Below are 67,645 nucleotides of genomic sequence, written 5' to 3'. Positions count from 1 at the left end.
CAACGCCACGAATCGCGCACGCGATACATTCTTGGCTGGCGGTTTCCAAAAAAAATCATGCGGCGGCCGCCATTTGCGATTCGATTCTGTCCGGCGGAAGAGACCCGACACCACCTCGCCATCCTTTTACACAGATCTCCGTGAAAACTCCGGCGGCCGGACACATATCTCGACGGAGTGGTCTCGTTCGACCAACCCTGCCGTGGTTCCCGCCTCCTCCGTCCGTCCGAAGGTAATGCCGTGCTTTCATGCTATTGGCATCCACGCCAACCTCATGTAGGTTAGCCTAGCTAGCACTATAGTTTAGCTCCCCCACCCCGGTAGCCACCTATACATTATGGCTTTTCAATAACATCGCAAGTTCATGTGGTTGTGCACTGCTGAGGTATGGAGGACGACAACGGATACGCGGGCGGGGATTCTAGATCGGATAATGAATCCAAGTCGTCTAGTCCTAGGAACGGGCCATTTGGTGGCAAAGGAACCGACGATGGAAACGTGAGGCTTGAGCACGAATTAGGTGTTGATCATGAGCAGGCCGATCCTGCTGATTCGGACTACATGAGCGATGTAAGTTGTATACCTCGTTTCCTATTCATACCTGAAGCGATGATAAATACAAGGAACGTGACGCCAAGTTATGACGCGTATGGTTTCATTTCTTTTTACAGTCCATGATGGGCTCCTGCGATGAATATGAATACATTGGGGATTCGCACATTGACATGGGGCATGAAGAAGACCCTGAAGAATCGGAGGTTATTACGGGGTCCTACTCGGGAAGCACGAGTGAGGTACGTTGATCAGCGTGGATTTGTTACATGATTTAATGATATCGAGACTTATATATGTATTTCACATTGTGTAGTTGCAAGACCATCTTCAGGACGAAGAAGCGGGAGACTGCAGTTTTAATATGAACATTGAGCTTGACGAAGATCGGCGTGGTAGATACCGTCAGATAATGGAGATGTTTTTCTATTCGGAAGATGTTGCTTACAGTTTCTCCAACAAGTATGCTAAAGAAAATGGATTCAGCATAAGAAGAGACAAGGTGAAACGAACCAAGAATACTCCCGGACAAGTACGCTTAAGGCGTTTTGTCTGTTCGAGGGAAGGAAAACGTCATAAGAGGTACTTTGCCAACTTGGGAGGCCGCTCACAAAGGCTAAGGGCTGAATCTCGACGCAACTGCAAAGCGCATCTCGTTGTGAAGCTCGACCGTCAGCGTGGGGTTTGGGTTGTTGCAAGGTTCGACGACCTCCACAACCATATATTGGCCAAAGCGGATGAAGTCCCATTTCTTCGGTCGCATAGGAAAATCAAAGATTTTCAGAAAGCAGAAATTTTAGCATTGGGAGCTGCTGGGGTCAGAAAGCACATGATCATGAGTAGCTTCATAAGCAAACACGGGGGATACAGCAAAGTGGGATTCGTGAGACGGGACGTGTATAACATGTGTGTCAGAGAGAAGAGAAAGCTGATTGCGAATGGTGACGCGTCCACCTCACTCGGCATTATGCTCAGCAGGAGGGACAATGATCCTGATATTTTTTTCGAGTACCAGGTAGATGAGATGGGACGTCTACGAAGCATGTTCTTGTGTGATTCGCAGTCACGTCAGGACTATCAGGATTTCTGCGACGTCGTCGTGTTTGACAGTACCTACAAGATGAACCGGTATGGCATGCCATTCATTCCCTTTGTTGGTCTGAACAATCACCGTAAGACCACAGTTTTTCGGTGCGCCATCGTTTCAGACGAGACTGAAGAAACGTACGTATGGCTGCTCCAAACATTCTTGAGAGCCATGTGTCAGAAGAAACCAAAGGCTGTGATCACTGATGGTGACACTTCTATGATCAGGGCTATTGGGGCCGTCCTCATAGACGTATGGCACCGTCTATGTTCTTGGCATATAGAGAAAAACATGAAGAAGCACCTTAGTTTCAAATCAACAAAAGAGTTCCGGTCTCTCTTATACTACACCACTTCAGAAGACACATTCGAAGACAGGTGGAACGCGTTTGTTCAGAAATGGCAGACATATAGAACAGAACCATGGCTGAGGAGGATGTACAGAAAGAAAAGACTGTGGGCCTTGTCCTATCTCTCGGGAGGATTTTTTCTAGGTATGAAAAGCAATCAGAGAAGTGAAAGTCTGAACTCATGCCTCCACCTTCACCTTGACTTCAGAATGACTCTCGTCGATTTGATAGTGCACTATGAGAACGCAATTGTTCGTATCCGCGAGGCAGAGGCAAGTGATGACTGCAGCTGTTCTCAGACACTAGGTGTGGCAGTTACAAACTATAAGGCGATCGAGGTGGCCGCTTCACGTGTGTTCACTCCGGCAAACTTTTATATGGTGCAGAAAGATCTCAAGAATATTGGCGGCCTACAAGTGTTTGATGTACACGACGGAGATCCTCGCCGTTTCATCGTTGGATGGAAAAACAACAACAGGTACAGGTTTGCCGTGGACTACACACCTGGAAGTTCTGAAGAAACTATCAAGTGCAGCTGTCGTAGGATGGCTCGTAAGGGTCTCCCTTGCAAGCATATCCTCTACATACTAAAGGTATTGAAATTGGAAAATATTCCTCAGTGTTGTGTTCTTCCACGCTTCTCGAAAAGGGCCAGGCATGGAGTGCGCACAAGGCGAAACAGCGATCTGTTTGCATGGGGATGGTCCGGAGCAGGGGAGCGTAAACGATACAGCGAGCATAGCGTATTAGGCTCGGAGGCTTTCCACGTCGCGTGCAATGATCGGGTCCTATTCGGTGAGATGAATGGATTCTTGAAGAACATGATATCGAAGAAACAAGCTGGGGGCAACAGATTCTTCGACGAAGAAGATGGTAAGAAAACAGAAATCACACACCCATTGATTCGCGATCCCGTCAAAGTTTGTACCAAAGGAGCGCCCAAGCAGAAGACTAAATTTCGGCCCGGTCAGAACTCGCCAGTATATAAGAAGACAAAAAATAGTTCGACCAATCTATCAATCTACGCGTGCCCTATTCAACTCTATTCAACTCCTTAGATAATTCTTGAATGTTGTTTCGCACGTGCTCCATCTGGTTTTCTTCGCACAATAATATCTCCGCAACAATACGTCTCCTCGAAGCGTTAATGGTTGTCTGCAATAAATATGTTACCTGTTAGTACAAATATTTTTGAAATGTGACGGTGGAAGTACAAACATTCGTGCCTACCTAGCTATATTGTGATGTAAACCTTTCTCCATCCCAGTGCTCCATGGAACGCATAACGAATATACCACATGAGATACTGATACAACACAGATTGATATATATCAAGACATTGCACAAAAGATTTGAATTCTGATCCACCTTATACTCACCCATCGTTTTGCTGTGGTGCTTCATACGACTTAATGGGCCAATCGACCACATCCGGAAACTCTGCACCTGATGCGTTGTTCGTCTCTTCTATGTCTCTTGCGAGGCTGAGTCTCTAAAAAAACAACTACGGTTAGATTCACGGTTGCATAGTTCGTAACAGAGTCAAGAAATATGTATTATTGTACCAGGTTCTTCGTGACTTTCATTGACTCCTTATCATAGCTCTTCATGGAGTTGAGAATTTGGAATTCTTTTTTCACCGTGTGCATAACAATTGTAACCCAGTGAAAACCGGCAACGTGCGTCGCGAAATAGGCCTTCATAAAAAAAAGTACATTTAGCGTATGCACATAATTTAATTACAATGTGTAAAGTTGCATTTACCTTAGGACACGCGAAATATTCGGATTCGGCTCTTTCATAGGCAGCCGATTTGTTTGTTGAGTTATCACGGCTGTTCCGTGACCTTCGTGGAATAGAAGCCCCACCAATAATTTTGTTTAACAATGTGTTTGGTCGGTACACAGGACAAAGGTGTCGATCAGTACGACCAATGCGAGAATACACCACGTGCAAGTATGCATTTATCACCTATTCCAACAGCAGCAGGATATAAGCAACATGTGAAACGCAACGCAACATCAATTATAAGCCATGTACTCACCTCGCCTCCTAGCATTTCGTCCGCAACAACAGACCGAAGTTGTTCAGGTGAAACAATAGTCCCATCTCTATCTCTGAAAATAGCACTTTTCCTTTGGGAAACGCCAGCGGCGTGTGCTGTTTCAACATAAAGCAGGGGGGCATCAATGTGTTCCGGTGTCACGACGTCTGCTACCCCTTCATCAATCGGCCCTTTGCCCGAACTAGACGCATCAAATAATCCTGAAATATATGTCCATTGTTAATCAATATATACAGTTGAAAACAACACTGCTCGTCATCGTACGAAAACATCATATAATAATACCTTTTTTAGCACCACCCTTCGTACGTCTCTTTCGTGGCTGAACAGTGAAAGGGGATTGGAGCACAGTCGAAACCTTACGCTTGTGCTTTCCAAGAACTTCAGTCTTTGCCACCGACTTGCACTTGGCATTTAGACTTCCGGAGTCCTCAAACGGAACGGTTTTTTCTTGGAAACCAGGCTTCAGGCCAGCCGACCTCAAGCATCTATCCACGGAAACCAATGGTGATGACTCGGGTGACATACCAGTGCTTGCCTCAATGTCGACAGGCTGTGATGGTGTCCCCACACCGAGCACTCCAACTCCAGCCTTGCACTTGGTTTCACCTGCGCCAGCTGGTATTGTCTGTTGAGGCGTACTGAATTTTTGTTCAACCCCATCTCGAGATGACACAATTTGTACGTCAGAATTTGCCATGTGTGAGTAAGCACCTGTGAAATATTTGTCCTCATAACGGCCTTTCACATCTGTCCAGTTGTCTTCATGTTGCTCCTCATCTGACGAAGCCTTTCCAGGTTTGTACGTCCGCCTTGTTCAGCCTTTCCATGATTATCTGAAAAAACGAATAATGCAAAAATCTTGACGTGTGCGTAAGGAGAGGTAGAAATAACAACGACGTGACTGATCTTTGCGCATTGATCTGCAGCACGGTCGATTTTGCTGTCGATTTGGGCCATGAACGGCTGCATTACGCGTTTAATGACTTCCTCCAACCTGCCGTCACTGATACTTCTCTTACGTGCGGGTTCGGGCTTCAATGGTTGTCGCCCAAACCTCGGCGGTGCTTTCTGAGACAGGTCTGGAGTACTAACTTTTCTCCAAGGTGCAAGTTGACATGGAACACATGTAGATGAAGGACAAATAGGTAGTTGGCACTTCTAATGGATGAACAAAACCGGTTAACACATACAACCCTCACCCTGCAGTTTTTTCCACGGCCATGGACTTGATTGTACTCATCTCTTTTGGTAGCTTCCGGCTCGCCCCAGTTCATCGCGAGTGGCCTCATAGACATCTCGACGTCACACTGATTTTCTTTAAAAGGTCTAAGCTTCTCCCAATATAGGTACTGTATGCATAATTAGCGTTACATATGCAGTTGTAATATGCAAATGTAAATAAATTCTAAATGAAAAATAGTCGGCTTGTACTGTATTGGTGCAAGATTTCCTTGAGGCCATTGAATAACTGAGTCACCCTTTTTCACCTTGCCCAACCCATCAAACAAGATGGACAACGTGAACGCATTCCAGTTAAAAAGGCACATTCTTTTGATATCTTCCACAAGTGCAAAATATTCTTTGGGGACAATGAGTCCATTATCAGGCGCGAGCAGTACGCCAATAAGGACTAGGACAGAACGTCGGAGGAAGTCGTCATCCCCCGTCCCATCCCTTATAGTATCCTCAATGAGTTGGTCGATCACAAGGTTGTGTGTTTGTCTACTAACAAACCTCGAAGGAATTCGATCTCGTACGTGTAAACCTTCTTCAATTAAAACGTCGGCTACACTAAGGCCAATGTTAACTAAGCCTAAAATGCTTGTGACATCCCGGTGATCCAGTGAAATTGAGCCGTACTCGGACTTTTCTATCACAAATTTTTTAGAGCTGGTATCAAATCTCTCAATCATGTACCTTAAGACACCCCTGTGCATCTTCACGGACGGCGCTTGGAGCATGCACCCTAGATTCGTATCAGTTATGAATTTTTGCCGTTGCGCGGGTGTCCATCTGTTGACGAAGAGCAACCACTTCTCAACGGAGCATCTGATCTCGCCACACTCCTCCATACTGTATGGAAGAAAAAAGAAAAATCACCGGTGATCAAACCCTAGATGGAACCGAGCATATCAGCGTATCAGAACATGATGACGCCATAGATGCGACAGAACATACCTATCAAGGTGCTGGCGTAGGAGACAAGGAAGGAGGATTCGATCGTCGACGTCGCAGCAAGCAGATCCTTTCTAGCCGTGAGAGTTGATGGGCGCCGAAGTACGTAGATCTCAAAGGTGGCCGGCAAAACGGGTAAGAAGCGGATCGTCGTGCCTACGGATTTCCCGAGCTGATAATAAGCACTCCCTGATTTACGACGTGGTGGTTACCTTAATGCTCGCACGTACGGCGTGATGAGGGATGCCGGTTTGGACCAAACTAGCTGGCCCGTACTGGGCGGACCGGCCCAGCTACGATAATAAAAAAGAGCCCATTGCGTGTCAGATACTGGGCGAACCGGCCCAGCTATGATAACCATCAAATTTAAATAAATTTGAAATTGTGCATTAAGAAATTTAAATATGTGATTAATAAATCACTATATATATTGACACTCTGGCAAAGAATTCACAATTTTGTAACATAATTTTAATTTGACACATCAAATTTAAATGAATTTAAAATTCAAAAATTTGAAAACATCTTGAAATTGAAAATGCTTTTGCATTAACCCAATACACACCGAATATGGTAAGTGCACCAAATTTCAGATTGATGTAGTGATTTGGATAAAGTTAAGAAGTCAAAATCTCAAAATGCCTTCATATCTCAAACATCTCCAAGATGTGTTTCAGAAAAAACTCGGAGGCTTGTTGTGTTTTCTACATGAAGTGCATTGTCAAATTGCGCATTAAGAAATTTAAATATGTGATTAATAAATCACTACATATTGACACTCTGGCAAAGAATTCACAATTTTATAACATTATTTTAATTCCACACATCAAATTTAAATGAACTTAAAATTCAAAAAAATATGAAAACATCTTGAAATTGAAAATGCTTTTGCATTAATGCAATACACACCGAATATGGTAACTGCACCAAATTTCAGAAGATTTGGGTAAAGTCATGAAGTCAAAATCTCAAAATGTTTTCATATCTCCAACATCTCTAAGAGGTGTTTCAGAAACAACTCGGAGGCTTGTTGTGTTTTCTACATGAAGTGCATTGTGAAATTGTGCATTAAGAAATATAAATATGTGATTAATAAATAACTATCTATTGAGACTCTTGCAAAGAATTCACAATTTTGCAACATTATTTAATTTGACACATCAAATTTAAATGAATTTGAAATTCAAATTTTTTGAAAACATCTTCAAATTAAAAATGGTTTTGCATTCACTACGCACCGAATATGGTAAGTGCACCAAATTTCACAAGATTTGGATAAAGTCATGAAGTGAAAATCTCAAAATGCCTTCATGTCTCAAACATCTCTAAGAGGTGTTTCAGAAACAACTCGGAGGCTTGTTGTGTTTTCTACATGAAGTGCATTGTGAAATTGTGCGTTAGGAAATATAAATATGTGATTAATAAATCACTATATATTGACACTCTGGCAAAGAGTTCACAATTTTGTAACATTATTTAATTTGACACATCAAATTTAAAGAAATTTGAAATTCAAAAAATATACAGCCAAATTTGAAATTGAAATAATTCAAATGTTGTACGAAATAAAGCAAATTGGGTTATATACAGTATTCCTAAGACCGTACAAAAAATCTTACCTATAGAATATGAGGAAATTTGGTTCAAATTGACCATATTAATTTACAGCCAAATTTACAAAACATATATTACTCATCTTTTTTGGTCCTTCTTTATTAAATGAGCCTGTCACGTATGCTAACCGCCGAGTCGCGTGGTCTTCACGACGGTTTCCAATGTCAGCGGAATCAAGCATCTTGACAGGCCGCGGTTTCCGCGCCGTCTGCAGTCGCGTCTCCCGACGCTTGGTTGTTACCCGTGCATTAAGGCCCCAACCAACCCCGGAACGCCTCTCTCCCCATTAAAAGCCGGCCGCGAGTGTAAATCAATGTCTCTACCGGAAACAAACCGCCTCGCATCCCCTCTTCCTCTCCCTCCTTCCTTCCCCGGCGAGAGCCCATGGATACCACGCCGCCAACTCCGCCTCCGCCTCCGCCTCCGCCGCCGGCATCGCCTTAGCCACCGCCGCCGCCGCCAAATTCACCCGCGGTACCACGGCGCATTTGGTCCAGCCGACGAATGCTAGAAGAAATGAATCGCCGGCCGGATCCAGTCCCCCGCGGGGGGACGCCGGACTCGTCCAATTGCAAGGCGCGGAGTCTTCTCGCCCGAGCGTAACCAAGGCAACCGCGGACTTCAGGGGCGCGTGGAGAGCATCGGAGAATACTCTGCGGGAAGCGACGGCGAGACCGACGCGGAGAGCACGCCGGCGCGGGAGGCGGCGGATAGTGCCCGGAAGACGGAGCCGCCGTGGACAGCGACGGCGCCTACGCGTCCAATTAGTTTAGTATTATTATTTTACAAAGTTTAAAGTAATTCCTGTGTAATTTGCTCTCCTCAGCGCATGTGGCCGTAACTGCCGGGATATTAATCTCGCTTTTAAATAATTGCAAGTCTTTGTGTATTAGTTTTAGTTACTTCGATTTAAATAATTGCAATTATTTGTGTATTAGGTCGATTCAAATACTTGCAAATGTTTACTTGAAAATACGCGCATTAAAGTGCACCTCAAACTGTTGGGGTTACGTCGTATTGCCTTAACCACGATTCACGCAATCAGACGAGGTAAAATGCCAGCGAGCCGACGGCTAACCCCAAAAAAGGAAGAGGCGCTGATATTGATTTTTTGTGTTCGGCCGAACCCTTTTATGCCGGTGACGGCGCCTCTAAACGGGCGAGGTGGGACTAAAACACCCCCTCTCTGGGCTGAGACGAGATAAAATGCGAGCGTCACGGCCCAAAAGCGTCCGCGCACTATCGCTTGCACCAGGGGAAACTAGGCCGAGACAAGGTAAAAAAATGCGAGCGTCACGGCCCAAAAGCGTCCGCGCACTATTGCTTGCGCCGGGGGAAAGGGTGTTTTAGTCTCACCTCACCCGTTTAGAGGCGCCATCACCGGCATAAAAGGGTTTGGCCACCGTCACAAATCAATAGTACCGGCTCTTCCTTTGTTGCATCTCCTTCAGCTAGTACCTTCTGATACCTTCAACGCTGATGCTTAAGCACCTCAGTGGGTACTAGGTGAGGGTGGTGCGCCTATGGGGGAGGCCACTCTTTTTTTGGTTAGCATTAGGCTCCATGCATGACAGGGTAAAACGTTAGTTTTACGCATTCAACTGTGGTAAAACGTTAGTTTTACGTATTCAACTGCATTTATTTCGGCAACGGGGTTTCCAATAACATAGCAATTACACAACAAATAGACCAACACTTATGATATGATTCCGATAACGTCGGTTCAATGAACACCACATTCATAGAAACGTGTTCATGCAACCAACTTAACGATACTTATGTTCTTTAATCAAACTACTAAACTGTTTCAAACCACCATAATTCAGTAATAGCAAATAGAATACGACGAAAACTTTATGGTTCGATTCTCACTTCCTCCCCTTCCTCGCCTTCTTCTTTGGAAGGCTCGGCGTCCGCATCCACCTCCCGGGCTTCGAGCTTCCTTAAGAACACGCCGAACGCCTTGTGTTTTGCCACAATGTGAGGCGCCTTCTTAGACACACGCCCAGTGTCTTCAGCATGCTGCACCATGCTTTTGAAGTCGTCTGCGAACATCCTCTTGTAACGGTATTCGTACGCACCATACTCCAGTGCATTGAGGACGTGACGTCTTTTCGCATGAATCCATTCCTCCTCACTGCCGACATCCAAATCCTTTTCTTGCATAACATCAACAAGCATATGTTACTATCGAAGATCGGCGTTACACAAAAATTCATTCATGACGGATACTTGAAAATAATTGCCAAAAAAAAAGTTTGGCCTCCCTATAGGCGCACCACCCTCACCTATTACCCACTGAGGTGTGATGCAACGGACTAAGAGCTGCTGCTATTGATTTGTTAGGGTGGCCGAACCCTTTTATGCCGGTGACGGCACCTCTAAACGGGCGAGGTGGGACTAAACCACCCCCTCCCCTAATTTGTACTTTAGATTTGTGCGCGGAGATTCGTGGGCTTGTTTTTCTTTTCCTCTGGCCGGGCTAGTATGCGGCACGTGTTCTGTTTGGGCTTCGGAGCCACGTTTGTTCTGGACTTTTCGTCGGGCCTCGGGGGAGGGCGGGCGGGCGGGGGTGTTGATTGACGGGGAGGACGTGTTGTTTCCTTTTTTTATCTCCCTTTCCAGTTTGAGGACGGGGTGCGGGAAGAGGGAGAACCGTCGCCGGAGTTCCTTGCGCCTGTCTTGCCAGATTGCTCCGCCAGCTCCCGGATCTTGTAAAGTTTCTTCCGCCCCAGCACCGCTCTGTCTATGCAGGAACGTGTGTCTAGGGTTTGGTCCTCTTTTTTGCATCTGTGATTTGATAGTGGGGTTGTTAGATCGCGGGTTGCTTTGTTTGATTACTGTATACTGTTGCAGATACCAACCTACATAAGATATACACACCGTTTTTAGATCGCCGGATCACGGGTTGCTTTGTGTTTTTCCAGAAAGTATCATTGAAGTATACGCGACGTTTTTATTGTTTTTTTTCCTTGAGTGTTCTGCACTTAACCTATGTGTTTTTCTAGTGGAGTTCATGGCGCGCCCTTGCAAATGAGTGCAAAAAGTTCAATGTACTGTGCAAACGCCCTGAGGCTTGCCATTCAGCCTTCACAATCACCATGGTTGAAGGGTGTGGCAATTTTGCGGTAATGGGAATAGCTAAGTGTTCACATTTTTATTTTCGTTGCTTTTTAATTTTTTTTTTACCAATGCTTTCTGTTTAAGCAGGTTGTTCCCCAGTTCTTCAAGGATCGCCTGAACGATTTTGTGGAGAACTTCCTTGTTGTTGTGGACTGCCATGGGTTCGAGTACGACTTCCACATTCAAATTGGGACTGACGCCACCTTGCTATGTGGTGCTTATTGGAAACTGTTTGCAAAGACCCACAAGTTGAAACCTGGTGCTAGTGTGCACTTCTCTGCCGCGGAGGATGGGGATGCTTCCAATGCTGTGTTAGTGGGGCAGCCCAATGATGTTGTGCTGCATGCTACCTTTTTTGGTTAGTAGCTTGTTTTCTTTCTTTATTTATTTTTTGTTTTATTTTGCTTACTTTTTTCTATAACTTCTTGCTTCTTTTTTCACAGGGCTACGTGAGGTCAGTGCCGATGTGCGCAACCTCTTCCACTCCACTGTATTCAAGAACATGGCCGACCTAACCGATCGTGAAGTACGAAGGGTTCTGAAAATATTAGATGGATTGGATGAACCCGAGTTTATTGAACGCGAGATCATCGTTTAGAAGATGACTCGTCTTGATTTGGCTTCCCGAGTACTTGTAAGTTTATTGTCATTTCCCTTTTTTCCATTACGACTAGCTAGGACTTTTTCCAAGTTTTCGTAAGTGTATCTCACAGGTTATCCCATGCAAGAGCAAGAATGTGCTGAGGATTCCCACTTCTGGGTATGGCAATTTCAGTTCTGAAAGGCTAAGCAACAAATTTATGGCACTAGCGTACTCAACGACCAACGCATGCGACACTGTCATCCACCAGGGGTGGGAGGATTTCTGCATTTGCCACAGGATCAGGAGCGGCAGCGTCCTTATGTTCGAGGTGGGCAATGCAGCAAGATTGTTTGTTCAAGTTTACATTGTCAAGCTCTGAAGACTGCCGGTGTTCTCTTTTGTCAGATTCCTATTATATACACCTTCTACCATGAGTTTGTGTTCCCAAGACAAAAACAAGTGTGGATTTTTTGTGTTTTTGACCTTTTTTCATGCACTGGGGTAATATGTGTTGAGGTGCAGAGGATATGTGGGAATGTTTTTTGTTACAAATGAGTCTTGTGTGTTGGCACGAACAACCCTATTTTTTAACGAGTTGCTCCAGTAGTATATATCAGTGGTTAGTCTGACTAGTGCTAAAACTTTGTTTCATATTTACTACCAAACGGCTAAACCATGAGTATTGCTAAACATTTGTTTGATATTTATTTCAGCAACAGGGTTTCCAACAACATAGCAATTACACAGCAAATAGAACAACACTTATGATATAATTCGGATAACGTCGGTTCAATGAACACCACATTCATCGAAACGTGTACATCATAAATAGTTCATGCAACCAACCTAACAATACTTATGTTCTTCAATCAAACTACTAAACTGTTTCAAACCACCATAATTCAGTAATAGCAAATAAAATACGACGAAAACTTTATGGTTCGATTCTAACTTCCTCCCCCTCCTCGTCTTCTTCTTGGAAGGCTCGGCATCCGCATCCACCTCCTGGGCTTCGAGCTTCCTTAAGAACACGCCGAACGCCTTGTGTTTTGCCACAATGTGAGGCGCCTACTTAGACACACGCCCAGTGTCTTCGGCATGCTTCACCATGCTTTTGAAGTCTTCTGCGAGGCTCCTCTTGTGACAGAACGGGCACACCCATTTGTCACCGTAACGGTATTCGTACGCACCATACTCCAGTGCATTGAGGACGTGACGGCTTTTCGCATCAATCGATTCTTCCTCACTGCCGACATCCGAATCCTTTTCCTGCATAACATCAACAAGCATATGTTACTACCGAAGATCGGCGTTACACAAGAATATGTAATTCATGACGGATCATCAAGAATATCCAAATCACCGTTTGTACGACAAAGATAATGTTTCCGACATAAATTCAGCCATAAATTACATCACCTACAAATTGGCGCCGATCATGCATACTAAACTTAACTTAACATGAAACTTAACATCAATAGTGTATCCGACTAACCCTAACTCGCATAGACTTAGCATACCGGTGACAAACTAGATTGCATCGACAAACCCTAGAATAACATTGCATCGAACTCATGGACTTACTAGTTTGATCTTACCTCTGGTTCCAAGTCACGGAGGACTTCATCAAACTCCGTGTAGTCAGCCGAGTCGTCGGAGAAGTCCCAGTCGTGCGGCAGATTAATGGGGTCGACGACACCGACGACGTCCTCCTCCTGTTGGCGGATATTGGACCCCGCGACGATCTCGGACGGCGAAGACGTCACCGAACCTGCCGGCGCTTTACCCAACGCGGTCACGCCTTCCTTCTCCTCCGCTGCATCTGCCACGATCACGGCCTCCTCCTCCTCCTCCACTGGATCTGTCACGACGGCAGCTTCCTTGACCAACGAGGTCACGCCTTCCTTCTCCTCCGCTGCATCTGCCACGATCACGGCCTCCTCCTCCTCCTCCACTGGATCTATCACGACGGCAGCTTCCTTGACAACAGCCACGGCGTCGTCTGCTCCGCGCGTTCGCTTCATCGCCGGAGGTGGTTGTGCGTCCGGGCCGTTTTTTTCTTCTCCGCTAGATTAGAGGGAGTCGTGCGGCAAGTCGATGCGGACGACGCGGGTTTTATTCCATAACGGGTGCGTCCGGGACGTTATTTCTTTCCCTGGATTAGAGGGAATAGTGGGGCAAGTCTGTGCCGACGACGCGGATATTATTCCATAACAGGCATACGCCGTCGCCGAGTACGTATACACATCGATGCCAACGAATACAGCCGCGTACAACCCCTTGCGGCCCGTATGGGCTTTCTAGGGCCATACGCTGGGTTCTACGCGGCGATATTTACAAAATTGCCACGGCGGGCGAACGGGTACGCGCCAATCCCAGCCGTCCTTATGTTTTTAGCCGACCGACGGGGGTCCTATAGAATGAGAAATGAATAGGGAATTTCAGAAAAGAAGAACAGTACGTCCCAAACGGAAGCATTTCTGCCTCCTCAAAAAGAACCCAGAATCAATTTGTGTAATACATTAACCATATCTCATTGTTTAAAGAAGAGGCGAGTGAGCAGAGTAGTAGACTAGCAATAGTACTGCTTACTTTTTCTGGCACGGCGAAAGAGAGTAGAATAGAATAGGATAGGCTCAAGGGGGAGAAGGAAGCTGAAGAAAAAGGCTCTCTGATTTGAGCCACCTGGGCGGGAAAGAAGAGATTGGAGAGGCGGCCAAGAAGAAGAAGGAGAAGATTATAAGAACTGAACAAACACCAAATCCCCAATGCAGGTGAGTTCAATTTGGTGAGGAGGAATAGAAAAAGGAACAAGATTTCTTGAGCTCCCCCGGCGTCAAAAGCCCGCCGCTTTTCTTTTCCCTTCTCTTCTTTTCTTTTCTTTTCCTCCACATGGCGACGCTGCCCCGGTACAGCACACCATAGCCTTCTTCTTCTTCTTCTTCTTCTTCTTCTTCTTCTTCTTCTTCCTCATCCCTTCTTCCCCTTTCGCGGCTCCGACCCGTGCTGCTTTAATCTCGCACCCTGTCCAAGAAAGCAAAACGCAAGGGAAGAGAGGGGGAGGGGGAGATTGGGCGGAAGGGGAATAATGGGCGCGTCCACACGGTTCATGTGACGGCCCTGGGGTTGCTAAATGCCATTCTCGGATTCTCCTCCATTGTCGACAGGGCTTAATTGCGGTGGCGGGCAGGTATTAATGCTGCTGCTGCCCCATTTCGCTTTCGTTTTCCTCCCCCCTCTCTCTCTTCCAATGCTGCTGTGCCGCCGCTCTTTCTTTGAATCCTTCTCTCTTTCTCTCTCGTGTTATTTTTCTTCTGCTGTGGATTTGGTGGGGGGGAGGTTGATGATGTTCTCTTGCTCGTCTTTCTTGGCCCTTTTTGGCAGGGTTCTGCAGATTTTGCTCTGCGTTTTGGCCCCCGTGTGGGATTTCGACCAGATTCTGTATGGGATTTAGGTGTTTAAGGGGGGAGGGTTTTGGCCGTGCTACAATCTGAGTTCTTCCTTTGCGAGGTGATTGGATTTGGTTCCTTGGTTGGATTTCGGGGGCCGTTGCTGGATAAAATGCCCTTCGCCGTCTCCTGCGTTTTTCTTGAGGATTTGTTTTAGCTCATCTGAGGTACTAGGATTTAGGGTTTTTAGGCGCGGATTGGATACAAGTTTTGATTGAAAAAAGTTTGGATTTTTCTTTTCTTTTCTAGGGCATCTTGTTGAGCTCACAGGTTTGGATTTCTGTCTGACAAAATCTAGGAATGTAGTTTTTCCTACAGTGGAACATATTTGCTTGTTGCTTCTCATAGTTTTTGGATCCTATTGGATTTGCTGATCTCGTATCATTTTTGTTCACGAATTCTAGCTAATTTCAGAGGTTCGTCTTTACAGTGGAAAGTTGGATCCTTTGTCGAGTTGTAGAGTTTGGTAATCGCATCCTTTGAGAATTTTGTTCTTGTTCTGAAGTTATTGATTAATTTACTGCTTGGCTTTAATGTTGGGTCCGCAGTATGCAATTTGTTTGTGAACTGAGGAGATTTCTATCTGTTTCAGCTGTGATATATGAACCCTGCCTTTGGTGGTCTCCAATGAACTAAGGGAACAATTGATGATGCTTTGGATGGTGTGGTGGTTTTGAGATGGATCGCCGGAGTTAGCTCTGGAGGCGCTAGTTGTCAAAGGGGAGCCCTGGGGAGAGTGAGAGCTTTGGTTTGCGTCACACTCCGAGTGTTGCTCATAAGACCAGGTTTTGCTCCATATGTTAATTTAATTTCTTTAGGTATTGCATGTCTTAATTTCTGTGTGCTAGAGATGTCCTGATTTCAATACAGCGACCCATCTGCAGTGGAAACATCACGGTGATAGTTCAGGTGTTCTTTCAGATTACGGAAAGCAACTTCAGAACATATAATGAAAATAAACGTGAGTTACTATTGGCACCTCTAGGCAAGATGTCATTTTCCCTGTCTTGCATAGATTTAGCATTCAGCTTCACAATTTGACTTGTTGCTGGTGGGACATAATAGGGTGTTATGTCACAGTACTGTTTGATGAAGGCATTCTTACCGACTAGACTTCCAAGTAGCATGCTAAATTGCTAACAATGTTTCATTACCTGTTGCATAGCAAGACAATGCACCGCACTACTGCAGTAGTTGGATCTATGTTTGATAGGTAATTTACAATGCATCGAGCAGAGATGAAAATTCAAAGATTTTTTTTAGTGGCCTCTTTTCCCTTATCAGACCAAAAACTAGCTTGTGGGTTGACCATAGTTCTTAAATAACCTGTGTGATGTGTTAATAACAGATTGATCACAATTTGGGATTTTCTTGAGACTTCATCAAACAGTACTAAATTTGGCCATGTTTGGCTATTTTATTATAGTTGATGCACTGTCTCTGCATGTCTTTAGCTGTTTCACCAAGGCCATGTTTGGCCAAAGGTCAACCACCAGCTTTGGTGTAATTTATCACAAAGCGAGGGAGGAACTAACCAGGCATTACTAAAATTACTGGCTTGAAACAAAATCTGGATCTTTTGAGGTGTTTGGATGGATGTTAACCTAAATTTCTCCTTTCATCCTTGGAGAAAAGCAGTTGGCATTTTGACTCTAAGTTCAGGGAGAAGGTCTAATCTTGTTGGCAATGTTATAACTTGTTAATGGATGTCAGGATGCAGCATTAACTGTCATGCAATATTTGATTTTGATTATGCTCAAAACTGTACGGTTGAGTTGAAACCTTTGCATGGCTATGTCAATCACTTAGAACTTTCCGGAATGAATTCCATAATGATATGGTCATATACTGCGCAGCTTGTATAATTTGCTTCAGACTCATGTATTATCTCAGTTTTAAGATAACTGGTATTATGTATCAGGTCACAAGCTGGATTTATCCTACGGTGGTTTGACCGTTTGAGATATTACAATAGCTTTTAGCTCAAATTTTCACAGAAAGGAGAGAAGGGAGGAATGACTCATCCGGTACAATGATTAAATCTCATCTCTTGCTTTCTTTGCAGACCTATTCATTAATTTTAAATCTTTTGCAAAATGCTTTGCACAAAACATTTTCATTTAGTCCATTTTTGGCTAATACCAGGATACTGAACCTCTCTCCAACGGTTCTTCCCCAAACCATAGCCAATTACATGAAGTTCACTCAAGAATTGGAGATGGTGACACTCAAGAAACTCAACAAGCAAAATCTTTGAATGAGAAGCTAGCATGGGCTCCACCGCCAAATGATTCTTCCCCACAGCACGAGCACGGTCAATTACAAGCGCCAGAGGTCTTTACAGACACAAGCGATGGAAATATACAGGATTCTGGAAAGAGTTTGAGCGAGAGGCTTTCTGCTGCTATTTCGACTATCAGTGCTAAAGAGGACTTGGTGAAGCAGCATGCAAAAGTTGCAGAAGATGCTGTTGCAGGTAAAATTATCTGTCTGTATGAGTTAATATACTTCTTCGCGTTTGAATGATCGCATGCATTTATATAGGCCCGTAGCTTCTTTTCGTTCTGCAGGTTCAGGGTCAGTTTTGCATGCAAGTAAATAAATCAATATAATTAAGAAAGAGGCAAAGTTACAACAATATGAACACAAGTTCTGTTTAGTCTGATATACTCCCTCCGTTCCAAAATACAACGTGTATAGATTTTTCTAGAAAATTCCACAATACACCTCATTTTTCTCTTGGTACCCGCATCCGGCCAATAACTAGTCACATACATTTACTATTAATCTACTATGAGTGGTTAGGCACTAGAAACGAGAGCTGCCTTGGTCCAAGTGCACAAATCTATATGAGGTGTATTTTGGAATAGAGGAAGTGGTACTTAATTCATAGTGCATTGCCCCTTGTGACTTCTGTGTAGGTTGGGAACAGGCTGAAGTTGAAGTTGGTAACCTGAAGCAGCTACTCGATGCTTCATCTCTGAAGAATGCCTCTCTGGAGGACCAAGTTAGCCATCTAGATAGTGCCCTCAAGGAATGTGTCAAGCAGCTTCGCCAGGCACGAGAGGAACAAGAGGAGAAAATCCGTGATGCGGTTGCTAAGAAGTCCCAGGAATTGGAGTCTGAAATGTCAGAGCTCCAGAAGATCATTGCTGACCTAAAACAGCAGCTAGAAGCTTCCGATCTGCGGGGAAAACTCCAGGTAGCAGAGAAAGAAAATAAGGACCTCAAGAGCAGGATGCTCATGCTGTTCAAGGAATTGAATGTACTTGCGCTGGAAAGAGACCTGAGCAACCAAGCAGCAGAAGCAGCCAGCAAGCAGCACTTAGAAAGCGTGAAGAAAATCACTAGAGTTGAGGCAGAATGCCGTAGGCTGCACCATCTTACAAGGAAAACTTCATTAGCAAATGATTCTTCTAGGCTTGTTCCAAACAACGCTTGCATGGAATCTCTGACCGACAGCCAGTCTGATAGTGGGGAGCATATGCTAGCTTTAGACAGTGAAATAAAACATTCTGATTTGTGGGCCTCAGCTCTGATAGCAGAACTTGATCAGTTCAAAAACAGCAATGATGGCACAAGAAATCTTGGAAACAATCCTGTTGAGATTGACCTAATGGATGATTTCCTTGAGATGGAGAAGCTGGCCGCATTGCCTGAAGCAGACCACACAAGCTCTAGTTTTGGAGTGGAAACTGATTCTGACCAGGCTGTGAACTCGAGAGTCGAAGCTGAAGCACTGCAGCGCCAGGTGATAGATTTACAAGCAAAGGTTGAAAAGATTGAACGTGAGAAAAGGGAACTTGAGATGGCCCTTGCAGAGGCTAGAAATCAGCTTGACACGTCATGTGACTCCCTCATGGCTGCCAACAACAAGCTGGCTGACTTGCAGGTGCAGTTGAACTTGGCAAATGAGTCCAGAGATGCTTCTTTGGGACAAGCCGAACGGTTAGAAGATGAGAGGAAATCTTTGTCATTGCGACTGGACTCAAAGTCTGCAGAAGTTAAGAAGCTTCAGGCCGTGGTGGCTTCATTGGAAGAAGGTGGGGACAGGAAAGAGTTGGAGTTGCAGTTAGAGTCAACTTCTGTAGAGGTAGTCAATCTTCGAAAGACAGTGGCGTCCTTGGGAAGACAGATTGATGCTGAGAAAACTCAGATGGCGAAGTATAAAGCAGATGCAGAAATGGCAGAGGCTGCTAAAGACACGTTAGAGGCACAGCTGCGGTCTGCACACACAGAAATTGAGCAACTAAGAGGAATTATGGAAACACTGGAGAGCAAGATGCAAAAGGAGAATACCTCCCGGAAAGAGCTCGTGGCACAAATAGAGGCTATGAAGATTGAATCGGCGAGAGCACTTAAGGCAGAGTCTGCCAATGAATCGTTAGAAGCTCAGCTCCTGGCAGCAAACTCAGAAATTACAAAACTGCATGTAACGGTCAATGCTCTGGAGCGTGATGCAGCCAAGGAAAGGGGATATTCTTCAGAGATCAAGACGCAACTTGAGGCAGTTGAGGGCATCAGAAAGGTTTTCGGGTCTGAGCTCGACTCTTCGCACCACGAGGCAATGAAGCTCCGGGAGACGGTGTCGTCTTTGGAAGTGAGGCTGAAGGACCAAATTGCGTTGCTGGTAGAATTCACTGCCAATGCTGAGCAGGCAGCCTCAGGGAGGAAAGCAATGGAAGGTCAACTTGAGGCAGCAAATCTGGAACTTGCAAAACTGACAAACAAGGTGAGCTTGCTACAAGGGAAGATTGAGCAGGAGAAGCTACTGTCGGAAGAGTATGAAGCAAAATGCCGCAAGCTAGAGGCTCAGCTGTCAAGAGATAGTCGGGAGGCAAAGCTTTGGCGACTCGCCAACACAAACGGAGACCTTAAGTTCAAGCAGGTAAAACCCTTTATGCTTGGTCTAACAAGTTTATTCTGTTGGACATAATTAACTCAAACACACCCAGCTGTTCTACGAGTCACTACTTACTATTTAAAGCACATCTCAAAGCATATGTTATAATCACACCTGGAACACAAAAGGCTCCTGTCTAATAACAATCATCATCTTCGTTGCAGGAGAAAGAGATAGCCAGCGCTGCTGGGAAGCTTGCAGAGTGCCAGAAGACCATCGCGAACCTCGGCCTTCAGCTCAAATCGCTAACAGACCTCGACAGCGTCGCATCCGAGCCTGAAAAGCTGGAGCCCAATGGCACGCTGCTGGACTTCAGAGAAGGCAGTGCTAAGTCGCCACTTGCCAATGAACCATACGACCTGGATCTCCCGACGAGCAATGGCAGCCATGGCTCGCCCGTCGCCTCTCTGGCCCGATCACCGTCTCCTCCACCCTCCGTGTTCTCGGGGGGCTTTTCGTCGATCAGTAGCTGCATGAGCAAAGCGAGGAAGTGAGCGATGTCATGGGAGAGGTTGTGCATAAGTTATCTAGCTGTATGCTGTTCCTGGATTTTGTTGTCAGCTGTGGGTCCTGATGGTAGATAATCAGTGTACATTTACAGGAAGTTGGTGGTTTACTTAGATTTATGCTGTCATTTTCGCCCCTGTTGGCTCTTGATTTCTCTTTTTTGTTCTCTCGCTAATTTGGAGTTCACTGTGCTACAGACGGAGGTGCTATTTGCTGGCTTGCAGCAAATCTCACGACTGGTAACATGAAACCAAGTGTTTCCTGGTGATTAGGATCTGTTTGGAAGAGGAGTATTTCCTGCTAAAGTTTCAGTATTTAATTCAAATGTTGACTTAAACACCAAAAGTTAGCCAAAAATTTACAACTCTAGCAGATTGTTGGAAGTTTTATGTTATCGCTTTTTGCTCCCTTGCACGTACCGGCAGAAGATGCCACAAGCCCTCTAAGGCCTCAACCACCTTGCCACCAAAACTGGTATCGCCACCTCCGTTTCAAATTACATGGTCTTCGACACGACACTTTGGCTTTTTACGAAAACGTGTTTCAGATAAGCACACATTATAGAAATATTGATTCTAGTGATACTGTACCAATTTAGTGTTATCTGACGGTGCTTTTTTTTCTCTCAACCTGTAAATTTATGGTCGACTAAAAAAATGTTTACCTGCCCACCGGGTTCTAAAAGGAGGTGCATTTTGACAGAGTTCATATACTATGTACATAACATTGTAGTCCTATGGATCTAATCATAAATCGTCTATGATCCACCTCTGTCAACACAGTCACACTCCATTTTCTTCCATCACCAAGCTCTCAAAGCCTCCTTGTCAGCTGTTATTGCAGAAACCGCAGTAGAGCTCTGCTCATCCTTCACATCATCCATTGGTGTCCTCTTCTGAGCTCCCAAATGTGTACTCTTCTCGTCTCCCATTGGTGCACAAGCTGGTGGCAGAGGTCGAACTCGGCCCAGGCACCGGCAGCGACGAGCTCTGCATCACCCCAACATCAAAGATCCATCCCTGTTCCTGTACTGATGATTTGGAAAGGGGCTATTTTAGAATCTAAAGAATGCATTAAATACTTTTCACTAAAACTGCACAACTTCAAGAGTGCAGCTCTAGATTGAATATTGTGTAATTTTAGGTGAAGCCCCTGGCCTCAAAAAATATTCTACAGTTTTTCTCTGTCTCTTGCAACTTTTTTTCCCCCAAGCTTCAAATTTGAGAGATTTTATCTTCCAAACTTTAAAATCAAAGGCAATAATTTTCACGTAGAGGGGCTTTGAAAGTGCCAAATACAGGGGAGTTTCAAATGAAAACAATTCATTTGATCTAACCTTTTTCTTCGACCTGGCCTCGCTCGGTTTGCGTGCTTTTCGCGTCCTAGGTTGCAAAAACAACCGCCAAATCCACCTCATCAACCATATTGCCGGTCTCTCCATCAAACATGTCCGGTGTGATATCCTTAGCCATGAGGCTCTCCTCTACAACGGCCATCCGCACGGTGAGTTGATCCATGCGCATCATGCCTTGTGGCGCCTTCTGCTGTGCCTCCAGTGTTATGATGACGTTGCACTCGGAGTGAGGCGGCACCATACCTTTGTTCGGTTCTATCTTATACTCATAGAAGGGGTTCGTAGCCTGGATGTCGAAGCCAATTTGGTCATCCCTCTCGTTGGTGAGCTAAAGTGTGCACGATGTCTGCTTGTTTGGCTCAAAGGAGAAAGACAGCTCGAGTGGGTTGAAGCTGAGCAACTCCCAGGGGTAAGGTTTTATCTGCAAGAAAAGAGCTTCATGTGGATAACCACGCATGGAGAAATTTAAAGAATGAGTGACATAAAGTGGTTTGTCTCAGATATTGGAATGGAACTTATTTTCGGGTTTGGAATTTGAAAGACAAGGTTACATATAGCACACGGAAAATATGACAGGTTCATTACCCCAAAATTTTCAGAATCATTATTTCGTAACTAAAAACACCTAATTACCTGGTCACCCATAGATTCCTTAGCACTACTGATATCCTCGTCCTTGGTTTCACTTTCATTCAGCACACTGACTATATCCCAAATGAAAGGTCTTGTTTCCGAGTCTTCTGCCATGCATCTTACAGCAAGCTCAATACATTTAGTCACTTGTTGGTATCCCAATGGTGGACACGTCGCTAATTTGTTCCACCTGTACCTCCATCTTCTAAGTATCTGCCATTCCAGACAGGTTGTTTACAATGTTATGAACAATCTTGAAAAACAATAACAATATGTAAAGCTAGTAAAATAGATTTTGTATAGTCCATCTAGAATTACGAGTAAAACAGTCCTTACTTTTTTAATATTAGGGACCTCCTTGCCTCCAGTCACGATTTCTTTAATTATGACACCCAAACCATATATGTCTGTCTTGAAAGATACCTCTCCACGGAGTAGGTACTCTGGAGCACAATAACCCCTACATGAAAGAATGATAGTTCAATTTATTACGGCATAAATTCCTTTTGGATGTCCTCCTAATGCATGACTTACAGAGACATAAAAAGTTCTTTAGTGACGGCTCGGGATATCCCATCAAGGTGTCTTGATATACCAAAATCCGTAATCTTTGGCACCATGAGATGATCTAGCAGTATATTGGAAGGCTTCAGATCCATATGAAGAATACACTTTTCTAGGTGAAGATATTGCAAGCCCTCGCAAACTCCTTTAATTATTTGATAACGTGTATGCCACTCAAGCCCTTCCAATTCATCTGTAGATACATAAAAACGTGAAATTTTCCAATCTTTTAGTAATGCATACTGATGCATTCATAATGAATGATGGATGATCATCCTGGTTTGCCAGATGTATAACCTAGGATCAATGCACCGTGATAATTAGATGAGAAGTAATGAAACAAGAGAAGAATTCATTCATACGTACCTTTAAGATGCTTATCAAGACATCCATTACTGATATACTTGAAACAGAGTAGCCGCTCTCTCACTTCGGCATAAATATACTTTACATATGTCCCTGGTCCTTGCAATTTGATGGCTTGGTTCTCTGTATTAGCACAAAAGCCTAGAAAACGTACTATATTTGGATGCTTTACATTCATCAGAAAATTAGCCTCGCGATAAAATGTCTCCTCTGCGATTGTCTGGCTGTTCAAAAGCTTCTTAACAGCAACACTCCCGTTTATAAGTGATCCCTGTTTAAATTTTCTAGTTAGCACATCAATGAGCTTCTAGAGAAAACAGTCTTCTAGGAAAAAGATTATAGGACTAGGGATTCAGAACTTTACTTTGTAAACATTTGCAAATCCACCAGAACCAATTTTTTGTTCATCAGAGAAATTCTCCGTGATGTCTTGTAGAAGAGCAAATGGTAGATTTGTTGGCTCGGCGTTTCCGTCAAGTATTATATCATCCAGGATATTGTGTGACAGAGTTTTCTTGCTAATAATATATTGCACTTAAAAAAGTCAGGCCCAGGACAAGCTAATTTCCATTCCTAATTAAACGGAGGAAACATTCTTTGATACAGGGTAATTTACTCGTCGATTCTTACTTCACTAACTCAAGTATGAAAAACTGAAAATACAAAATTGCCGAGACTAATGCTTTCCAAGAAACTAATCCTTTCGTGTTCTCTGTTAATAGCGTAGCACCTGAGTTAATACTAGATGTTAATTGACAGGCTAATTAAGTGCAGTAGCACCTAAGCTAATACAAGATGCTCCATGTGGCATTGCGGTGGATTATAATCATCCAACTTGCAAGATGACAATAATAATAAAGATAATAATAATAAATAATATGATTATCCTATCTGCATTATAACTTTTTGCTTAACCATTTTTGTTTTCTTCATCTTCTAATTTTGCCGCAACTTTTTAAATCGCATTAAAAAGGACAGAAATGTGCAGAAGTACAACATCAAAGAGTACAAAGATGGGTAGCACAATAGCAAAAACAAACTGATCGAGTCTAACAGGTACATACCTGCTCTGCTTCATTATGTCCCTCACCAACTCATCCATTGAAGGAGGAGAAAGAAGCGATATGGTGCTGCTCACCTCACCCAAATATGCATCTGCTGCTGAGAAATGCTCCTCCACCTCTGAGTCCAAATTCTCACCCGAATCACGACCTAGTGTCTTCTTCATAAACCACCTCATCCGTTCGTGTTCTCTGTTAGTAGCACATAAGTTAATGCAACTACTAGATGATAAACGATGAGTAGCTGTATCTGCTGCTGCTGCACACGACAACTCTGGTCTCTTGTTCCACTCGTTCCTTTCATCTAATTGCTGCTGCGGCTGCAGATACAATGCAACAAGATATATATACTCATCATCTCAATTTGCCCAACTCATCATCCCTTGAAGGGATCGAAAGATGAACCGACTGATGTTGTGCTGCCCACCTCATCGTCGTCCAAATATGCGTCAGCTGCATACCTCCTCGTCTTCGTCGTCGTCGCCATCTCCCAGAAACCCTCCACATCTGAACCCGAGTTACGCCTAAGTGTCTTCATAAACCACCCATCCTCTTCGTACTCCCTGTTAGGAGGAACTAGCACATCAATAGGGCACAGGCGAGGTAAGCGACGGCCAAGTGCAGCAACCGTATACAAATCATCCAGCCTCTGGAGCTCGTTCCCCAAATCGTCCACTAATAGCTGCTGCTGCTGCTGCGGCTGAGGATACAAGAAGATGCTCATGAACTGGTCAGTGCGAATCCCAGCTCCAGCATCATCGTCGTTGGAAGAGATGCCAGACTCCAGCAACATCATCATGTTGGACACGTCACGGCCATTGACCACCTCGACCATCGTCGTCCCTGCATCTAGACCCTTGTCGGGTTCTTCAGCTTCTTCCTGGTACTTGATGATGACAGGGCCGCCATAGAGCTTCCGCATCTCGGCGGCGAGGCGAGCGTAGGTCGTGTGGCGCTGCAGCGTGACGAGCGCGGCGGGCTCCCATCTGGAGGACTTTGCATGATGCCGCCTCCGTAGCGGCACATCAGCTTGACCATGCGCGGACGACTAGTACTACTCTTGACTGCAGCCATGGCATGTGGTCTGGTGGCTCTGTAATCAAATCAACAAGAAGCTGCATGCAGATGCAGTGGTCTGGATCGAAAACGGACTCCAAATCTGTTGAATCATGAACAAGACTGATCAGCTGCCAAAAGAATTTAAAACTCTGGCTCGTGAAAGCACAAAAGGAAGAATGAAGGAAGGAATTAAAAAATCTTTCGGTCCAAATCGAATTAAAAATGCAACCCACGGGGAGGCATCTTTTGAACAGATTAGTGCCCCAAATTTAGTAGAGTAAGGCCACTCCCAGTTAATTAAAAAAATGCAAACCCCCAGCTCCCGAGGAAAAGTGGACTTCTCTCTACCTGTAGCTAACAGGTGTTCAATAAGTTAGGGCACTCACGGCGCACCTGAATCTTAAACATGTATATCTTGTGTATTAAAAAATTGGTACATATATACAACCATCGCAGTGGTTTTGTTTGTAAGTATCTATACGTTGTATCTAATTTTTTTTATTAGTAATGCGCATGTTATGGTTGCAAAAGCTAACGTCTTTTGTGGCCCTTGTGTGTGCCTGTGGTACAAAAGTCTTGGGGGCAATACATCGAACACTTGACGGGCCATGCAGCAGGACCCAAATTTTGCAACGACCTGCCCTGAGCTGCAATGTAAACTCTCTCGTCCCCCTACCCATGAAGCACCTGATCGATGGAACGAATAGAAAAATAAACCAAGCTCTCAAGGAAATTAGGGCAATTTCTTACTTCGATTGAAGCACCTGATGGATGGAGTGAATAGGCAGATCGATCGATCTCTGAATCGGGGCGGCGTCTTTAACGGTGGCATACATACAGACGTACGTCGCCCGTTGAGCGCGCGCCACGGCCTGGTCCAAGACGCCAACGACTAGGAGCTCAAGGTTGGTGCACATCTTGGCGGCGGAGGCCTCGATCGGCACCGTATGTCCAGCTCACGGTGCGAGGGGAGTCAAGGGGGAAAGAAAAAGATGACAACAACATGGTGATATGGTTTTATATTAATATTACCGCAACTTTTTTTAATTTCGAAAACCAAATTTTTTTTCGCTTTAAATTTCTCACAAAACCACAGTTTTGATTAATTGTATCTAGAAACCATAAGTTTTTGGACGGTTCTTCCCAGAAAACATAATTTGACATATTAAACAGTTTGACATGATTCCTGACCGATCTGACTCATTGTCGGGTGTCACCTGTCACCTCCTGATCCGTTGCATTTGCCGTGTAGGCTTTTGATCTGACTCGAACCGCTAAATTAAAAGCCTGCGTGACAAATGAAACAGGTCAAAATTGACACCTGACATTGTGTCAAATGGCTTTATCTGTAAGGTCAGAATTTTCTGAGAAGGTCAGCACTAAGAGTTGTGGTTTATTGAGAAAAATAGTCATAACTGTTGTTTTGTGAAAAACTCGACGTAATAAAAGTGTATTTTCATCATTATTTTTTATGACTTGACTTGAAATTCACCGAAATTTGCCAATATGGACCCTTTGTCTATGTGAAAATTAGCTACCATGAACACTGCTGCAACTAAACATTTTTTTTAGGGGAACCCATGAGCTTTATTAAATCACACTAGAAAGAGTACAATCAACCCGTAGGCTGTGAATAAAAAATTGAGGGCTCGCGTCCAGCCATACAGTCGACACCTCATTCACCCACGCGAAACGCGCACTTTCGTGAGCGACTGCATTAGCTGAACGCCGAGCAAACTAAATAGAAAAACTAGAAAACTAAAAACTAAGTTCACTAATTTCACTTAAGATAGGAGCCACCATGGCTCTATGATTCCTCCTCTCCAGCAAAAGACGAACCAGCTTCGAACAGTCCGTTTCGATGATGATGTGATCAAAGTGTTGGTCACTCGCGAAGAGAACCGCATCCCGCACAGCCAGTGTTTCAATTATGAGAGGATCTGTGATGCCCTGATACAAGCGGCACCACACCCCCCGAAAGCCCACGGAGTCTGTTGCAACTCCGCCTGTAGATGCACGACCTTCCTCCGCTCGAATTGCACCATCAGAATTAAGCTTAATTACTCCAGGGCCTGGACCATGCCATGTACAAAGCGGACAAGAAACTTTGGCCTTCTTCTTCTTTAGGATGTTTAGCGTTTCAGAGACAAACTCTATCGTGTTCGCCGGATTGTAACCTTGATCGCCATGACTCCATTTTTTTCGTGACTCCCAAATGGCTGCCATGATTGAGATTAACATTTCTCTATCCCCTCGAGCGAAACATGATTCACACAGAATATCCCAAGCCCATGATCTCTGATGAAGTTGCGGCAATTTCAGATTAAGATGCTCTCTTGCCGCGGACCAAAAGATCTGTGCATGAGAACACTCGATCAGCGCATGGAAAAGGGTTTGAGACCCAGATTGCTGCAACTAAACTCTGAATCTATCATCACGAACTACAAACTCTGAATACGAAGTGTGGGCAACCATAACTAAGTGCGTCTGCAAGGATGACATTCCAGTCCATTGGGCATGTGTACGGACAACTTGAAGTATATAGAAATATCACTTCTTTCTTCTTTTAAAGGATACATGTTAAATATGGAGTAATGGACATGTCATCTGTCCATTTGACATGTTTCCACATACATACCAAAAGCTTTTGTTTTTTTAGCAAATTTCCTCATGTGCCATGTTTGTGGAGAATGTGTGGATTTGTCAAGTCAATGTTAAATTTGACCTGACTATAACATGTTCGCAGACAAATGGTTGGATGGCATTGATTTTGACATGTCCCGTGGGGTTACTTTTTGTTATCCGCTCACGAAAGCAGACGGATAGTATAGATTTAGCGAGTCCCCTTAAGCTGCCCAAGAGACTACATGAGTCCCCTTGAATTTGCGGACGCGAATTTTCAGCTCCCGGGCACGTCCAGCCATCAGAACGATTAGTTTGAACCGTGGTGGGCCAACCTGGAGGCAATAATTCTGGAAAATGCGGAATACGGACCCAGCATATCTCATTTTAGGCCCAGTACGGGGTCGAAATGGCACAGGTGACACCTTAGACGGCCCAAGTCTCGCAGGCCTCAAATGAATGTCTGCCCCATCCGGACCCTCAGATCCTCCAAGGCTCCAAGGCGACGGCGCCCGTCCTCCGGCGGCGAGTCCTCTCCCCCTTCCCGATCCCAAACAGGCGAGATCCCGTCGCCAGCGCGCCATCGGTTCCTCGGCCCCTGCAGATCCGGCGGCGCCCGCCTCCCCCCCCTTTGCCACGACCACTGCACCTCAATCCCGGCCACCACAGCGGCCACCTCTTCCCCCGACGCTCCTTCTGCTCACCACCAGCAGCAGCAATAGCAGTGGTCGTTCTGCTCACACCTGCCGGCTCCCAGGGATAGCAACGCTTCTTCCTTCTCACACCTGCCCGCTCCCAGCAACACCAAGAAGATTTTTGTTGTGACTTTTCTCTTCTTGCCATATAGTAGATTTGATTTTCTCCGGGCGTGATTTTGGTTTTGGTTCTGGTTCTTGGCGATTATTATTATTTCTGCTATGTATACCAGTTGTCTGATTGTTGGTGGCGTGAATTTTGGTGAGATTTATTCAAGTGATTGCTAGTTTGCTACTCTCTCATATCAGGTGATTTCTACTGTATATACCAGTCGTCATATAGAACAAGTAGTATTATTTGTCGAGCATGTAGCTTGGTTCATGTTTTCTGATTCGTTCTTACTTCTTACTGAGATATTTATTTTTTCCTAGTTTTATGCCTAATTCATGGCGTGTGCATGCAAAGCATGTTATTGGGTCTCTTGATTTTTCTTTAATTCCATCTGCACACTGATTTTCAGTGGAAGTCACCTATACTCTTGTTCTTGGTTCTGTTCAGTGTTAACTGGTGAGGATTTTGTGCACAAAAATCATTGATCTGCCGCTTGTTTATTCCTAAAAGGTCAATTTCTCTAAAACTATGATTGTGTTAATACTGACTACTGTGCTAACCCGGGTATTTGCTTTGGATAATTTGGATCTGCTCACCTCGAATCCAAAGAATTAATTCTTAATTGTGAGTAATGAACATTTTATTCATGACGTGTTTTATCTGAAACGAAATGAACTCTGATTAAAGTGCCAGGAAAAAAATCCGTGCTGGCAGATGATATGGGCGAAATTGGGTTGATCTTAATATCACGAACCCGAAGAACATGGGCCACGAAATTTAGTTTCATGACTGCTCCTTGGACCCAAAAAAAGCAAGAGATGGAAAAATGTGTGTTCGTCAAGTCCCGTTGTTTAGATTCTGGATGTTGGCCCAAGAAATAGTTCTGTTAGGTGTGCCGAAGGAAACTGCACTAGCTATATGGTCCAGATCGGCCAGAACAGGTCGTCAGAAGCTGTGCGAAATCAAAACAAACGGGGGTGCTTCGAATATGGTGTGCCGGCTGACAGGGAGTTGGGCCAGAGAGCCGTTGAAGAGTTCGAAATACGGATGAATACAAGATGGGCTGGAGCAATACAGGCGGGGAGGGCCCAACTGGACTGGATCCCTATGCAGACTCTGCGGAGGTGATAGCCAGCTAGCAGTAGCTCGGGACCCAATTGGCATTTTCGTGAATTTTAGCCATAACAAAAGAGGACCAACTGCATGACCATCTCTTGAACCTCAACCCCGACGTCCACAAGCAAAACTTCTCAGGAGTTCTTCTTCTTGTTCTTCATCTGTTGTTCTCTTCCCCCATGGCGTACAAGCCGGGGGCGGAGGTCGACCTCGGCCCCGGCAGCGACGAGCTCTACATCACCCCCAACGTCAAAGGTACCAAGCCAGGCCACCATTCTCACCTAGAGTTCACTTCTTCTGTTTGCAATTGCAATGCTGTTGAAAAGTTGAGAGGAGATTTTTTACTCGCGAGCAGAGTGCTCCAGCAATCCTGAGCGTCGGAGAAAAGAGCAGTGGACGATGGATCCTGCTAACTGACGAAAGCACATGACCATGTGGACGGAAACAAACGGAGTCGCTGTGTTCCCGTTAGTACTTTTTATGGATGGGGAACTGTTCGATCCACAGGAACAGAAGGGAAATAGTACTTCTCTCTCAAAAAAAAAAAGGAAACTGTATTATATATTTACAGACGAGAGAGAGATATTAATGGCCAGCCATGCGCACATAGTACACGTGACACATGTATGTCTACTGCACAAACACATGATATTTACGGTCAGCCATGCATACACACACAGTACTATGTGTAGCAGGTGTGCCCGTGCGTTGCTACGGATCAACAAAATCACAAACTATTTATTTTTATTTTCTGTGTAGGCAACTCATGGCGCCGTGTGAAAAAAACTGGAGAAAAAGAAAATAACGGGCAGTGGTATAATGATTGTAATTTTAACAAAGCTAACATACGGTGGCGACCGTACCATCTTCACCAACTCCAATTTAGTATATTGGTACAGATACTAGCAAAAGAACACGTGCGTTGCTACGGAAACCGGAAAATTGTATCAAAACGTCAAATTAAATGTTGTTGTGTTTCATGAGCTTATATGTATATAGCGATTATGATATGTTTATTTTCGTGGGCTCAACTCTGGTCTTTTTCTCTTTTTCATATATCTTATTTTTATATTTCTCCTTGCCTTACTCTCCTATTACTCCTACTTCGTGTTTTATTTCTCAAATCTCTTCTCCTAATTTCTCGCTCTCACTCTGACTATCATCTCCATCCACCATGAGTGCAAACTCCTTCTCTTCCCGTGCTGATTCATCCTGCCACCGAACATCACGCCTCCATGCACGACCGCCCGCTTGTGCGCACCGCCTCCGCCCGTAGATTCCCTCCGTCCATCCACTCCCGCGCGCCGTCTGCTCCCACTTGCCGCCCGTTACGCTTGTGCGCCGCCCGCCTGCGCCCTCTCGCAGCCTTGTCCGCCCGTTCCCTGCGCCCGCTCGCCGCCCCACATCGCGTCCGGTCATTGGTCGCCGCACGCCACTGCCGTCTAGAGGGCCTCTGACGGCTCGCACCGACGTGGTCCTTGCTGCCTTGTTCGAGGCCACCGCCATCCCGGTCTCAGGCTCATCCCATAGCCGTTCAAGTCCCGCGGGGAGCCACCGGCACGCAAGAGGCGGTGGAGGCGGCGGTCAGACCACGCGACGGAGCCGCGGGTCCGCAGTCGCCTTCCGCACACGGACGCCGCTGACGCGCACGAGCTGGTGGAGGCGACCGGTGGAATAGAGAGTGGCATAGATCCAATTAACCCTTTAATATATTGTATAGATGTGCATGTATGTCTACATACACACATGATATTTACGATTAGTTAGCCATACACAATATATATGGGATATGGCAAAGGTCAACACACATATCTGCATGGGCCAAACCTCAAGGTGCCATTAACGCGATCTCACACATCACCGTTACCAACCACGTGTCCACCGTTTTGCTTAATCTTTCTGCCAACCAAAATTAATCTCTCTGCCGTCCATCTAGGTGACCAGGTACGGCTTCAATTTTTTTTATGTCCCATCCTTCTCTCTCCCTCCCTCTCTCCCCCATCCCCTAAATCTTCTCTCCTGCTCCCAGAGATCCAGACGTGGATCTCTCTCTCTCCCCTAGTCTATCGTGCTTGGCAGCAGCCCGACATGGCCGCGAGGAGCAGCCGGAAGTGGAGAAGAAGGCGAGGAGCAGCAGATGAAGGACACCAGATCTCCACTGTCTCAAAGTTTCCTTTCCTGAACATATTGACTTTTTTTTTGTTCCTATCATGATCTTGTTTTGAGTCCGAAGGTGTATTTCTTCTTTTTCTGTGATGTACCACTGGGTTATGTTGTACCATTGGGTTAGTGTCAGTGTGATTGAGGAGGTACTTATCGTGTGTTGTAATTGTTTCTTCATGTTTTAGGCAGGGATCTTATTTGACGTGCTAATGTACGCAATAAGATTAATATGTACCATGGGTACATGACGAGGTACTAGGTTTTGACGATGCTTGTACTATGATTTTTGTTTGATCCACATATTATTGTTTGTTTTTGATGCTTTAGGCATTGTACTAATTGTTAATTTTTGACGATGCTTATGTTGTGATTTGTTTGATGCATATTAATGTGCATTTTTAGTGTTGTACATCAATTTGAGAAGGTACTTCTCATGTATTCATTTTTGCATGGATTGATGTACATGGATTTCATATCACAAATTGATAAGTTATTGTCATGTACTTGACATTTACCGCAATGTACATCAAATTAAGAAGGTACTTAAAATTGTTGAGGATATAAAATTGATGATATATTGTAACTATCCTAATGTACTTGACATGTACCTTGTTGTATTTGCTATGTACTAAAAAATAATGAGGTACTATTGTTGAGAAAGTACTTAGTACTTTTGATTGTTCTCGTACTTATTAATGAGTATTGTATATAGGGTACTTAAATTGATGAGGTACATAAAATTGATGACGTACTTGAAATTGAGTAATTCCGTCACGTTTAAATTTGATAAGGTACTTAAAAATTTATGTACAAAAGAAACAAAAATTGACGTACTTGAAATTGGTTATTTTTATTATCATAGACGACGATACATTTCATAGAATTTGTACTAAAAAATATTTATGTACCATCGTCTAGGATACATGTACCTGTCGTACTGTAATACGTACCAACTAGTCAAATTAATACAAAAGATATAAGTGGCCCTCTAAAATTATTGTACAAAAGAAACACATATATTAGAGAAAAAATTCTTGGTCTTTACGTGAGACCGTGAGTGGCTGACACAAAGGAGAGAGAATAAAGATAAAAAATTGACTGACACAAAGGAGAGAGAAGAAAGGAAAAGGTAACATAAAAAAGGTGTGACCTGACACAAACAGTTAATGACTCTCTCTAATATAACACAAAGTAAATTAATTTGATGGCCCCGGGTAAACGAGTGGTTACGAAGCTATGGGCAGATCGTGTTAGCGGTCACCGCATCCGCTCTCATCTGCATGGTCAAAGTCACGCACACACATATTTATTCTTAAGGCAGACACACACACACTATTCGTTTTTTGTTTAAGAAAGAAAATACTCACTCACTTGCAATGTGCTACCGCCCAAAAAATTCTGCTTATAGATCACATGTAGTGGACTCACTGCTGTCCACAGGTCGAATAAAGAAAATATGTGGACTGCTGCATCTCTCCTTGCTATTTCTCTGGCGCGATATGAGATCATGGATGGTATCGGTACAGAAGGCGCGATAATGGATCATGGATGGGATCGGTACAGAAAAATTGACGTGGCAAACACTGTAATACTTCCGTGAATCTGCCGTTTGACAGACGTTGGGCGCATGACGAGATGTGCGGTTGTTGATAAGGAGAGTAGCACGCTCGAGAGCAAACAAAGCTTTCCTCTGTTGAAAACTGTGTTCGGTTTCATCAGTTTCGCTCCGTTCTGTTCTTCAAATTCAGCTCCTCGCGTCGCCGGACTACCGGTGAAGCTCTTCGCGTGGGTGCTGGATGCGCCGGTCGTCGGAGCCGCCGTGCTCCACGTCCTCAAGAGGGAGAATCTCATCAATAAGGTCGGTCGGGTCGATGATATGATCAATACTTCTTGAAGAATTATTTTTTGGTCTGAATCATCATATGCTGCAGCACTGCAATGCGAAGCTGATCGTGGCCAATTTGCAGCTCGTCTCCGACGCCGAGATCCCGGAGCCGCCATTGTTCGCCCCAGCTCACACCTGCCAAGGTCAATTAATTTACTTCGAACTCATTAAACACAAAACTTCGATCCATAATAAGTATTTAAGACTTTGTACTAACTTAGTATAAACTTGTGCTAAGTTTGAAACACTTTTATGGCAGAGGGTGATAGGGTGTACCTTTTAACACTTGCACATACTTCAAACTCATTAAACACAAAAACTTTCAGCCCACAGAATCCGATCTAAGTCGTTCAAACAATACATTCCCATGATCTATATCCTATGAATAAAGTCAGACAAATGGGTTCGTATGCTCTGCAATCAAATAAATGGTGCAATTGTGCAATCAGGTTGATCTGAACCTTCCGATCTGCACCATGTGGCAAATATTCACGCCCGGAGCCAGCCTTTTTTTTTCTTTCTTTTTTCTGAAACTCCCCGAAATCAACCTCCGCCAATTTTCTTCCTCAATAGATCGATTCTCTGCTTTGGGGAATGGGGATAGGGATCGTCCCAGCCTCCAGGGCTGCGCCTCGCTACTGCTGCCGGCTGGCCACACTAAATTCCTATGTGCGCTCCCACACTGCCCCTGAAACAAGAATGGAATGTGGCCGGAATATAGGAATGGGAGCAGCTGCGAGACGTGGCCGCCTATAGGCTGGGACGATCGCCAGAGCCCAAAGCAGAAAATCGATCTGTTAGGAAGAAGATTAGTGAGGTTGATTGAAGGGGGGTTTTCAGAAAAGAGAAGGCTAGGTGAGGGGATGTTTTTGCAAAGATCGAGATAACTAGAGGAGGAGCTCCGGGCGTGATTATTTGCCACATGATGCAGATCAGAAGGTTCAGATCAACCTGATTGCACGATCAATCAGAAGCCCAAGCAAATATGGCCATCGACCATTGCCACGGTCCTTCACAAATTAACGATTTCCGGGTGATCTATGGAGATGAAAAGAGAGGTACCAACATACAATACGAAAGAACCTCAGGGTGCGAAGCATAAAAGAGTCCAGCACCTCTGCACCTTCCAGAATTTCTTTCTGAGTTCTCTCATCTCAAAAGAAAAAGAGTTATTTTTTGAGGAGATCAGATCGGAGAGCCCAGAAAGAAAATAAAAACTCGAAGAGATCTCCGTATCTGTTCCCCTCTCTCCCTCCCTCTGCCACCAACCATCTGCCTTCGCGACGAGGCAACCCGCCGGCCGGAGAGACGAAGAAGGAGAGCGAAGAAGATGTCGTCGGTGTTCAGCGGCGATGAGACGGCGCCCTTCTTCGGCTTCCTCGGCGCCGCCGCCGCCCTCGTCTTCTCATGTAACGATCCATCCCCCGACTCCATATCTCCTCCTTTTCCCCGAACAAAGCCGAGATTTTGAAGATCCGTAGGCGCTGGATCTTGGATCGATTCGGTGAATTCATGGTGGTGACGGGAGCTCTTGGTTCTGTCGGTGCGTTTTTCCGCAGGCATGGGGGCGGCGTACGGGACGGCGAAGAGCGGGGTCGGGGTGGCGTCGATGGGGGTGATGCGGCCGGAGCTGGTGATGAAGTCCATCGTGCCCGTCGTCATGGCGGGGGTGCTCGGGATCTACGGCCTCATCATCGCTGTCATCATCAGCACCGGGATCAACCCCAAGGCCAAGCCGTACTACCTCTTCGACGGCTACGCGCACCTCTCCTCGGGCCTCGCATGCGGCCTCGCGGGCCTCGCCGCCGGCATGGCCATCGGCATCGTCGGCGACGCCGGTGTCAGGTACTGTACTATACTTCGTGGCTTGCTGTGGCTGCTTTTGTTTTAGCAGTATCTCTTTGACTTTGATTCGGTTAGTGCCTTAGTGGCCCTGCATTATGGTTTGGTTAGTGATTAGCCTGGCATTAATTTATGTGTGGTGAGCATGATAGATCTGTTTGTTTCTTCTTGCAAAACTCATCTTACTTGCTTTTGTTGCTTAGTATTAATGTTGATAGTGCTTGAATTATATCCTTCAGTTGCTTTAAGCTTTGAGTAACTTAAGAATGGACCTCCTACAATCCTACGTGATGTGAATTGCTGGATTATTCTGTACTTAAATCCATGTGATCTAGATGGTAGTAAAGTCTCATAAAAAGTCCTGTGTACAATGATGTTTCTTATCCTTGTATACACCTAAATTCTCTCGGGATATTATATTAACATAAACTAGATAAGGAAAACATTGCAGGTGTTTCTTGCAGTTTTCTCTTCTTACTTTGACTATTTAGTTATGTTAGTATATACTGGAGTATATACTGATATTGCACATATGTGGTGCCTTGTGGGCATCAAACAATAAGGGTGTTAATTTACGCTATTGTTTGCACTTTGAATCTTTTGTATCTGCAATATCTGATGTTTAAATGCTAGTTGCAGATTTAGTTCTAGTTCTGTTAGCAAGTCTTGAAATGAGCTTTGCAGATTTATTTAGGATTCAAAGGTATAATTCTTGTATTAGCATTTGGATTGATTGTTACATTTTTTATCATTGTATGGTTGATCAGTATGCCCGACTTCACAGTTTTCTGTTTTCCATCTCTGTTAATTGACGTCGTTCATATCGAGGCTACCCCCACTGCTAGTCCTGTACTGCAATGTGGTTTTGATCTGTTATGGGTTCCAATTGCAGGGCAAACGCACAACAACCAAAGCTGTTTGTGGGCATGATCCTCATCCTCATTTTCGCAGAAGCGCTGGCCCTCTATGGCCTCATCGTGGGCATCATCCTCTCATCCCGTGCCGGCCAGTCCCGCGCAGATTAGAAACCTTCCTCTACCGTTCCACGGTCACCCCGCAGGCTACATTCTTGAAAAAAAGTGAAACTTCGAAAAGTTCTGGTTTTGATGTATTAAGGAGGAGAGATTTGTAGGTTAAAGGAAGGTGGCACTTCCAGTACTATTTTCTTCCTGTTTTGGATCCTGGTGGTCCCTTGCTGTTCATGCAGAGGATTTTGGTGGAATAAGAACATGGCGTTGTAGCTAAATAAGAATACTATGGTATATTATGTTCATCACTTCTTCCTACTCTTATGTCTGGGAAACAAAAGAAGAATACTATGGTATATTATGTTCATCACTTCTTCCTACTCTTATGTCTGGGAAACATTAGTCTTATTCAGCGCGATTGCAAGAACAATTGGTTTCTGCTTGGATTGTTGTATTTTTTGTGGGAGGAAGGCTATTTAGTTTAACTTCCTCAAAGTTGAACTAAATTGGAGCCTCATACACAAAAAATGTATGCGGAGAACAACAATACAAGGGTCTAGCCACAAAAATTTGCAGCAACAATTTGGTAGTGGCTATAGGATTCTGGTGGTTTCCTACCAACTTCTTTTGCGTACTTGGGTGGCAAAAACACCAACGCAAGTTCTCTTTGTTGCTACAATGTAATGTAAGTTAATGGCAAAAACACCAACCTTTTTTTAGGCAGCAAACCAATCAAATCAAGATTTGTTTTTCCTCTGTTAACTGTTACGAAACACATCTGGAGATAACCTACTCAGAAATAACAAATATCCGAAACCTACATATCCAGTGTATTTTATTTAGTAGCAAGTCATATGTGACTCATGACAGCAAGATTCAGAGATATTCCATCAAAGCTGACGCTGAGCTGAGAACAGGTATCAAGGTATGCTTGCTGAAACGCAAGAAATCACTAATTCCACATTTCAGGTTCCAGTATCAAATGTGCATGGAGCACACAAGCTTGGCCATCTCACATACTGTCTGTTTCATAACTGTCCACTGTTGTATTCACAGAACCTGCGGTACGAAACGTCGAATGAAAGGGGCGGATTTCGTTCTTGCCAACAAGGAACACTAGCTGTACAGCTGGGCAAGATCCGTCCCGTAGCCCTTCTTGATGACCTCCCTCTTGAGCTTGAGGGCCGCGGTGACGAGGCCCGACTCTGGGGTCCATGGCTCCGTTATCAGCTTGATCCTGGCTGGAATCTCAAACTTCTCCAGTCGCGACTGCTTACCAGCCTGAACAAACAATTCAGAGTACAATAAACCAATCACGCCATGCAATGTCAAAGTGACCGAATTTTTGGTCAGAATTGCAGGGAAATCACGAACCTTTACTAGCGACTGAAGAACTTCCTTGACAGCCACTTGCTTCTGGCACAAATCGGAAAGATCGGTGTATGTGATCCCTTGTTTCGAGGCCCAGTTTTCCAACTCGCTGTGCGCAGCTACGACAAGTGCAACACAGTAGTTCTGGGAGGGGTCAGCATGAACCATGATGTTGTCAACATATGGACTCAGACTCAAAGAAGCCTCCACCTGTGATTGTACAAGCAGTTAGATAGAGCCGATAGATTCTTCTTGTTTGACTAGAAAAGGAAACCTGCTCACCTTTCCTAGAGACACATATTCACCATGTTGAAGCTTTACTATATCCTTCTTACGGTCAATGATCTCGAGACAGCCATCTGGATGCAAACGCCCAATGTCACCGGAGTAGAACCACCTCATGCCTCTTTCGTCATCCTTAACAAGATACACATCGTTACAGAAAAGTTATCATGGCGTAGACTGCTTTGGGGTAATTATTTAAAATACCTTGTAGACTTCGTTTGTTTTTGTCTCATTTTTGAAGTAGCCTTTGGTCACATTTGGGCCTCCAATAACTATTTCTCCACGAGGCATTGGTGAATCAGTTGTTAAGTATCCACCTTCGACCCAGTCTATCAACTATCACGCATAGAAACAGTTAAAAATTGTGTTAGGGAAAAACTGAATCACAATGAACAGGAGAAAGAAGCATAGAACTGGATGAGCAAGGCCAAAATCCACTAACTGTTAACAGGTAGTTTTATTTACGGAATATTGTGTGTTTCTACCTTAACACTGAAGAGTGTTTGTGTGTGTTGGGTGGGGGTGGGGGGATACAACTATGGGGCACTAGTAGGACAAAAAGACAAAATTGCTACTCCCTCCGATCCATATTACTTGTCGAAATATTACATGTATCTAGACGCTTTTTAAACATAGATACATCCATATTTGGGCAAATTTGAGACAGGTAATATGGATCGGAGGGAGTATGCTTATTAAGTAGACTAACTGCAAGGTTAACGATCTAGTAGTACTATTCACAGATAAATAACAGTAACAAATATGCATGAAAATAATAGATTTGCTATGGGCAATGGAACTTAGCCAAATTAGCATCTGATTAGGAAATAACAAAACATATCTTCTTCTTTTTCTGTACCTTAATGTATGAGCAAGATAGTGGAGCACCAACGCGACCAACAGATGTGTCATCGTATTCAGAGAATGTCCCACCAGCACATGTTTCAGTCAGACCATATCCCTGCCCTATTGGAGCCCTGTAACAGCAAAACTGGCAATAAATTTCTGGGCGTCTAAATAAGATGTAAATTATAATTGAAATGCATGAAATTCAGTCTCAGCAACTAATAGTGGGCAATATATATAACTTTTTTTGTGGGAGGGGCTGATATTTAGTTCAACTCCCTCCAAAGTTAAACTAAATACCAGCCCTCCCACTAAAAATGCAACATTCCAAGCAGGGACTAATTGGTATCAACAGCAAGAACTGAATATAACTTTTGAAGGAGAAGAATTGAGAAGCTATAGATCTCACCCAAGGCATATGTTGATAAATCTCTGAGTATCTCCAGACAGAGGAGCTCCACCTGAAAGTATAAAGCGAATCTGTCCTCCCAATATTGCACGCACCTTCTGGAAGACGAGCACATCCCACAAGAGCTTCTCTAATCCCCATGCACCAAACCAACTTCCGTTAACAGCAGCGAGCCGACGGCTGTACGCGATATCAAATAGTCTCTTTGCTAGACCACCCTTTGCATCTACCTAAGTTAATCTCAGTATGGACGATATATCAGTAAAGACAAAATAACAGAGAAAAGCAATGGATGATGGCATTGTTAAGGGCAATACATTTTTTCTTACGCCGTCACGAACACGGTCAAGTATAGCAGGTACAGCAGTCATAAGTGTTGGCTTCAGTGCAGAAGCATCACCCTGAGTTCCCCTTTTAATTTTATTTGATGTATCATTCAGGGTCAAAGGTGACCCATATCCTATAGAAGCCCCAACAGCCAATATAACCGTCTAAAACACAATTGTATAAAAGGAATTAGCATTGATACACCAAAGATGCGAAATAGATTGACATGCCAATATGTCACATTATGCCTACCTCGGCGGCCAACTCAAGGATGTGTGCTAGTGGGAGGTACGCCAAGTAGACATCCTTCTTGCCAAGTCCAGGCACAATAGTCATAACAGCTGATACTGTAGCCAGGACATTGCGGTGGCTCATCATGACACCCTGCGAAAAAATGTACAAGTGAGAAAAATGTACAGGATCTCAGAAAAGACATGCACAGTCATTTATAATGTACATAGAGTCCTCCGACATGACTACGTGAACACAGGCAAGACAAAGAAACACCTCAGATCTGAAGGTACAACACACACAAACAACATGCTGGACTCAGATTTGAACAAACCTTGGGCATTCCAGTGCTGCCACTTGTATACATTATTACCGCTGTATCAGATGGGAGAGGCAAATTTGCTTGGACAGGTGTTTCCAATCCTAACCTCTCTACCTCCTCAAATGACTCCACTCTCCATCTAGTGCATTGTTTAGCCAAGGATACTTCGCTTGAGACACCTTCCTCATTTATGTAGACAACATGTTTCAAAGTATCAAGTTGACCATTTATATCAATAAGCTTTTTCAACTCTTTCCGTCCACAGATCACCGTGGTTACTTCAGTCTAAAGAGTCAAAACAAGAACAAGATTAGCAGATCGTACCACAACAACACAAATGTGAGGTATGGTTTATACTGATAAAATGGATATTGTGCACAAACAACTCAAGAAATAATATTAAAAATGAGATGCCAGCATTCTGGTGCCTACGGCAAAAGAGAATGCTTTAAAAAAAAATTCTTGAGATTCTGTTATTACAAGAATGTACAACATGAAATAAAGTTAAGTTAACCAACCTCATTTAGTGAGTGACAAAGTGCTCCTTCCCCCAAGGAGGCATAAATGGTGACAACTGTAATATTTTGTCGGAAGCATGCCTTGCAAACAGAAAAAGAATAATTGGTTAGAGAACTTGCAAATGGTTTACAGCTGAATGTTAACATGATGTAAATAACAAAAGCAAATAAGATTCCTTAAAAACTTATATCTCCAGCATTACTACATATATTTTTCATATTAAGTTCATCTAGATCGCTAATATTACTCTCTTTCTTGCCATGAAAACGTTAAAATTTATATGCAATGGACCCAATGGTGATGCTGGAAATTTTGGTTGGTAATTTTGGTGCGTGAGTAGAGAGGTTACCTGCAGCGCCATCTGCCACTCAGCCTGAGTATCAGCAAAGATAGCAACACGCTCATCCCGCAGGTGACCAATTCGCACAAGACCAGATGAAAAGTTGCAGACAGCCTTGAATGCTTTACTGTAACTTTTCCACTCATACTGCCCCAAATGGAGCTTCTCAAAGGATCTTCCATCAGAAGCTACCTCTGATTCCCTTGAAATCAGTTTCCTTGTGCCAAGCAGGGGCATGTGGACATACTGCTTGCAGGATTGCTCGAATAGCTCCGCGAGTGTGAAAATCCCATCCCAGTGTGTTTCGACAGGCTGTTCGAATCGATAGTTACGGATAGCATGGCCAGGCTCTCCACCCACATCAACTGGCACTCCCCTTTTCCTTTCAGCCTTTCTCTTGGTAAACAGAAGAGATGCCACAAAAGGGACAACAAAACCGATGAAGTAAGGATTCATGTTTCTCGAAATACAGCCTTAATACTATCTGCAGCTCAAGGAATATCGATATTGATTCGCAGAGGTCTTGAAATGACAAACCTGAAATAATTCTCCCATGAGGTGAACTGTTCTCCAGAAAAATGTGGTTTAGGTAATATAATAGCTAGAAATAAGTCAGCAACACTGTCAGTGGTTTGATTCACTTTCTAATCTATAATTTAGTTAGAAAGCTATAATTACGAAATGAAATGACTGCACATGTAAATTCAAACCCTGAAATATATTACAGTACTCCAACAACCAGCTAGGGGAACTTCAGTTCTAAAAAGCAGCGGTTTTATTCATCACAAGGAAAAATCACTACAAGACTCAAGAGAGAGGGGGGTCAGAAGTGTATTAGCAGAGCAGACCATACATACACACTACAGAGAAGACAACGAGATCTGATCTGGATCATCCTCCAGCACCTTTTCGCTACTCAAAATTAAAAACAAAGATCTGCTACTACAAACGCATTCTGCTATCCAGGCTAGAAAAACCTGACAATTCGAGCAAGCAAATAAGCAAGGTCACATGGATCCCAAAGAATCGAACGGGAAACAGCACTAGCTAGCTCGCCGCTAGCTGCATGCGGCTAGCTGTTCTGCCTTTGCTAGAAAATATATTCTTGACCTGAAATTGTTTCTTTGGCTCGCAAACATTCCCCCCTTCTTATTCTTTTTCTTTATTTTTCTTTAAGGATACTAGATTCTGCCAATAATCCAACCCACTTGGTACAACGAGCGGGCCGGCAATCCCCCTCAATTACGCATAGAAAAAGAGAGAGGAGGGAGAGAGAGCAATACGTACCACTGTACCCGGTGGAAGCTTTGGGGGGAGCTGCGTGAGGGCAATGGTCGGCACCGGTAATGCAGAGAAGTAATGCAGGCGGCGGGGACGAGGAAAAGAAAGGAAATTGGCGGCGGCGGCAGCGACGGGGCGGGGCGGGGTAACCTACGGCGCACGCTGGGGCCTGGAGGGTTTTGGGATCTCCGCGATTTTGCTCGCGGACGAACAACACCTTGAGCTGAGCTGAGCTGAGCTGCCGGCCGGCCGGGTCAATGCAGTAGTCTTTGGTTTCTCCGCCCTTGCCTTAATTGTTTTCCGGCCGAGGTACTGTACAACAGTTATTAAGCGGCCCATAAATGGTTCCTTCATTTTTTGCCGAGCAGCGTCAGCCTATTTTATTCGCCACGCTGGGCAACTGTTTACAGTTTACACAAAACCCCTGGCAAAATTTCTCCCATCCCTCTAGAACCGTTTTCTTGTGAAATACCTACAGTAAAAAAATAAATCTTTCTGTGCCGACCGTGTCAGTGAGAAATTCGTGGCGACGACAACTGCCGGTGCAAAGAGTCAGAAGTGGTGGCGACAACTAGAGGTGTCTAGCAACGGCAACGTTGAGATTCATGTCTATTTTATTTTTTTTCTTAATAAAGGGTCGGTTAAGTGATGGTCTTGTTGTACAAAAAATGATGGCTTCAACAGAACTCCTTAAAACTTCCATCTTGTTTTCTTTTTCGGGTGCAAAACTTTCATGTTGTTAGTATGAACTTACCGCATGATAAGGATGAGTTTCGCTGGAACCTTAACATAACTGCTTGTTCCTGATTAAGTCGATGTACCAAGCCTAGGTCTATCGTGACGTGCTATTTTATATCGAGGTGTTGTAGATAATATTGAATGTGACTTTTAAACTCAAGATCTTCTTGTGGTTTTGCAGCAAGGGCAAATTTGCTCAATCTAAAGTGGCATGATAGCGTAAAAAATTGTTTTTGTCGCGAAAACGAGTCTATAAATCACATGACGTATAATCATTGGTACAAATAGCTTACAATCTTTATCCACTTGAAATGCACTTCATATGTTAGAACAAGTACCCTAGGTTAGTTGTTCATATAAGTACCCTAGGTAACAGTGGCGGAGCGTCAGCTAAATACAAGAGGGGGCGATTTCCTTGTCATCATAAGGGCGTGATTACAGCAATCAATCAGGAGGAATAGTACAACACGTAGACCATGCTTATCAGGAACCATTGCTAACTCCAAACCAACCAATATAAGCCATGCATCCATGCCCCTCATTTCCTTACCAAAAAACTACTGTACTACAGTATAATACACTTGCACCAGATTATAGATATCATCAACCGTGTATATACACTTGGGCCCTGGCTAACGGTGGTTAATTTTTCACATGTCCTTAGGATTTATATTTGGTATTCTTTCTATAATTTTTTTTGAAACTTTCAAAGTGGTGTTTTATGATGTTTGCACAGTTTACACCGTAAGGGTAGTTTTTATCTAATATTTTCCTTTGTGACATGGCATAAAAGCTTCTATATTATCTAAAATTCGTCTACTCCATCTCCATCATAAATAAAAGATGTTGTAGCGTTTTGTTCTATGTCAAAAAATAAAATAAAATAAAATAATTTGACCACATATATAAGCATAAATTAGTTTCATTCAATTTTTGAAGTGAGCCGTGCAAATGCCGGCGTCTTCCCCTCCGATTCCAACCTCCTCAAACCAACCTTCCACCCAACAAATCCATGGCGCGCTGTACAAACGAACATCAGGGCGTACGATTTGCACAATGCAACAACTTAAAGCAGATCGGGCAGAGCAGCCATGTCGTCGATGCTGCCGCCGGCAAGAAGAGTTCCCCTCTTCCTTCCCCTGCTCTTCATCCTCCTCTTGCTCCTCGCCAACAATGCCGCCGTCGCCTTCCCATGGCAGCCGGATCAGCCCGTCGTCCTTCAGCAGCCGATGCCGATGCCGACGCCCGTCCTCGAGCAGCCTCCGCCTCCGGCACCGGCGGGCGAGTGGCGTCTCCTGCACGCCAACATCGGCGTGTCCGCCATGCACATGCAGCTCCTCCCTGACGACTTCGTCCTCATGTTCGACCGCACCGACTCCGGCCCCTCCAACATCTCCCTCTCCGGCGACTCCTCCCCCTGCTCCCCCCCAAACTCCCCCTCAAACTCCACAAACTCCACCGCCGCCGCCATTAAGGACTGCACGGCGCACTCGGTGCTCCTGGACCTGCGCTCCAACGCGCTCCACCCGTACCCGCTGGCCACCAACCCCTGGTGCTCCTCCGCCGCGCTCCTCCCCAACGGCACGCTCCTCCAGACCGGCGGCTTCTCCGACGGTGACCGGACGGCCCGCCTCTTCTCCCCTTCCTCCGGCTGGAACGACCTCCCTTCCTCCCTCGCCGCCCGCCGCTGGTACGCCTCCGACCTCCTCCTCCCCGACGCCCGCGTGCTCGTCCTCGGCGGCCGCCGCCAGTTCAACTTCGAGTTCATCCCCCCACTGTCGCCATTGCCGACCTTCTTCCCGTTCCTGGACGAGACGACGGAGCCCGACGCCGAGAACAACCTCTACCCGTTCCTCCACCTGCTCCCCGACGCCACCGTCTTCGTCTTCGCCAACGACCGGGCAATCGTCTTCAACCCCTACGACGACCTCCACAACCCGCTCTCCACCCGCCGCCTCCCGCCGATCCCCGGCGGCGTGCCGCGGAACTACCCGTCCTCCGGCTCCTCCGTCCTCCTCCCCTTAAACCCCTCCTCCCCTTCCCACGCCGAGGTCCTCGTCTGCGGCGGCGCGCCGAGAGGCTCCTACCAGCAGGCGCTCAAGAAGAACGGCACCTTCCTCCCCGCCGACGCCACCTGCGGCCGCATCGCCCCGACGGATCCCAACCCGGCGTGGGCCATGGAGGAGATGCCGCTCCGTCGGGTCATGGGCGACATGGTGCTCCTCCCCACCGGCGACGTGCTCATCATCAACGGCGCCGCATCCGGGACCGCCGGGTGGGAGCTGGCGAGGGACCCCGTGCTGTCCCCTGTCCTGTACAGACCAAACGTCGAACAGATCGGGGGCGCGAGCAGGTTCGAGGTCATGGCGGGCACGGCGACCCCGAGGATGTACCACTCGGCGGCGGCGCTGGACACGTACGGCCGGGTGCTGGTCGGCGGGAGCAACCCGCACGTCGGGTACGCGTTCGCCGGCGTCGAGTTCCCCACGGAGCTCAGTTTGCAGGCGTTCCTGCCGCCGTATTTGGATCCCAGGATGGATCCCGTCAGGCCGCGGGTGGTGGCGGCGCCGGCGGAGGTCGGGTACGGGGAGGTCGCCGCGGTGCGGTTCGAGGTGCCCGGCGGGGAGCTGGTGGTGGTGGGTGGCAATGAGCAGCAGCGGGAGCAGCAGGTGGTGGTGAGGGTGGCGGCGGTGGCGCCGGGGTTCGCGACGCACGCGTTCGGGATGGGGCAGAGGGTGGTGGGACTGGCGGTGGGGATGGTGGCGGAGGTGGGGGAAGGGATTTATGAGGCCGAGGTCGCCGCGCCGCCGTCGCCGGGCGTGGCGCCGCCCGGGTATTACCTGTGGTTCGTCGTGCATGCCGGCGTGCCCAGCGGTGCCGCCGCCTGGGTCCGCATCCGCCCGCTCGGTGCCGCCACTTGATGGTTAACGGGAAGATGATGTACGTCTGTGATAAAGATCAAATATATATACCGTACTCCCTCGTGTTCATAATAATTCTTCTCTCAAATTTGCTCAAAATTAAATATATCTATTCTTTCAAATTTGCTCAAAATTAAATATATTTATTTTAGAAAACGTCTGAATACATGTAATATTTCGACAATAATTATTTTTTTGTTGAGGATTCAGTTGTGAAAGCAATGATGCGTTGATTGATTGATCGATCCAGACGAAGAAGGATTTCAGCATTCTGTTTTGCATGCCTACGCGTTCATAAACAGGGGCAACCAAATGGTTCGATTGCTACCACGCATTGACAATTTTCAAACGGAACTGTAAACGACTTTTGCTCATCAGATGATTAAAGCGATGATGATTTTTTTTCTTCGTTTCCCTTATTTTTATCATGGTTTCTCTAGCCGTTAACATGCGCATGATCCTTTTCTTTTGAGTTTCTGCCCCCTAGAATGCCGAAAATTGACACAAAATTTAAGTACTTCCTCGTCAAAAATAAGTGTCACATTTTTTTTCTTTCAAAATGACAGAATCTAAACGACAAAACGATCGTAGGTAGACAAATTTGCGACACTTGTTTTGGGATGAAAGGAGTAGTCTTTCGTATCCATTGTCGATTTGTCTCGATGGCCCTGCTCCTCAGACTGAGCTCGATTTGTCTTGATGGCCCTGAGACTGAGCTAGCCGATTACATCATGTCCCATCAGACATTAGGGGAGTTAAGTTATGAACGTGGGCTAAGTGATATGCGGCTTGATTAGGTCCAACTAGTAGCTACCGAACCATCCCGCTATCATGTTTCCTGTCTAGAACCTGTGGCCTAGGTTTGGGGATGGGTCACTACAACATGAGTGGCGGCAATCTGGGCGACATTGGCTAAACAATGTTGGTGGAGCATACCCAAGAGTAGTGGAACGTACGCCGCACGAATGCACAACTTTTCTGTCATGTTTGGGATTAACCGTAACACATCATATTTTTTCCTTGCTAACATGAAGTCCCATAATTAGCAGCTTCATGCTATCTTCATTCAATAATGAAGAGTTTGAATAGTTTCACATCCAAAGTCTAGTGCCACTACTAATTATGTCTGACCTCTCATCGGTCACAGGTTGATGCAAAATCGAGGTAGAGAGATAAAACAAGATGCAATTGAAGTTCACAAATATTTTTTTGAATCAAACCTCTATAAAGGTCCACCAAAAATACAAAACACACCAAACATAATTAAAAACAACATTATAATTCTCCAAAAAATAAAGAGGATACCGATTCTGAAATTGTTTGTTTGAGATGGCATAACCTATATAGACTACAAACAACAAAGCTAACTTTTTGGTAGATAAAAATTAGCAAAGCTGAGTGATAATTAAAAAGAAAAGTGGGAGAGAAGGCACGTCGCATTTGGGAAGCTGGTCATGGCCTCGAGCTGTCTCTCGCCCAACTCAGCTGCCAACAAACTTCTTCACTTTACAATATAGCCCCTCTTAAGGTACGCAGCCACCAATAGGTCCCCAGTCGAGAGCTGAAGCCCTGAAGCAGAGAGCCGGAGAGAGAAAGGAGACGACTTCTCCCAAATCTCATCTCGCCTCGTCTTCCCCGCCGCCGGCAAGCCCTCCAGCCATGCCTCCCTCCCCGGCCTCCGCGGGCGGCGCCGCCAGCGCATCGCCCTCGGGCTCCTCCCCAGCCTCCGCCTCCGCCTCCGCGTCGGCGGCCGCCGACCCGGCCGCCCCGTCCTGGTGGGAGTCCGTGTCCCAGGCGCGGTCCCGCATCCTGGCGCTGGCCTCCATCCTCCCGCCGGAGTCCTCCCCGCCCGTGGCGGCGCTGGCGGACACGGACCGCCCGGCGCGCGCGCTCCTCCGCTCCGCCGCCGCCTACGAGGCCCTCTCGGGCGCGCTCCGTGCTGGGGGCGGCGCCGACGACCCGGCCTGCCACTGGCTCTACGACACGCTCCTCTCCCAGGACCCGGACCTCCGCCTCGCCGCGCTTGCCTTCCTCCCGCTGCTCTCCTCGCTATACCTCCTCCGCCTTCCCCCACCGCTCCCTTCCTCGCTCTCCGGCTTCGAGGCCGTCCTCCTCGCCGTCTACTCCTCCGAGGCCAAGGCCCGCCAGGGCAAGCCCGTCCTCGTCCACGTCCCCGACCTCTCCGCCCCTTCCCTCTACCACACCCCCCAGTCCAGCTCCAGCTCCAGATCGCCTCGCCGCCAGCATCCGCCGCCGATCCCGCCTCCCCAACCCAATGTGGTTGTCGGCGTGCTCTCCCCGCCGCTGGAGCCACAGGCGGCCGTGAAGTCGACGAAGCGGGCGGGGATCATCGGGGTCGCCTTTGAGGCGTACTATGCCAAGATCTCGCTCATGCCCCCTGCATCCAAGGTGGATGCTTGCAATGCCGTGGCGGCCTGGGCGGGGCAGTACTGCAGGTGCCGGTTTGAGCTTGATGAGAAAGAGCTGGAGGAAGAGGAAGGGGATTCTGTCGGTTCCATGTCGCCGTTGTCGATGGATGCCAAGAATGGTAACGGGAAGGCCTTGGAGGAGGAATTGGCAAGGATGCGTCTCAATGGAGACAGCAACGGGCGGAATTGTGGTAAGGAGGAGGAGCTACAGCAGGCTAGGGTGCAGCTCCCATGGGAGCTACTGCAGCCAGTGATGAGGGTTCTTGGGCACTGCTTGCTTGCACCTCTGAACCCGGTGGAGGTGCGGGATGCCGCGGCAGTAGCTGTTCGGGTTGTCTATGCCCGTGCGTGTCATGACCTTGTGCCGCAGGCAATCCTGGCAGCCAGGAGCTTGATCGAGCTTGACAAAAGCGCTTGCAAGGCTGCTAAGGCGGCAGCTGCAGCAGCCTCTGGAGTAATGGTGGCATCTGGCATCACTGGAAGCACTGCATCCAGTTCCAGGCCAAGTTCCAGGCCAAGTTCCAAGCCAAACACACCGAGCAAGCAGAGGAAACCTGACATGCTGCTCGTGTCCAAATGAGGTCAATTGTTTCACATCCTTTGGAGTAGGAGTGGTGGTGGTAAAGACTTTATTTCTGATGAATTTGTCAATGAAATGTCGAGAAAACCTAGTATACCTTACAATGGGGGAAGATTGATTGTTATGGCTCGGAAAACTGCTGGTTTGGTATGCTACCAACTGTGTATTGTATGTTAACTTGCCTTAAGCCCTTATGTAGTCATGTTACTTGTTGCATATAGTTTACCAATCAATATATTTCATGATTCTGCTCGTGGGTTGATGAGGAGAAACTGTTGGAATGAATCTGTTGTTAATGTTTATAGTTGTAATGTCAATATTTTGTTTCGCCATGCATTTCTTGCAGTGCTCTGCACTTTGTTCGGTCTGAAGATGTTTGTTTGTAAGTTGGTCTTCATCCATGCACAAAATGGTAGTATTGAGTTTGCTAATTGCTACTAGATGGATTGATGAACTAATGCATTTCAGGGACATGGCTTATCATTTGAAGATCCGTTCATGTTCTCTGTACAGTGGATATCATCATAAACACATACCCCTTTTTTGGTTATATCAGGATATATAAAGCTGGACAGTATGTTAATGCATCTTGGACTTAAAGTGGGAATTGTGCTACTTGGTTTTAGAATCCAGTAATTAACTGCTGCATGAAGCTAGCTTCTCATCTTTTGAGCTTTTGAAACATAATATGCTGCAAGCCCGCAACATGTGCATTATTATGGTTGTTAGAACTTGGTCTGCTACTGCTAGACCTTGCAGCGTATGGAGTTTGATTGTATGGACTGGAAAACGGTTGGTTTAGCATGTAGCAAACTGTTTAAATGCTAACTGTCTTATGTTACTTGTTCCATGTAGTTCACATATCATTCTTCACAGTTGTGTTTGCTGATTGATATAAGGCCATATTTGTTTTTAGCAGTGTGAATGTGAGTTGATCTATTCATGTATTTCTTACAGTATGTAGTACTTTGATCAAAATGTTAGTTACATGTCAATGGCCCCTGAGAGAAAGGGAGAGGTAAGCAAGATTGAGAAACGAAGAACATGCAGAGACCTGGCCAGTTTGCTTTGCTTGGACGGAGACGTGATGAAACAGCGTTCGTCATCCCAAATGAATCAAATATATTAATTGCATGTTGATAGTTCTCAGTATGCTTTGCTTGTTTTTTATGAGAGATTTAACAGCTTTGCTATATAATGTCAGTTAGGATTTTGTTTCATTTGGTGGGCCTTAGAGAAACACAAAGTCCTAGCAAAGTACATTACCCTCGTCAAGGACATGTACGATAATGTTGTGACAAGTGTTCGAACAAGTGATGGCGACACTGATGACTTCCCGATTAAAATAGGACTGCACCAGGGGTCAGCTTTGAGCCCTTATCTTTTTGATTTGATGATGGATGAGGTCACAAGGGATATACAATGCGATATCCCATGGTGTATGCTCTTTGCGGATGATGTGGTGCTAGTCGATGATAGTCAGACGGAGGTCAATAGGAAGTTAGAGCTTTGGAGACAAACCTTGGAATCCAAAGGTTTTAGACTTAGTAGAACTAAAACCGAGTACATGAAGTGCGGTTTCAGTACTACTACGCCCGAGGAGGAGGAGGAGGAGGTTAGCCTTGATGGGCAGGTAGTGCCTTAGAAGGACACCTTTCGATATTTGGGGTCAATGCTGCAAAAGGATGGGGACATCGATGAAGACGTGAACCATCAAATCAAAGCCGGATGGATGAAGTGGCGCCAAGCTTCTGGTATTCTTTGTGACAAAAGAGTGCCACAAAAGCTAAAAGGCAAGTTCTATAGGACGGCGATTTGACCCGCAATATTGTATGGCGCTGAGTGTTGGCCGACTAAAAGGCGACATGTTCAACAGTTAGGTGTGGCGGAGATGCGCATGTTGAGGTGGATGTGTGGCTACACAAGGAGGGACCGCGTCCGAAATGATGATATTCGAGACAGAGTTGGGGTAGCACTGATTGCAGAGAAGCTTGTTCAGCATCGTTTAAGATGGTTTGGGCATATCCAGCGCAGGCCTCCAGATGCTCCAGTGCATAGCGGACGGCTAAAGCGTGCTGGAAATGTCAAGAGAGGTCGGGGTAGACCAAACTTGTCATGGGAGGAGTCCGTAAAGAGAGATCTGAAGGGCTGAAATATCACCAAAGAACTAGCCATGGACAGGGCTGCATGGAAGCTTGCTATCCATGTGCCAGAACCATGAGTTGGTTGCGAGTTTTTATGGGTTTCACCTCTAGCCTACCCCAACTTGTTTGGGACTAAAGGCTTTGTTGTTGTTATTGTTGTTGTAGGATTTTGTTTTATTTGGCCAATGTTTTCCCCTGCAGTATTTTGTGTGATATGATCTCTCAAGACGAATTGTGTTGCAGTCTCTTCTTTGCTCTTTTTTTTTTTTAAAGGATCGTATTGCTCTATACCTGGCAGCTGGTTTGATTTTTTTCCCCCAAACAAATCCTGTTGTCCATCAAGAATTCAAATGTATCATCTATATGTAGTTCCAAGAAGATACTGGATAACATCTTCAAAGTCAGCAAAGTCTCCTGTTTTAACACATGCATAGAAAAAAAACACGTGCATAGAAAAAAGATGGGGAAATAAAGGGTGATAATATCTCAAAATGCTAGGAAAACAGCAAAAAAGTTTGAAAAAACGCAAGCGTACTGCATTGCACCTGCGAACTCTTTAATATGCTTTTCAGTCTTGCTCAATAAAACAGAACCTAAAATGTCTAACAGGTTTCTTGCAGCTTTGATTTTGTTTTACTATTGAGGGCAAGGAAAAAGGAAGGAAAAAAGATTCCCAGGCTGCTCCTGACGCTGTTTGTGGTTTGTGGAGGACTGGAGGTAGTCGGCAATTGGGTTCCTGTTGTGATGCAAGATCCCGTTGTAGCATGTACAAGCTAAGGCTCTTTTTGTTTGTTTGGTTTTCTTTTTCAGTTTTTGCTGTTTCTAACACTCTAAAAACACTTCTTCCGTTTACACATGAAACTGAGAAGCGCGTCCGGATGCTTCCTGCAGCTTCTGAAGGGAAGCACCTTTCGAAGTGCTTTTCAGTTTCATGTGTAAAGGAGAGATATGCTTTTTAGAGCGGTAGAAGCATCAAAAGCTGAAGCTGAAGTTCAAACAAACAGGGCCTAACAAACACCCTAAAAGAGTGAATATATAGCCACGCCATGGTTCATGAAGCACCTTAGTAGATTTACCTGCTCCAGTGCAAGCACTTTTCTGTAGCTACTTAGACGATTTACTACCAGTGAAATGCTAAGTGAGTATCAAACTATCAATGCTTGCACTGAATTTCGTATGAAATTTTCCATTGACTCCAACTGATCATGATCAACATGAAACACAGATGCTACACTAAACGAACAAAAGTAGCAGCACAAATAATTATGGTGCACACTTAACATTAGTAAAAAACAAGAGAAAATCGACAAACTTGTACACTAGGCTTTAAATTCACCATTCAAACAAAAATACATGCATAATGTTTAGGATCCAGATGCAAAATAAATCAAGAAACAATATGAGAAGTTCAGTTATATGAACAGAACCAAATTTGAAATGAAAGATAACCACGTCTCTTTACAGTAATACTCACACCTGAATTTGTTTTATTGTCCTGATGTATGGATCCGAATAATGACATGAAAATTTAACTAGAGAATAAGCACACCCCTTCATTTCGATAAACATTTTTGTTTAGAAAGAGAGCAATGCTTTGATTTTTTTTCTTTTTGCAGTGAACTTTTTTGCACCTTGACTAGGCAATATAAGATTAGGCCTTAGTAATAAAGTTACGCTAAAAAGTCTTAATAAATTTAACCAAATTTCTGAGCCATTTAATTAACTACCACATAGCTTACATCTCCCTGCTCAGTGAAGAATCTTCAGAGATAGAGTTAGGTAGTTCATATAGGACACGAATGTGCTGTGCTGCTAGCTACTGCATATTACTAATTCAAACTGAACCTTGAACCACCCCCAGACCCTGGCACTGACATTATAGAGCGTTTGAAGCACGTCGCTTGCAGGATGATCCAATCCAATAAAACAAGCAGCGTGCTGACAGAAATCTTCTTTCAAGCCTTGCCATTGACATTCTTTGCCTGCAAACCGTCTCTTCCCGTTTGTCCGGTCAGCCCCTGAACAAAACGGGTCATGAGCAATGCTAAAGTAATTGACAGTGGTCTATGACCAATCTTGGACCTATACATGACCTGTTTGTTTCTGGAATCAGCTTTGTGCTACTACCTGTCTTGCACTAGCAGACAGCCCAACAACATTCTTGATTTAACTACAGAACTACAGGTACAAGTAAGTAATCGCAATTAATTTAATTATGCCTCTACTTTGTAGGGCTTAATTTACCTAGGTTTGCTAAAGGATTATGAGTAGATTGAGGTGCACAAGTAGTAGCAGCAGCAGCAGCACTGCAGCAGGGATTTCTTGGGATCAGTACTAATAGCATGTATATTAGTAGAGTAGATTGAGCTGGATGCAGCTGGATGTTAGTAGCATGTCCATGGGAATATATAGTACAAGATTGAGTAATCAGTGGTTCATTTGCTTCTCCCTAAGTGAGTGTTTGTTGTTAATCCTTTGTCTGGCTCTTCAATGGAAGAACCCAATGTATAAACGGACAAAAACTCTGCATTGATATATTGGTCTTGGTAGATCTTGGAAGCTGGCTCAGGTCAATCACAGGTTTGGAGCCTATTGAATTGGCCTTATTTATCATCTTGTAAGCACCTTCTTTCTCGTTCCTTCTTTCTTTACCAATGTAAGAAAACAAAACAGATTTCAATGATCAATAGATATTGTGGTTTGAGATACTGTCATTGTCTGAATAAATGTAATCCAGTACGTACCCTTTGGAACATGTTTGATTCATTTTTCATTTTTCGCAATGTGCGGGAATTGAACTGTTTCCTGCGAAAAATTCCTGCAAGTTCTGAAAAATGTTCGTAATAGGATTTTCAGCGAGAAAATTTGCAACATTTTCATGATTAACAGGAAATAGAGTTGCTGCAAACGGAATCAAATTAAGGGAACAAATTATGTTACAATACAAAACCAGTGACTAAAATGTGATTGAGTCTCATTAATTAGCCACTGTGTAGATCACCACAAAGCAAGGCAGTATAGCACTAGGATTGAACACAAACAGTTCATCCAATTCTGATGAGCAGGAAGTACTACTACTACTGACACTGTCGTAGTCAAACTCCTCTGAAGAATCGCTGCTGCCGCCGCCATTGCCACCGCCATTGCCGCTCTTCTTCTTCTTCTTCACTCTCCCAGCCACCACCCTGCACACCAGCATCGCCCTCTTCTCCCCACCGCCGCCGCCGGCGGCCATGTCGTGCGCCAGCCTGCTCGTCGCCGCCGTCGCGATCCTCCCGTCGCCATCGATGCTGAACCCATCTCTGATGATACCGCAGAGCTCGCACTGCGACGATGGAGCTCCGCTGCAGAGGGCAGCGCCGCCATTGGCGAGGCCGAGGGAGCAATGGGAGGCGGTGGTGGAGCGGAAGAACCGGAGGAGCTCGTTACCATCAGCGGCGCACCTTGTGGCGTCGCCGCTCGCCGCTGCCGATTCCATGACGCGCGCTCTGTACTGCTCGAACTCGAGCCTCGCCGCGGCGCCATTGCCGGAGCTTCGCACCTTGAGTATCCTCTCGATGCAGCAGGACGGCGATGGCGGCTTCTTCTTCCAGCTCGACCGGAAGATGATCTCCACCACGCTCCTGCTCGTGTCCCCGGCGCCAAGCTCCGAGACTGAAATAAAATGAAATCATAAATTCATAATGAATCAATGGATTTGCTTGGAAGGATTCAAGAATTTGAAGCTTTAATTAGCTTGGAGTAATTCTTTGGCTGCTGTTTAATTACCGGCATGGCTGGTTGATTTGTGGAGCTCGAGGGACTCGGCGCTGAGGAAGAATTCGTCGCAGCCGGCGCAGGGGAGCATCATGGCCATGGCGGCGGCGGCGGCGCTGGGGTCGAGCGCCGCCGCCTCAGAGTGGCACTCGTAGTAGCTGCCGCCGGGCAGCTTCTTCTTCCTGAAGGAGCCGGAGCCCGTGGCGGCCTTGACGGACGAGAGCGGCGACGACAGAGCAGATGCCGCCGACGACGAAGAAGACGAAGACGATGAGTAGCTGACGGTGGTCGCCGTCGTGGCCACCGTTGTCTCGGAGTTGAAGGACGACGACGCGGAGACGGAGACGGAGACGGAAGAGAAGGCGTCGCCGCCGGCGCCGGAACCGGGAGCCTTGAGAGACCTGCTGCTCGAGGCGGCGCTGCGGCCGCTGCTCCGGCGGCTTCCCCTGCTCAGCACGGCGCTCTCCTTCGTGCCGCAGATCGACTTCACAGCGCAGCTCATGCTCCTTCCAATGGTGGTCTTCTTCTTCGTCTTCCTCTCGCCGCCGCCGCCGCTGCTGCTGTTCTTGCTCTCTACTCCTGGCAGCTGGCCTCTGTTCTTGAGCGCCATGGCAGCCCAGAAGGAACCACCTGATTGCATCTGCTGCTTTTTCTGCTTCCCTTCTTCTCTTGCTCTGCTCATCTTCTTGGCACCATTATCACCCCTATCCCGTCCAGCTGCTGCAAGTATATCCATTGGAGAAGGAGGAGGAGGCAGGACTTGTGTTGAAACAATGTTGGGAGGGAGGGAGAAATGATTGCTGAAATCAGGGGAGGGTGTCTGAAAGCTTTATTAGGCTGCATTGCTCCATGATTAGTTTAGTAATCTGCCCTTAATGGCCCCTCTCTTTGGTAAGTGTAACCTAGTAATGGTGGGTGGTGGGAGTGAATGGAAAGGGGGAGGCAAAATGAGGTGCAGTAGAGCCATGTATATCCATAATTTTGTGACACAATAGATGCAACTTGTATGAGTGTTCACATTTTTTTTTTGATATTTTTGGGGAGGATGAATGAAGCTAATTTAACAGTGCACAGTCACTTAGCTTTAATTAGGCACCATTGCTCCATGCCTCCACATTGATTAGTTTAGTATACTTGTGCCCTTAATGACCCCCCTTTTGGTATGTAGAATAACCAAGTAATGCTGGGGTGGTGGGGACTGAATGGAAAGGCACACAAGGCTGCAAATGCCAAGGAGATAAAAGGGTGCATATGCAGGCATGGGTTGCTTGCAATCATGCTTCCAATCCTGACCATGTGGTCTGGTATCCCAACGTTTAAGTGTGGTGTCGATCTCTTTATTCTGGATGAAGTACAGTAAATCTCATAATTAGGAGAGAGGAGAAAAAAAACCTCATGATTTTTCAAGGCTTCAGCAAATGTTGATGCCACATGGTCTGATATTCTCGACCGACATTATATATTCTTTGAAAAAGAAATATTGTTTGATCGATAATGTCCCTGCAAAAGATAAACTACTCGATTTATTTCGTATTTGCACAAATCAATCAGTAATGTCAGCGATATAGATGCAGAAACAGTTATTTCTTGATTGTCCAAGAAATAACAACAACCAATGTACTCCTCCGTGTCAAAACAAGCGATGTGGATTTGTAAAAGAATCTATACAAGTTCACCTCACTTATTTCAGGATGGAAGAAGTATTTCTTTGGTATACCTTCTACTCTGTATTTATTTTAGAAAATATACCTTCGAGTTTAGGAGTGTGGGAAATGAATCTGCAAATGCAAGTCAACAAAAACGTACGCAGCGCGTAAAAAGTCTTGCGTTAGAAAGCGTTCACGAGCAGGTACTTAATTATTAGGCGCGTCACATGATTAGCGATATGGGATTTAAAGGGCGTTCTGTCTGGCACTTGGTTGGTCGATTTGTCTCTGTTGCTTGATTTCGTTTTGGTCCGGCGCCAACGTTTTGGTCGTCAACCCAGCTGCAGCGTCGCTTGTGCATGTACGACGGCTGGCTTTGGGGCCCCACCTGTCACGTCTCATTGTGACACTTTGGCGGATTTGCAGTTAGGTCCGATCCATCCTGGCCTGCATGCGCATGTCAAATAGTCGTCACTTAACATGAAACGGAAGGGGCGTATAAAATTTAATCGGTCTGTATCTAAATATATACTGTAGAATATATTCTATCTTGCGTCCCATCATTAACGACCATGCAAACGGCCGGCTAGCTATTAGGCCGCTTTTCAGCTCAGCATGCAGGTTCATGGGTCGGATATATGGTCCTGCCTGCAATGCAAGCAGCTAGCTGGTTAATTTGTCTCTAGCTAACCACAACGGTTGGTTGGTTTGGTTTTGGATTACTTGGCGCCAAGGATATATAATCCTGCATGCATGGTCGTCGATGGACTAGTCGATCTGTGGCTCATTGCAATTGAAAGTTGAATCATACATATATATCGACTGTAGCTAGATATGCAGGCTGGCACGTACTGTGGTGCATGCATGCATGTGTGTTATTATCATCGTGTTGTTGTACATTTTCTGTTGCTGCGTGTGTGCGAGAGAGAACACTACCAGCTATACGGACAATGCAACGGCTTTTTTTTAGAAACACAGTACAGGCGCAGGCGCTCACAAATACGCACGCACACTCACCCCTACGAACACACACGCACACCCTACGTCTATGAACATCTTCGAGAAACTGGTCCGACACATCATCTTGAGATTGACGCGCGAAGTTACCGTAGGCGCCTCGTAGCACAATGCTGGTTAGCCATGAAATAAATTCAGGAAATGTGAACATCCACGTCAAGTCGAAGACTTGAACCTGAGTGGACTGGTTCCACCACAAGGAACCAACCACCTGAGCGTATCGCAATGCAACGTTTCGTATTGACGCGTGTAGCTGGTTGACACGTCACTTGCATACAACGAGAACGATCCATAAGAATGTACTGCCACCTCGATTATTTGCATATACTCGTTTCAGTATTAAGTGTCGCAACTTTGTTTAAATATACCTGTATCTATATGCGTTTTAGTGGGTTCACGCGTGTCTATACAAATTTCCGACACTTAGTACCGGACGCACACGGAGAGAGTAAGAGTAGGCCGTAAAGTATCAAGAATAAATACATACGGACGATAGTATACTCCATAAGCCATCAGGTTAGAATGAAAGAAACAATGTTGAAACAATTACTGTTAATTCTAAAGTAAAATCGTGAATAAGGGTTTTCTAGAGCTTCCATCTTCACATGGTTGGCAACTTGGCATGAACATGTTGCCTTTGAATGAAAAATGGCGTATATGATTGTGTCTGTATGCGTTTTGTTGCCATTTTTTGTTGTTGGTACATGCGCATACTTTTAAATGACAAGCCGTTTGTGTAACAAGCCGTGGGGCTGACAAGCCGTTTCTTCCAAGGCAAAAGGTTAAAAAGGAAACATAAAAGCACATTTGCAAACCTCAAATCTTGATGGCAATTATTTCCTTGTATGTTAGTCTGACATTTCTTTTTTGGCCATTGCCTGAACTTGTATTGCTGACAACATGGTGTATAGGTACACTTTAAGTTGCTGGCCTTAAAGTGGGGAGAAGCCAGAGGGATAAGATTTTGAATACAAGCTATACTGAGCAATGAGGGGTGGAAACTAGATGAGTTACAACATTGTGACTACTCTGACAGTTATCTAAGCCCCAGTAATGTCCAAAATTTAAAAATCTCAGAAGTAAACAAAAATTGTACAGATTGAATTTACATGATGGCTGATGTACCGATAACCGGTTCTTGGAAGCAAAAGAACTGAGGTCAGAGTTTAAGCAAAGCTGGATGAGCCCAACATCAACTCAAACATGTCATCTGGGGTCAGAAGGGTTGTACCACCAAGAATAAGCTCCACATCTGGCCTGCTGCTCTCCGAGATTGCCTTCATGACCTCCCGGACCTTTGGATAAAGAACATGAAGTTAGGTAAAACAATACTGCTTTGTAACAGAAGAACCAAAGGACTGTTGGTTATGCTTTTTCTTCAAGAGAACTTTGCAAGTGCTCTTTAGTTTTTGGTGGATTACAATCTCTGGCTTAGATATCTTTGATTCGACATATTCTTCTCAAACAGAATAAATTAAAATCCCAGCGTTGTGGAAATAGCTTGTGCAGTTCTTTGGGATGAAAAAGCAGTAATGTGCTGAACTGGAGAGTTTAGATAGATCAGGAGATAATGTGACGGCTTCGAGTGGGTTCTTACTGTAGTTCTAGACTGAGATTGAATATTCATGTAAACATGATGCTAGACAGAGACAAAGAACTTTCATCATGACATCATCAAATAATGTGAACCACACAATCTATGACAGAGACAAAGTACTTGAATCATGCCATCATCAAATAATTGAAACCACGGAATATGGACCATACCATACCTCAAGAGTATTGATACCTCCCACAACAAAAACAATAAGAACATTTTGATCGCCAAAGCTTGGTTTAGACTGCAGGCAAAACAATTATGAGTGCGCAATTTAAACAGAGAGATGACAGATGCAAGTAAAAGATGAACTGTGCAAATACCTGTCCAAGCCCAAACCTACCCAAACCACTTTTAAATAAACGGCCAACAGCTGATGAATGATACTCGAGGCCAGGTATATCGTATCTAGACAAGACAGCTAACAGCAACTTGTAAAGCAACCCTTTTCTTGAGTAGCTATCAGTCTCAAATCTACTCAATGCTGCCAAACCTTCTCCCAGAGCTTGGTTCCTCACCCTCATACTGGATAAGTTGTGAAAGAACTTGAAGAGTTGATCCACCCTATCTCGTACTTCCAACTTAAGTTGCATGTCCCCGTAAACTTCCTCCTTTTGGTGATCAGTATCATCATCATCATCCCAATTATCCCATTGGTCATCAAAATCATCTGTAGTGGTGGAAGCAGGCTCACTGGAGCCCTTATTTCTATCACCATCTTTAGATATAGCTTTAGCTTCAAGTTCCTTCTCCAAGCCGTCAAGGAACCGGAACTTCACAGATGAAGGCCTCTCAAGGATAGAGTCCACCACAACATCTTTCAGTGACCGCTCATCTTCCCAAGAGAACGGGCCACCAGCCATCGATGTAGGAAAGTTTTCACCAGCCAAGATATATCCAATAATTGTTAAAAGTAGTATGTCCTGGAAACTCAGAAGGCCTTGCGAAGACCCCATTTTATTACCTTGGTTCTGAGATTCCACTGAAGTGCTAGTGTTGATGAAATCACGAATCTCGCTGGCAAGACTTTGTGTTGTCTCTGCAGATGTTACACTTAATATTCTCTCAGCACTTGTAAAGGCATCCCAGCGAGAACTCTGAGGTTCCTGGAGAGCCATTTCAGCAGCCAGTGCCAACTGAATAACCCCTCTGTTTCTTACCAAGGACAACTGGTCTTGAGAGAGCATTTGCACCATAGAACGAAGCTCGGAAACAGAAGTTGTTTGTCGACCTTTTGATGCGAAGGACAACTTCTCAAGCTGTAATGCCTCCATAAGCCATTTCTTAATCAGCAACAATCCATCTTTTGCCCCTCTGTCTAGTAATGCTTGTAAGTAGCGCACTCCAGCATAGTTGGATAGGAAGGAACCACTTGGAATGTCTAGTTTGTCATCATGGGCTTTGTCAGCGTAATCAGGTAGCCATGTAACTTCAGAGTCAGCCTCAGCTGAGTTCCAGCCAGACACAAATGCCATCATACTTTCCGACAACATATTGGTCCTACTCTTAGATTTTTCCTTGCTAAAGGCTGTTTCAAAAGAGATCTTTATATCTAGTGGGGAACGTTTAACGGTAGCTTGAGACTGCTTGCTCGGAGTTTGGGGATTTTTTGTCACGGATGAAGTCCTTTCCCTCCGTGGCAACGAGGATAGCATCCTATCAAGAAATGAGTCGCCATGCAAGCAAGGAGTTAGGAGATCAATTGTACGATCTACAATCAGTAGACCAGCAGAACTCTTATTACGACCAACGTCATATAGACTTGACATATCCATCATCAGCTTCCCAATGATTTTTGATGTATCACCAAGTGAAAATATATCAAGTTTCAGGTCCATCTACACACATTTTTGCACAGAGATCAACAAAAGGTTGTGTGCAAGAATAGATAAGAGTAAGTGAGTAACTAATATGCAAGTATGTTGCATATGACAAAAGCCATTACCTTATTGGCCAAATGGTACAGGAATTGAGCAGTCAAGGTTACTCCTGGGGGCACCTCATCACCATCCAAAGGTTTACCAGTAGATATGGAGGGTAGACCAGGGCTAAGGGAATCCTCGTGGTGATTTGACAAATATGATTCAACAACTGTACCTTCCGAAGGCAAAACAAAAGTCCTTGAGGAAATAGGAGAGAAAATCATCGGAAAGTGACACACAGTTACAGACAACCTCTTTCCTCTTGCTTCTACCTGGCCTAACTCATCATCAGACAAATCTTTTTTCCTTGGGCTAGATTCAGAAGATCCATACTGCACCCCAGAACCCAACTTAGAATATCTATCACCATCTGAGGTGAAATCTTTCTCTGTGTAAGGAATTGCAACTTTATCCTTGCTTAATTTCCCAGACTTCTTGAAAAGCTCCTCATGGTCCTGAATGAGCAATATCTCATATTCCCGGAAAGCATCTGGTCCAAGTGGGGAATCAAGGTACGCCGAGTGACCAATCTGTAATAAATTCACCAAAGGTTCAAAAGGCTCCTCGCACAATTTTATGATGATTTGAAGTAGATTTAAGAAGATTCTAAAATAATAAGTAACGAGAATATCAGGAAGGGCATTTATTCACCATTTTTCTGAGTAATGCAGAAACTGATACACATGCACTCCTACACAGGTATTCTACATACATCAGAAAGTACATGACTCATGAAGACCTTCAGCTGATTCAGATAACTTTAAAAGGGGGGCATGCAAGTCACTAACAAAAAAGAGATCAAACAGTGCAGATAGAGTAGATACAATGCTACCATCACGACTTCCTAAGAAAAAAATCCAACTTCGGTGCCACTCAAAATATACTTCAGGCATTTTCCAATGAAGAGAGTTATTATTTAGTAAAAAAATTGAAGGGATGTTAAAGCACATCAGACGCAATCCAAACATCACAAGTAACATATTCTTGCAGGGATGCAGCACCTCGGAAATTGATGTCAATACAGTACAATGTGAAACATTTCCATGGTTGCCCAGACAGCGCAGAATATACCGATGCGCATCACTAAGAAGGCGTGATGTAATCACGACAATCTTCCTAGCTGGATGAACAAAACTTGAGTGCCACTCAGCAGCCTGCAAAGCCAGGATACAGGCATGTGATCAGGTAAACATGTCATATTTCCTTCTTTTCATATCAACACACAGAAAACCCTAGAGAAACACTTGTTTACATGATTTTGTAATTGAGATACATCTAAACATAAACGCCATTGCCAAAACCTGGTGCATATGCATACTTGTGAGTTGTGACTTGCCTACTGACTTAATACGAACAAAATGTTTTGATACCAGTTAAAAAAGTGCATCATTAAACTCACATCTGCTGGCCATAGATGAATTTCCATTGTTCACGACAGTGCATATCATCGGAACAATATGTAGTTATGTTACAGGATATTCATTAAGCATAGTTTCAAGTTTGCAACCAAAACAGCTAGTACAAAACACAGACCATGACCATCGATCATCAAACTACTCCCTCCGTTCCATATTAAGTGACTTTCTATCACAAGTATCTAGACGCTTTTTAGGCATAGAAACATCCATATTTAGGAAAATTTGAGTCACTTAATATGGGACGGAGGGAGTATAAGACAAAAGGTCAATGAGTACATTTCAGTAGTTGCCTAGATTTGATAGCAAAGGAGAGTACAGGAACCATACAGCGTCAAGAGGAGATGCGCTCTCTAAGCTGCAAACTGCCCGGGCACCAAGCTCAAGAAGCAGAGGGAAAGCTCCTGTGAACTGGAATGCCTCCAGTGTGCCTGCATCTAGGTACACTAGTGCATCTGCAATCTCATCTCCAATCTGCAAAGCAGCAACAACCCACAAAACATATCAATTCCGATAGTCACTCACAGCTGGTAAGATGATACCTAAGATACTGAAAATTCATCACACGAGCAATGCTTCTTCAAGTTCTCCGCTGGACGAAAAGGGAACACTTTTGGTTCAGTTCTGAAGCTTCAAACATCAAAGATTTAATTTTTTTTCTACTGTATTCTTTAACAGGTAAACTGCTCCAATTCGAGAGCACTCGATCGTCCGATAATCTTTACGCACTGCGCGAATTGGGGTAAAATCATGGGAATCTTTACGCGCTCCATCATCTAAAACCGCACCTCTAATACAAGGATCGACGGGAAAAAGAAAACGAGCAAGCGGCAAAGAATCGGGGGAACCAGAGAAGGGGTTGTCGCGAAGAGATTCGACCTGGCGGATGGAGTCGAGGCAGGACGCGATCAGATCCACCGCCACCATGGCTTCCGACTCCACTTAGGTCGCGGTCGGAATCGTGGGGTGTCGAGAAACCGGGAGGAGAAGGAGACCGGAGCTGGAGGAGCCAGAGACCCCACCACCGCAGGAGGAAGAGGGGATCGATCCCACCTTCGGACTTCGGAGCTGCAGCTCGCCGGAGATGCGGCGATGGCTACTCCATCCTGGGCTCGCAGGAAATCAGTTAAGTTTAGCTTCTTGCTTGCTAGGCCCATGTGATTGGATTTCGGCCCGACTAGAATTAAGCAAAATTCGGTTCTACTCTTCCTCTTTATTTGAGGCCCCTCATTTTATTTATCTCATCTTTTTGTAATACGATCTACTATGAAACATCTATATGAAAAAAGTAGGTGATATAAGCAAAGATGAATTCAAAAGAAGACATTTTGAAAGGGAGTGACAACACTTGCGACTGCATGATCAACGATGAATGACCTTGTTCCAATCGGCCGACTGCACTTGGAGGGTGAAAGAAGTTATGCTAACTCACATGTTTTTTTTAGATTAAGGAGCAAAGCTCCTGTTTCGCTATTGAAATCAGTGTTTACACATCTAGAAGACTAGAAGTACCATGCAGGAATAGAAACTTCACCGGCCAAGGAGAACCCCTTAACCAGCTTAAAGCTACTGTCCGACATACAGATCCTCAGGCCAAATAAACAGAAACAAAAAAACGCCATGACATGATCAACTTAAAGCTAACTCAGACGGCAGCAAACATGTGTTTTCTGATGCCTTCCATTTCCACCACACGAAGTGGCCCAACTCCAACCTAATTAATCCTAAATTTTCATTTCCCATATGGTATATATGCTCAAGCTCTCCAGAGAGCAACTACCTAAGATATCTATGCTATAATAGAAGGCTACCTACATCGATGCGAAGTAGTGCGCCCTTTATAAAGGAGGTGGTCTTACTTACACAAGGGACGGTTGTTGGGTGCATTAATTGGCTACCCGACCCTTAGCCACAATTCAATATCATTTTTCTAGTAAAAAGGAAAAAAACTCAAAGGCAACCAATGTGCACAAATGGTTTGAATACATGTGCGATGTGTCGACTGAACTCTCTCAAAGGTGATACCCGAGTTCCCAAAGCCAGGCCGAACCCATCTTTTGCTTGACGGCGGTGGTAGTTACACGGAGAGACGGTACACGGAGGGACAACGGTGAAGGTAGTATAGAGAGATGGTGGCAATGATGGTACTCTCGATCCCCGAGCCTTTTCTCTTCCCCAAGATCCCATCTTGCAAGCTGCTCTTCGTCACCAAGCTCAAGCTCTCCATCGTGTCGTCGGCTCGGCTCATGTTGTTGGCTCAAGCCGGGAAGGAGACTAGAGAAAAAAAAGAGGCTCATGATGTCTGGACTTGAATCATTAACTTGGCAAAACTAGTGATTTTTAGGGTTTTTATTAGTTATTATTTTTTGACTTGTGGATATGAGTTAAAATCCTTAGGTTAGTCGTTTTCTGTTACCCGAACCACCACACGTTTTTTCCGAACTATTCTCAGGGCGAACTACTTTTTTGACAGGCAAGGTGAACGTGAATTATTTAGCCGGAGAGGAACACCTTTTTTTCGAAACATGTGGCTTTATTGTTTCAAGAAACATAGTGCAAACAATCGACAAAACTGAAAGAAAAACCAATAACAAAGATTTGTAATAAAACTAAAAGTTACATCAAGATTCTCCAAAGTGAAAATTGCTACATCCGTCGTTCGTATCTTAATATGTCTCCATGTCTCTGGTGGTGGTGATGAAATTACAGATGACCAAAGATGCACAAGTTGGGCTAACCTCGTTGGTTTTGAAAAGCCGCATCAATCTCTAACCCCAAACGATGAGAACTTAAGAGCGTCGAACGTAATGTGGCAGGGGACACAACCTCTGGAAAACAGGGTGTCAAACTGCTGATTCGTTACGGAACTGACAAGGAAGAAAACCAAAATAACAAAAGCACAAACGGCGAGATCCATTGTCTTCATGGACCATGATGGTACTGACTATGCATGAATGACGACGCAACCAAGAGACCATTTTCCCATACGCCGCGGACTCTACCGCCGGGAGACCCCCGCAGGGCATGAATTAATCAACGAAAATAAAATAAAAAACAGAAGTCGACTGAGTTGCTCTCTCTGGCGGCTAGGATTCCTCGCGGTGAACGTTAACAATTAGATTATTTTTTTTGTTTTTGAGAATCACGTTAATAATTAGCTGCAGAGTGCAGAGGGACACCAAGTAAGAAAGGTCGGCCGTATACGGGCTGGAATGCACCTTGAACATTAATCAGGCCCATCCAGAAGCTGGCAGGCCGCTCCTGAAGCCGAAACAACTTCCCATTCCCTCCCGGCAGCGGCGGTGGTGGTGTTTGTCTTCTGATCCCCTTCCGCTCCGCTCGGAGACCTGGTCTGCTCCTGGACGCACACGCCCCGCGCCGAGTCGCAGGATGATGAAGGGCCAGTGGGGCTCATCGCCGAGCGCCTCCTTGCCCACGACGTCGCCCACTACATCCACTGTCGCGGTATGCCCCTGGTGGCGCCGCTGCCCCCTGAATCCGCACGTTCACGATTGGTTGGACCGTGAAATCACTCAAACTTCAAAGTGCCCAACAGCAGTGTTAAAGTTCCGAATTTGCCTTCCAGTCTTCAAATAGGGAAATTGTGTTCCGTGATGATGTCTTGCTCAACCAGACTTATGATCTTGTGCTCGGTTTTGAGGCAAATGGAAAACAGACACATGAATCTCTTGGTTCTATTCTACTGGTAGAATTTTTCTAGAGGTTTAGCGAACTGAGCCTAGCTAGCTCGCACTTGATATGGGAGTGGATAAACTTCCTTCATAGGTTAAAAAAAACTCTAAAGATAAATTATTTCGTTGGTACGACATAGTTTTCTTTTCATATATCGAATGATAGCTTTAGTGAGATCATAGATCAGAGGCAAAGTAAAGTTCGAAAAGTGTAATCCGAGATTACATCCCGAGGCAAAGCATAGTCCTCCCTCCATAAATTACATTCATAAATAAGTTACTTCAGGGCAGACATACATTTTAGACTAGCTTAAAAAGTTAAAATGTTATGGCTTCAGCAAGTATCTATATATTTGTTGAACTAGAACTAGTTGTTCACGATGATAAATGGTTGAATAGCAAGGGTACCGAAGTTCAGTTCGCCACCATCACTAGCATTAGGTATGTCCTAGCTCCTATACGATGCCTTCTTTTAAGTGCAGCATCAACATACATAGCTAGATGGAAAAGGCTGTAAAATGAGGAAAGAGTTTGGGGGTGTTTCCGTGCTACCATGGGAATAGGAGGCAAACGGGAGCGAGTAGAACCAAGCATTGGATATTGTTCTGGTGAGATACGTCTGGTGCCGGCCAATAAGTATCGGTAAAGATGAGCATCATGCACAAGGTTTTTCCCATGTTGAGGGATGAGTATCACCTGCTCTAGAGAACATGGGAACGAGTAAGAAGGGGAACTGCGACCCTGAGCTCTCGCTCCAACTCCAGCTCCAATGGCATCACGAGTCATAGAGACCACTTCTGTAGTTTCTCTTGCGATGCCTGCAACACACTCTCGTCAGCAGCCATGGCCCATGAGGCAACCTGGTAATCGGTGAAGGACCTAGGTTTTCAATATCGGATGGGACAAACTCAAAATAGTTTTTTACTGAAGTAGAATTTCAAAATCCAATCATTCCTCTCGTCAGCTAGAGTTCTGCGAGGTTGTTCTCACTTCTCAGGTCAACCATA

The 67,645-nt window shown here is 45.0% G+C and overlaps 9 protein-coding genes across 16 annotated transcripts; 5 read left to right on the top strand and 4 right to left on the bottom strand.

Moving 5' to 3' along the window:
• The first annotated feature begins 14,100 nt into the window (after positions 1 to 14,100).
• On the top strand, positions 14,101 to 20,681 carry LOC100839555 (filament-like plant protein 3). 5 transcript variants are annotated; one of them, XM_024454920.1, is made up of 7 exons: positions 14,101 to 14,325; positions 15,593 to 15,785; positions 15,871 to 15,961; positions 16,922 to 17,027; positions 17,146 to 17,476; positions 17,922 to 19,888; positions 20,068 to 20,681. In XM_024454920.1, exons 4-7 carry the CDS (start codon positions 17,016 to 17,018, stop codon positions 20,395 to 20,397), a joined length of 2,640 nt encoding a protein of 879 aa, XP_024310688.1. In that variant the 5' UTR covers positions 14,101 to 14,325; positions 15,593 to 15,785; positions 15,871 to 15,961; positions 16,922 to 17,015; the 3' UTR covers positions 20,398 to 20,681. The 5 variants fall into 5 exon arrangements, with proteins under 5 accessions (XP_024310688.1, XP_024310686.1, XP_024310687.1 ...); XM_024454918.1 differs by having other exon boundaries at positions 14,101 to 14,741; XM_024454919.1 differs by lacking the exon at positions 14,101 to 14,325 and adding an exon at positions 14,332 to 14,741 and having other exon boundaries at positions 15,885 to 15,961.
• A 302-nt stretch (positions 20,682 to 20,983) lies between these two features.
• On the bottom strand, positions 20,984 to 25,791 carry LOC100844496 (receptor-like serine/threonine-protein kinase At3g01300). The gene is made up of 9 exons (XM_014902678.2): positions 24,816 to 25,791; positions 24,392 to 24,708; positions 23,692 to 23,845; positions 23,328 to 23,598; positions 22,932 to 23,154; positions 22,734 to 22,857; positions 22,398 to 22,610; positions 21,747 to 22,185; positions 20,984 to 21,440 (listed from the first exon to the last, which is right to left on the bottom strand). The coding sequence occupies exons 1-8, from the start codon at positions 25,308 to 25,310 to the stop codon at positions 22,093 to 22,095; spliced, it is 1,890 nt and encodes a 629-aa protein (XP_014758164.1). The 5' UTR covers positions 25,311 to 25,791; the 3' UTR covers positions 20,984 to 21,440; positions 21,747 to 22,092.
• A 7,683-nt stretch (positions 25,792 to 33,474) lies between these two features.
• On the top strand, positions 33,475 to 35,369 carry LOC112268793 (fatty acid amide hydrolase-like). 2 transcript variants are annotated; one of them, XM_024454923.1, is made up of 3 exons: positions 33,475 to 34,013; positions 34,123 to 34,183; positions 34,972 to 35,369. In XM_024454923.1, exons 1-3 carry the CDS (start codon positions 33,783 to 33,785, stop codon positions 35,061 to 35,063), a joined length of 384 nt encoding a protein of 127 aa, XP_024310691.1. In that variant the 5' UTR covers positions 33,475 to 33,782; the 3' UTR covers positions 35,064 to 35,369. The 2 variants fall into 2 exon arrangements, with proteins under 2 accessions (XP_024310691.1, XP_024310690.1); XM_024454922.1 differs by having other exon boundaries at positions 33,488 to 34,013; positions 34,087 to 34,183.
• On the top strand, positions 35,219 to 37,217 carry LOC100842593 (V-type proton ATPase 16 kDa proteolipid subunit). Its single transcript, XM_003577758.4, has 3 exons — positions 35,219 to 35,449; positions 35,600 to 35,885; positions 36,775 to 37,217. Exons 1-3 carry the CDS (start codon positions 35,371 to 35,373, stop codon positions 36,905 to 36,907), a joined length of 498 nt encoding a protein of 165 aa, XP_003577806.1. The 5' UTR covers positions 35,219 to 35,370; the 3' UTR covers positions 36,908 to 37,217.
• Positions 37,218 to 37,582: 365 nt separating this feature from the next.
• Positions 37,583 to 43,095, bottom strand: LOC100838033 (long chain acyl-CoA synthetase 9, chloroplastic). Of its 3 annotated transcripts, none has more exons than XM_014902676.2 (13): positions 42,788 to 43,095; positions 42,038 to 42,101; positions 41,510 to 41,896; positions 41,160 to 41,240; positions 40,654 to 40,926; positions 40,341 to 40,472; positions 40,079 to 40,252; positions 39,762 to 39,991; positions 39,366 to 39,483; positions 38,711 to 38,842; positions 38,504 to 38,638; positions 38,225 to 38,431; positions 37,583 to 38,131 (listed from the first exon to the last, which is right to left on the bottom strand). In XM_014902676.2, the coding sequence occupies exons 2-13, from the start codon at positions 42,053 to 42,055 to the stop codon at positions 37,967 to 37,969; spliced, it is 2,052 nt and encodes a 683-aa protein (XP_014758162.1). In that variant the 5' UTR covers positions 42,056 to 42,101; positions 42,788 to 43,095; the 3' UTR covers positions 37,583 to 37,966. The 3 variants fall into 3 exon arrangements, with proteins under 3 accessions (XP_014758162.1, XP_014758163.1, XP_003577791.1); XM_014902677.1 differs by having other exon boundaries at positions 42,038 to 42,063; positions 42,788 to 43,070; XM_003577743.4 differs by lacking the exon at positions 42,038 to 42,101 and having other exon boundaries at positions 41,510 to 42,037.
• Positions 43,096 to 44,742: 1,647 nt separating this feature from the next.
• LOC100844199 (aldehyde oxidase GLOX) lies at positions 44,743 to 46,591 on the top strand. The gene has a single exon (XM_003576203.3). The coding sequence runs from the start codon at positions 44,749 to 44,751 to the stop codon at positions 46,438 to 46,440; it is 1,692 nt and encodes a 563-aa protein (XP_003576251.2). The 5' UTR covers positions 44,743 to 44,748; the 3' UTR covers positions 46,441 to 46,591.
• A 1,385-nt stretch (positions 46,592 to 47,976) lies between these two features.
• LOC100842282 lies at positions 47,977 to 49,766 on the top strand. The gene has a single exon (XM_003577757.4). It carries the CDS (start codon positions 48,100 to 48,102, stop codon positions 49,447 to 49,449), a length of 1,350 nt encoding a protein of 449 aa, XP_003577805.1. The 5' UTR covers positions 47,977 to 48,099; the 3' UTR covers positions 49,450 to 49,766.
• Positions 49,767 to 54,488: 4,722 nt separating this feature from the next.
• Positions 54,489 to 56,543, bottom strand: LOC100843588. The gene is made up of 2 exons (XM_010240971.3): positions 55,362 to 56,543; positions 54,489 to 55,247 (listed from the first exon to the last, which is right to left on the bottom strand). The coding sequence occupies exons 1-2, from the start codon at positions 56,083 to 56,085 to the stop codon at positions 54,571 to 54,573; spliced, it is 1,401 nt and encodes a 466-aa protein (XP_010239273.2). The 5' UTR covers positions 56,086 to 56,543; the 3' UTR covers positions 54,489 to 54,570.
• Positions 56,544 to 58,848: 2,305 nt separating this feature from the next.
• Positions 58,849 to 64,078, bottom strand: LOC100840770 (sec1 family domain-containing protein MIP3). The gene is made up of 7 exons (XM_003577752.4): positions 63,826 to 64,078; positions 63,277 to 63,420; positions 62,533 to 62,685; positions 61,555 to 62,061; positions 59,933 to 61,447; positions 59,785 to 59,853; positions 58,849 to 59,307 (listed from the first exon to the last, which is right to left on the bottom strand). Exons 1-7 carry the CDS (start codon positions 63,871 to 63,873, stop codon positions 59,179 to 59,181), a joined length of 2,565 nt encoding a protein of 854 aa, XP_003577800.1. The 5' UTR covers positions 63,874 to 64,078; the 3' UTR covers positions 58,849 to 59,178.
• Positions 64,079 to 67,645: the final 3,567 nt, after the last annotated feature.

Source organism: Brachypodium distachyon, chromosome 4 (assembly GCF_000005505.3).
Source record: "Brachypodium distachyon strain Bd21 chromosome 4, Brachypodium_distachyon_v3.0, whole genome shotgun sequence".
Taxonomy (NCBI): Eukaryota; Viridiplantae; Streptophyta; class Magnoliopsida; order Poales; family Poaceae; genus Brachypodium; species Brachypodium distachyon.
The sequence above is the reverse complement of the archived record's forward strand: the minus strand, read 5'-3'. Positions and strand labels throughout refer to the sequence as shown.

What these genes read in the sequence shown, in the direction of transcription:
- LOC100839555 (XM_024454920.1), top strand. An exon ending in TGCAGAAGATGCTGTTGCAG is followed by an intron (nt 17,477 to 17,921) that starts GTAAAATTATCT and finishes ACTTCTGTGTAG; the next exon opens with GTTGGGAACAGGCTGAAGTT. An exon ending in GAGACCTTAAGTTCAAGCAG is followed by an intron (nt 19,889 to 20,067) that starts GTAAAACCCTTT and finishes TCTTCGTTGCAG; the next exon opens with GAGAAAGAGATAGCCAGCGC.
- LOC100844496 (XM_014902678.2), bottom strand. Translation starts at nt 25,310, where the DNA reads ATGCGGAAGCTCTATGGCGGCCCTGTCATCATCAAGTACCAGGAAGAA. An exon ending in CATATTTGGACGACGATGAG is followed by an intron (nt 24,709 to 24,815) that starts GTGGGCAGCACA and finishes TTGTATCTGCAG; the next exon opens with CCGCAGCAGCAATTAGATGA. An exon ending in AAAGAACTTTTTATGTCTCT is followed by an intron (nt 22,858 to 22,931) that starts GTAAGTCATGCA and finishes TCTTTCATGTAG; the next exon opens with GGGTTATTGTGCTCCAGAGT.
- LOC112268793 (XM_024454922.1), top strand. Translation starts at nt 33,783, where the DNA reads ATGACGAGATGTGCGGTTGTTGATAAGGAGAGTAGCACGCTCGAGAGC. An exon ending in GGGAGAATCTCATCAATAAG is followed by an intron (nt 34,014 to 34,086) that starts GTCGGTCGGGTC and finishes CATATGCTGCAG; the next exon opens with CACTGCAATGCGAAGCTGAT. An exon ending in CCCAGCTCACACCTGCCAAG is followed by an intron (nt 34,184 to 34,971) that starts GTCAATTAATTT and finishes CACATGATGCAG; the next exon opens with ATCAGAAGGTTCAGATCAAC.
- LOC100842593 (XM_003577758.4), top strand. Translation starts at nt 35,371, where the DNA reads ATGTCGTCGGTGTTCAGCGGCGATGAGACGGCGCCCTTCTTCGGCTTC. An exon ending in CGCCGCCCTCGTCTTCTCAT is followed by an intron (nt 35,450 to 35,599) that starts GTAACGATCCAT and finishes GTTTTTCCGCAG; the next exon opens with GCATGGGGGCGGCGTACGGG. An exon ending in GTCGGCGACGCCGGTGTCAG is followed by an intron (nt 35,886 to 36,774) that starts GTACTGTACTAT and finishes TTCCAATTGCAG; the next exon opens with GGCAAACGCACAACAACCAA.
- LOC100838033 (XM_003577743.4), bottom strand. Translation starts at nt 41,956, where the DNA reads ATGAATCCTTACTTCATCGGTTTTGTTGTCCCTTTTGTGGCATCTCTT. An exon ending in AGTGGCAGATGGCGCTGCAG is followed by an intron (nt 41,241 to 41,509) that starts GTAACCTCTCTA and finishes TCTGTTTGCAAG; the next exon opens with GCATGCTTCCGACAAAATAT. An exon ending in TTCTTCAGTCGCTAGTAAAG is followed by an intron (nt 38,132 to 38,224) that starts GTTCGTGATTTC and finishes TTGTTTGTTCAG; the next exon opens with GCTGGTAAGCAGTCGCGACT.
- LOC100844199 (XM_003576203.3), top strand. Translation starts at nt 44,749, where the DNA reads ATGCCGATGCCGACGCCCGTCCTCGAGCAGCCTCCGCCTCCGGCACCG.
- LOC100842282 (XM_003577757.4), top strand. Translation starts at nt 48,100, where the DNA reads ATGCCTCCCTCCCCGGCCTCCGCGGGCGGCGCCGCCAGCGCATCGCCC.
- LOC100843588 (XM_010240971.3), bottom strand. Translation starts at nt 56,085, where the DNA reads ATGGATATACTTGCAGCAGCTGGACGGGATAGGGGTGATAATGGTGCC. An exon ending in CAAATCAACCAGCCATGCCG is followed by an intron (nt 55,248 to 55,361) that starts GTAATTAAACAG and finishes ATTTTATTTCAG; the next exon opens with TCTCGGAGCTTGGCGCCGGG.
- LOC100840770 (XM_003577752.4), bottom strand. Translation starts at nt 63,873, where the DNA reads ATGGTGGCGGTGGATCTGATCGCGTCCTGCCTCGACTCCATCCGCCAG. An exon ending in GCCTCGACTCCATCCGCCAG is followed by an intron (nt 63,421 to 63,825) that starts GTCGAATCTCTT and finishes GCTGCTTTGCAG; the next exon opens with ATTGGAGATGAGATTGCAGA. An exon ending in TGTACCATTTGGCCAATAAG is followed by an intron (nt 61,448 to 61,554) that starts GTAATGGCTTTT and finishes AAATGTGTGTAG; the next exon opens with ATGGACCTGAAACTTGATAT.